The sequence below is a fragment of the Schistocerca gregaria genome, chromosome 7 (genome assembly GCF_023897955.1).
Source record: "Schistocerca gregaria isolate iqSchGreg1 chromosome 7, iqSchGreg1.2, whole genome shotgun sequence".
Lineage (NCBI taxonomy): Eukaryota > Metazoa > Arthropoda > Insecta > Orthoptera > Acrididae > Schistocerca > Schistocerca gregaria.
In genome coordinates this window covers 514,113,146-514,185,234 of record NC_064926.1, presented here as the reverse complement: position 1 = coordinate 514,185,234, position 72,089 = coordinate 514,113,146, and the positions used below count along the sequence as shown (strand labels likewise).

The 72,089-nt window shown below is 40.5% G+C and overlaps 1 protein-coding gene across 1 annotated transcript; it reads left to right on the top strand.

The window, feature by feature from the left end:
- Window positions 1-32,870: 32,870 nt before the first annotated feature.
- LOC126282454 (uncharacterized) lies at window positions 32,871-68,504 on the top strand. Its single transcript, XM_049982111.1, has 3 exons — window positions 32,871-32,948; window positions 56,934-57,114; window positions 68,247-68,504. Exons 1-3 carry the CDS (start codon window positions 32,908-32,910, stop codon window positions 68,502-68,504), a joined length of 480 nt encoding a protein of 159 aa, XP_049838068.1. The 5' UTR covers window positions 32,871-32,907.
- The last annotated feature ends 3,585 nt before the right edge of the window (window positions 68,505-72,089 follow it).

Below are 72,089 nucleotides of genomic sequence, written 5' to 3'. Positions count from 1 at the left end.
GTAAATCAATTGATGAAAATATCTTAGCACCACGGAAATGTTGTATCAATTGCTCTAATTTTTCTGGGCGATCTGTCTCAGTAATTATGATTGTGTTTATCTGTCTGGAATCAAGCACTAACCTGATGCTCCCATCTCGTTTTTGTACAATATGGAGCGGGCTGTTATATGTGGAGGTAGCTGGTTCAATAATATCATCATCTAACATTTTAGATATCCCCTGGAATACTTCTTTCCTGTAGCTTAATGGGATTGTATAGGGTGGCGCTTTAAATGGTTTGTGCTGTTTTACTTCAAACTTGTACTGAAAGTGTTTAATACTTCCAGTCTTAGGTAAAAATACCTCTGCTTTATCTCGTAAAATACCCTCTAATTCCCTTTTACTGTCTTCCAAAATACCTTGAACTTCTCACAGTTTCTCATCGATTTCTTTATGGACTTCTAACATGAGTTGAGGCGATTCCCCCTTTTGTGCATTGTATTCTAATTCTTCATCCTCTTTATCTCACGTCATTCTTAATTGTTTGTTTATAACTGGTATTTCTTCTAATTTTAGCTTTTGCTAAAAGAGAAGTGTGACATTCCCGAATGTTATGCTACCTTTCCCCATATCTATTATCGCTCGTCTCTCATTTAAAAAATCTGCACCTATAATCAAATCTACAGTTAGTTTAGGTATAATCACGAAGTTGGCTTCGATCTTTTGACCTTGGCACGAAAGAGTTAACCTTGTTTGTCTCGTAACTACCGCAGCATTGTTTCTAATAGGACCTCTTACTTTAATCTTACGTGTTTTCAGAACTGGCAATTCCTAATTGGCATTACACTGCATGAATAATTTTTCTGAGATCGCAGTCAGTTCACTTCCGCTATCAATTACAATATTGACTGGAATATGCTTTACCATGGCCTTCACAATTGGTTGAATTTGAAAGAGTTGGTTCTGTTCTTCTTCTTCTTCTTGCATCAACGAATCCTCCACTGAATCATACACGAGTCTTTTCAGGTATTTCCCTTGTGAATTCGAACTTACTGTAGGATAAGCTTCGACTGCTACTTCTCTCTCTTTTATTTCCTCTTCTCCATTTCTTCCTTCACTCATGCTTTCTTCAACATCCTCTACTTTTTCCTCATCCTCGTCTATCTTCTCCTTCTTCATCGCTACTTCCACATAATCGCATCTAAATGCTCTAATTATCGCTTTATAACTTCCTTCATTATATACGTTGGGTTGTGTGCCCACTAGTAAGTTATTGTCAACTTCTGTCGACTGCGCATTATCCTCATTGAATTCGCTTTCCCTGGTTTCCATTTCAAATAGTTCTGCAATACTCATTACTTCGTCCTTTCCTCCTACATTCGTTGTGCATGCCTCTGGTAATTCATCTTCCTCGTCAGTATTCTCCCAATTAATTTCGTCCCAACACGATATTGTTATTTCCCTGTCTTCGTTTTCACCTGGTCGCTGCAGATTTGTTTGTTCCTTCTTCTCTTCGTGTGATAAGTTATTTACTTCTCTATTCAAGGTGCTGCAATTGTCCTGGGTCGGCGCATCATTCCCTTTGTCATGAGCGCTTAGATGTCAATTCGGACGTTTTTCGGGGTTTGGTGGTCTTACCTCTACCTCTTCTATCTGTATTCTCTTTTCTTGCTCTGCTTGTTGATATTGGTTTTTTTGTTGATAATTTGTCGGTCTATTGGCGCTCCAATACCCGTTCCGGTTGTCGTTTTCCCTCTGTAACAGTTGTTGAAGTTCCTGGGTGAATTATAGTTATTGCCATATTCTCTTCTCAATCCATAGCCGGTTTTGTTGAAATCTATTGTTGTTTCTTGGTGCGAAGTTATCATTTGGTTCGTAATTATTGTTTCTTCGTACTGTGTCTTGTGGATTCCACTGCTTTTTGCTTTCGTTTTCACGTGCGCTTCGTCTTTTTCTTGCATCATCTTCCGAGAATATGAACTGTAGTTCCCTTAGAATACCTTTAAATGCTTCGACGTCATCGCCTCCGCGACCTACTAATGATTGCTGATATTTCAATGGTAGCTTCATCGCGCATAATTTAATCAACTCTCCGTCACTGTATGGTACATCTAAGCATTGATTTTTGTTTGATATTACTTCGAAGAATTTTACGGAACTCTTCTCTCCTGAATTTTCAAAATATGGGTTCTGTAATTATTCGTACTTCAGTCTGTTCTGTGCTTAGCTGAACCAATATCGTGAGAGAAACTTCTCTCTGAAATCTTCGTACGATTGGCATGTCGCTGCAACATTCTGCATGGTTTCTGCGACTGTTCCTGACATGTGTGCGCATATAGTCTAATTTTTGTGCTGGCGGCCAGTCTTCTGGTAATCCTACTTGGAATTGATCAATAAAAGTTCGTGGATGTAATGAGTTTCCTTCTCGAAAGTGTTGAAAAAACTTGCAGCTAGTGTGGCCCTTTTAGTGTTATCGTAAGATCTATACTGTTCTTCTGGAGGTCTCTATCTTTTAACATAGGCTCGGGGTGGTCCTGGTGGTTGGCTGGTGACGTGGGTGTCCGTCCCTTATCATAGGGCCTTCTAGCTTAACACTGTTCTGCTCTCGGCTTCTGTTCTCGTTTCTTCCCTCGGAACTGCGTCTGTTTCACGGTGGGAAGGTATGACATGCATTTAGGCGTTCTTGTGTTAGTCTGTGATATTCCATTTGCTCACTCGTTGATCGTATTACTTTGGTTAATTTAATGTCAGGATTTAGGAGCTATGTGACATACTGCCGGATTTGATTATCATGTCAGGGTTTTCATGGAAGGTGTTGGTTTTGCCTGACACCTTACAACTGTCTCGAGCTGTAGCGGTGGCAGAGGTTCTGGCAAGTTACATGGGACTACTCAGATGACGCTACGGTTGACCACTGGCTCTGCTACCGAGACACCTTGCTATGTACATGAGATGGTGGGCCTGCCTGTACCTCAGGATGAGTGGTGAGTGAGAACACGTTTGAGTTGAAACGTCCCCTTAGAAAAATTATACACGACTGTGCTTAAACTGCCGCACAGTATTTTTTTAGAGCAACGCAGTCTGACTTTCAGTAATCCCTACAAGAGAATGGCCCTGACTAACATTAACCTATATGTTTCACAAATCACTTACCTCACCAAAATCTTGGTTACTCGAACTACTGCAATACAGCATACACCACTACTGCCAGCTAAATAAAAGATTCAAACTACTGAAGGCACTAACTACTGATAGGCATAGTTAGCAAATGAAAGATTTTAATACGGAACAAACAATGTATTTACCTTAACAGTCATACTATATATAGCAGTTCATGACATCCAGTCTTACAAATTTCAAAACTCCGCCATCTCTCTCCCCACGTCCACCACTGCTGGCGGCTCACCACCAACTGCCCAACGCTACACGCTGTTAGCATCCAGCTGCCGCTGCCCAACACTACGATGGCGAGTATTACAACAATGCCAACCAGCCACAGACTGCACACGGCACAGCCAGTGATTTTCATACAGAGCACTACGGGCGGCGGCGTTACCAATAAAAAAACCTAAACAGCCTGCTTACATAGCCCCCATGCTCCCCACAAAAAAATTTACAAATTGTTTTGGGAAGTGGCCAATACAGATTTGAAAAAATTTTTCATCATTACAATAACAAAGAAATGAAATGCACACACTTATCGATACAATGTTGGTCAAAAGCTAAAATTTTCTCACAGTCCATAAAGACAGTCCTGATCATTCATCAAAGTAAAATTGCAGTGTTTTTCTCAAAGTCTGAGTAGTAAAAGAAAATGCACACAGAAGTAGTGGATTTCCATGCAATCTTGAAGAAGTAGTGTTGTCCTTCCCACGGAAAGACAGTGCTGACTCTTGACATGCAGACAGGTAATGGGCCACAACAGAGCAAACCCACAGCAGAGTTAGTCGAAGTTTTAAAGAATATTGGGTGGTAGGTCGTCACAGAGTAGACCCATTGTAGTCCTGGTAGAGATTACAGTATTGGTGGGCCACCAGAGGTGCAGACCCACTGCAGTCCTTGTAGAAATAATGGTATTGGTGGGTCATCAAAGGTGTAGACCCACTGTAGTCCTTGTAGAGATAGCCAGCAGCCATCTGTTTGACTGTGCAGGCGCACAATCACCATTGAAGAGTCTTGCGGATAATATAGCAAGTCCATAACCACCACTTGTGCACTCACAAAAATTGGTTTTGAAATGTCCTTAGAACCAGCAATGCTGTTATCCAGTCCCTTACTGAATTATTAACACATGTGCAAACACTATCAGTCCCTACTTCTCACATATTGTTCATATACTATGACCAACAGAAATGTGTGCAGTGAAATGTAACTTACAAGTTACTTAATTTGATGAACAGGTGTCAATTACAATTTTATAACATGAGAATACAATAACAAAGGTACAAAATATATCATTAAAGAACATAATAGTACAGATAACATTTGCAGTAATACAGGCTTTACAAAAGAATCGAAATAACATATACATCAGTGTTATAGGAATTATGACAGGAGCACATACATAAAAAATCAGAATAAATTTCGAATCATCAACTTCACACATGAGCATTAAAACAAAATAGAATAAATAATGTCTAAACATCTTTACAAAGTAAATAACATATTATTGATGCAAATTATATTTGAGGATAACAGTATTCCTCATCATAGTGAATGTAGCTTAGTATTAGAACAGAAAAAATTCTATGAAACAGTACACAGAGACAGGAAGAAAATAAATACACAAGGGTACACAAACACATAGTGGGATAACACAAAAGGAAAGGACAGGGTTTGTTTTCAGGGTAACATTTGGTACTGGAGTCCAACCCAAAACTTCATTCCATAAATCGCCCCTCTTATTTCAACATTTGCTCCAGGCAAAAAAAAATCCTATCCAAGCATGCTTTCTGTATTCTGTTCTCATCCTCTTTCAAAAATAGTTTTCCTCCACTGTACGCTACTTTTTTGGCCAAACCATTTTCTTATAGCTTCTCAATGCTTTTCTTCCAATTCATCGTAGTTAGTTTCTTATATAGTCTACCCCCTCTTAAGCCAACTTAGATGCTAAACTAAGGGACGAGGCAATGCAGCTGCACAAAACAATTACTACAAACAGCAATAACAAAAAAAATAGAAATTGGCAAAGCAAGCAGCAGTAAATGTAATAACTTATATCTAAACATGACAAACCTACAAGCATAAAAAAATATTACAGTAAAAATGTTTAATACCTATGTCACATCTTAACACTAGAGTGATGCATCACGAGAACATAAGCTAGCAGATAAGTTACCAAATCGTAAAAAAATTGTTTTTGCAATTCCTGTCAAGGGAAATGTCTTTTTGAGCTCCTTCGTTTTTTTAGTGTATCATAAAGTTATTATTTACTGGATCTGTAGGCATAAAATATTTATATTAGTACATCCATTAAATTTTATAATAACCAATGCTGCAGTGCAGCTATAAACCAGATATTAAACAAAATAGGCAAAGCAAGGCGTGAAACGTCATTCGCTAGCCATATGGCGTTTCAGAGTGCAGTAAACTAGCAAGACAATAGACATGAAACGTTTCTCATCATTTCATTTCAGTAAATATCATAAATTAAGAACTCTACACTGTAATCATGTTTTCAAGTTTGAGGGTGTCGTATTTACTATGCTTTCTACAAAGGAATGTCAATAGCGAGGATAATAGCTTTTTTTTTACCTGTGCCTCTGAAAGTCACACACTAATGGCTTTTTTCCCAGGCGACTATCGCACAGCTGCGTGCCCACGACGCATTACGTCACGGTCACTTACCTTTCATACCGAAATACACTCCTGGAAATGGGAAAAAGAACACATTGACACCGGTGTGTCAGACCCACCATACTTGCTCCGGACACTGCGAGAGGGCTGTACAAGAAATGATCACACGCATGGCACAGCGGACACACCAGGAACCGCGGTGTTGGCCGTCGAATGGCGCTAGCTGCGCAGCATTTGTGCACCGCCGCCGTCAGTGTCAGCCAGTTTGCCGTGGCATACGGAGCTCCATCGCAGTCTTTAACACTGGTAGCATGCTGCGACAGCGTGGACGTGAACCGTATGTGCAGTTGACGGACTTTGAGCGAGGGCATATAGTGGGCATGCGGGAGGCCGGGTGGACGTACCGCCGAATTGCTCAACACGTGGGGCGTGAGGTCTCCACAGTACATCGATGTTGTCGCCAGTGCTCGGCGGGAGGTGCACGTGCCCGTCGACCTGGGACCGGACCACAGCGACGCACAGATGCACGCCAAGACCGTAGGATCCTACGCAGTGCCGTAGGGGACCGCACCGCCACTTCCCAGCAAACTAGGGACACTGTTGCTCCTGGGGTATCGGCGAGGACCATTCGCAACCGTCTCCATGAAGCTGGGCTACGGTCCCGCACACCGTTAGGCCGTCTTCCGCTCACGCCCCAACATCGTGCAGCCCGCCTCCAGTGGTGTCGCGACAGGCGTGAATGGAGGGACGAATGGAGACGTGTCGTCTTCAGCAATTAGAGTCGCTTCTGCCTTGGTGCCAATGATGGTCGTATGCGTGTTTGGCGCCGTGCAGGTGAGCGCCACAATCAGGACTGCATACGACCGAGGCACACAGGGCCAACACCCGGCATCATGGTGTGGGGAGCGATCTCCTACACTGGCCATACACCTCTGATGATCATCGAGGGGACACTGAGTAGTGCACGGTACATCCAAACCGTCATCGAACCCATCGTTCTACCATTCCTAGACCGCCAGGTGGAAATGGCATGGCAAGCCGTTCCACAGGACTACATCCAGCATCTCTATAATCGTCTCCATGGGAGAATAGCAGCCTGCATTGCTGCGAAAGGTGGATATACACTGTACTAGTGCCGACATTGTGCATGCTCTGTTGCCTGTGTCTATGCACCTGTGGTTCTGTCAGTGTGATCATGTGATGTATCTGACCCCAGGAATGTGTCAATAAACTTTCCCCTTCCTGGGACAACGAATTCACGGTGTTCTTATTTCAATTTCCAGGAGTGTATTTACGACAGCAGTTTCCGCTACAGTGACAGTCTCATATAAAAATATTTTGACAGGTTGAGAATTTGCGTTACAAATCTGTAGAAACAAAATCCTTTAAATATAATAATGTCCAAAAAATTTTCACCGGCATTGTAATATATTCATACATTTACATACATTTCATAACTCTTAAAATACGATTCTTGGTTTCCAACCACCTTTTTCACAAACCAGAGTCCCTAACCACTACTCATTATTCCTTACCTTATTCGTCGACACTTCTTCAATATTTCATCATAACAGATATGTAGCATTATCAAATAACTCATATAGCATCACCTTATTGACCATAAACATACCACAACAGCATATACACATAGTCATCGTAATAATAACATCATAACACCTCAGTCAACTCTCAAAATCGTCGTAGCTTCCTCCAATAATTTCAAAATCTAAAAAAAAATTCTCTGCTCATGTCAAGTGTCATCTGCCTCAAACGTACTTTAAAAATCATGATCCCATACCAAATACATCATTCAAAGCTCTCATAGTATAACAATGGTTCCGAAAAAATATGAACAGTTCACAAAGTACAGACAAATACAATTAATTTCATAAGTGTGACGTTATCCAACCATTTAATTACGTAAACATCTGTCATTGATGTAGTAAAATAAATATTTGTCTCTCTCAGTTAAATGATCAGATAGCTGTGTAATTCTGTGTTAGAGAAATATGGTACCGATGTGTAAAGTTGTATAAGCAAATACCATATTAGCTAGGGCTCCTTGTGCTTGCCACACACATGGTACAGAAAGTAAGCGTGTACCCCCTGAGGATTAATGTAATTATATCCTCAGATGTTACAGATTACAGCAATGGAATGAAATGTATCATGGAAAACCTTTGTATCATTGTATTTCAAATATCTTTAAAAATAAATGTTTTAAGTACAAAATTAGTCACTCAAATACGCGTACTGTAGCGCTAAACTGTGTGTCGTGTTGTAAGATAATCTCTGTGGAAGTGTCGTAGTTATCGTCCTCTGAAAGCTAAGTTCTACAGAAGTCAACGTACTTACCTCAGAATAAACAAAAGTGAAATGCTTTGCGTATAGATATGGTAGTTACTACGCTTATTGCTGTGATGAAGTAAGTACTGTACTGTAACATATTGTTGTGCTACAGAAAAGGCTGTCTCATTGTAGCTATACCACAAAAGTTACTACTAGAACATGTTTCCCTTACCAGAAGAATCCAGAAAAACTGTGCAGATATAAAACAGAAACACCGCCAAAGCAACATTGTACATTGTCACTCATTAGTAGCGTCGTGATAAAATCGTGTAGCTGTCACATAAACTAACCACTGAGTCATCTGGTATCTCACAGAAAGTACTTTAAATCCAGAATTTATTTTCAAGTAAACCAAAATGTTGCATTAAAATCTCATTAGCAGTACTGGTAACTGTTCTAAGTATGTCAGCCTTATAGTCGTTACGTAATCGTGCAAACTAACAAGCAAGAATGTACACGCACATTAACACTGTGACGTCTGTTCACTATAACAATGCATTAGTATTTTCTGTTTAAATAAGTTCTCTTGGTTCTTGACTGGATATTTAACTTCAAACATGGTTGCATGTTAACAGATTCTAAGTCTGACAAATTGTACTAGTAGCGTGAAGTGAAAAATTTTATGGCAAAGACAAAGTTAAAAAGCAGATTATCTTTCAATAAACGGATTTATATGTGAAATATGGTGTAAACCTTTACTCTTCCTAGTGCTCAGAGTTAACTTCAACGCAATTATCATGTGGTATACGTCGGAAAAGAATACTGGAATTTTTCTCAAGGTTAGAGTCTATGTTATTTTTCTCTGAGCCAGCCGGCGCACGTGGCTGCGTGCGGTGCGAGTTATTGTGTGTCTCTTTGTTGGCGCGCGCCGTTATTGTGTTTAGGAGACCTAACTTCTACAAATTCACCTTGTAGAGAAGGCCCTGCTCTTTTTGAAGCTCGCCAATTCTGATGCAGTTCATGTCTGTCGTTACGATCATATCGTCTGTCGTCATGTCGGTAATTTCTGTAATTAATTTCTTGTCGGTCACGTGGTAGAGAATTTCTCCCTGAATTATCACTGCACGGTGGACCGTTGCCTCTGAAATTATTCTGTCTCCCGTGATAATAATTGTTTTGGTTCCCACATTGTCTGTTTCTATGGCAGTCTCTGAGATAGTCATTACTGCGGAGGTGCGACCTTTCCCTGTAATTATTACAACTCTGCCAATGGTTGTCATACAGGTGGTGTCTGTTTTGGTCACGATTTGTGTTGTGAGAATATCCTTGTCGTCTCCAGTTATTATTTCGTTCAACACGGAATTGCAACGGATGTGACCTGTAATTGTTGTGTTTCTGTTTTCGCGTTCCGCGATTGTCAATGTCAATTTCTAGTTCTTGTAACAGTCCCTGAAAAGCGTCAACGTCGTCATTGCAACGCCCTGCCAAAATATTATTCCTTAAATGTTTCGGCAATTTCATTAAGCAAATGCGGATGAGTTCTGAAGGGCTGTATGGGTTTGAAAGATATTGATTCTTATGCAACATGTCTTCAAAATATTTGACAAGACTGGAAAATTCGGATTGTTCCAAGAGTTTCATCATCATGATGCTATGTTTTACTCGGTCTTGTGTAGCTTGAGACCAATATGCTGAGAGGAAGGCATGGTAAAATTCTCCTTCACTGTGGCAATCGTGAATGACCGATCGCATTCTTACAGCTGGTTCATTCTCCAAGTAGCCAAAAATAAATTCTAATCTGTGCTCTAATGACCAGTTGGGAGGAAAACAATGAGAGAATTGATGGAGCCACGCTTGTGGATGAATGTCGTTGCCAGAATTCTTAAATGTTTTGAATTTACGTGCAGTAATGAACAGCTTATAGTCAAAATCATCGTGTCGGCGAGTAGCATATCGGTCATTGTTACGTCGTATCGGCGGTTCCATCTCAAAATTCCGTGCACCTTGCCCATTTCTTTCATGATTTCCGAAATGCCCTGTGTTATTATTTTGTGGCTTTTCCGTATTTCTAAGTTCCTCTTCCCGTGTTGGAGCGAGAGTGTCCTCTGAAATATGCAATTTTTGTATTACCTGCGTCAACTGATCTTGTACTTCCCGGATTTCTCTTTTGTATTGCGTATTGATTTGATTCTGATTTTGTTTGAATTTCTTAATTTGTTCATACTCTTCTGTGTCGGTGATGGCTTCAGGTCTTGTGTCATTCAGATCATCATCTACCTTTGCAGATAAATTAGTGAACTGATCCGAAAGTTCGGCTACTTTCTCCGATAGTGAATACATTTCCTCAGTGTGTTTTTCTGAACCAAGTTTCAGAGTGTCCATTTGTGTTGAAATCGAATCTACTGTGTCCTTTAAGTTTTCCTGAGTTCTTGCAAGTTGTGTAACCGAATCAGTGGATGCAACTGCGTCCATTTTAGCTTGCAAGGTGTCGTGATTTTCACGAACAATAGTCTGCAATTCTTTTATGGCTGCTTCGTGATTCTGTAATGCGTTTTCATGCCGCGAACAAATAGGTTGATAATGCTCACAAATTTGTGTTTTTACGTCATTACAGATTTTTTGACATTTCGATTCAATGTTATGTAACTCAGTAGTTAAATCTTCACGTGTTTGTTCAAGTGTGGTGTCTAACTTCTGAAGATTTTGCTCCATTGTGTCTAACTTTTGAAGATTATGTTCCATTGTGTCCAACTGTTGCTGTGTTTGTCTCTGGTGTTGTTCCATTGTGTCTAACTTTCGAAGATTTTGTTCCATTGTGTCTAACTTTTGAAGCTTTTGCTGTGTTTGTCTCTGATTTTGTTCCATTGTGTCTAACTTTTGAAGCTTTTGCTGTGTTTGTCTCTGATTTTGTTCCATTGTGTCTAACTTTTGAAGCTTTTGCTGTGTTTGTCTCTGATTTTGTTCCATTGTGTCTAACTTTTGAAGCTTTTGTCCCATTTGTTGCATTAATTGTAATAACAGTGCACTGGTGTCTTGACTTATTTGAGAAAACGGTGAGGACGCAAAACCTGAATCTACAGTATTTGCAAGAATGTGTCCTGTCATTTCGGAATCCTGAGGCGAGCTGTTGCCGACCGATCGATCGATAATGCTTCCCTGTTCACTAATTGTTTCACTGTCTACACCATTGTTTGCAGCCCGCTGCATTTCCCTATGTACAATTACCAAACTACTACTTTGAACATTAGTTGATTCATTACATGGTGGCGCTAACACACTGCTTTCGTCTTCATTGTCATTTCTCAGTTTACTTTGTAGCCTAGTATTACGTTTTTCACACGCCATTATTATCACAATATTTCACACGACAGCACAGAAAAACACAATTTGAAGAGCAAAAATAAGAGAACACATTGACATAGCAAATAATATCTAGTTAATTGCAAGCGCACCTGCGAAATACTTGGTGCAAATCTGCATGCATGCCACAACTGTTTTAGTGTACAACAATGAAAGACTAGAACTCCAAAGGAGATTCTCTCTACAATTACGCGCTAGCAATAAACAAAATCTACACTAATTACATCAACTACAAGAAAAAAATCAGAAGATTCCAGTGAGGTATCCTCGGCTAAGGGTCGACATATGAAATGTCCCCTTAGAACAATTATATACGATTGTGCTTAAACTGACACACAATATTTTTTTAGCGCAACGCAGTCTGACTTTCAGTAATCCCTACAAGAGAATGGCCCTGACTAACATTAACCTATATGTTTCACAAATCACTTACCTCACCAAAATCTTGGTTACTCGAACTACTGCAATACAGCAAACACCACTACTGCCAGCTAAATAAAAGATTCAAACTACTGAAGGCACTAACTACTGATAGGCATAATTAGCAAATGAAAAATTTTAATACAGAACAAACAATGTGTTTACCTTAATAGTCATACTATATATAGCAGTTCATGACATCCAGTCTTACAAATTTCAAAACTCCGCCATCTCTCTCCCCACGTCCACCACTGCTGGCGGCTCACCACCAACTGCCCAACGCTACACGCTGTTAGCATCCAGCTGCCGCTGCCCAACACTACGATGGCGAGTATTACAACAATGCCAACCAGCCACAGACTGCACACGGCACAGCCAGTGATTTTCATACAGAGCGCTACGTGGCGGCGGCGTTACCAATTAAAAAAAACCTAAACAGCCTACTTACAGAGTCACTTGCGCTGGAGAGTCAGTGGCCTTGGTTATTCACCTGCGAGTGGACAGATGGTACTTCGTCAGCATTGTCTAGGCAGGTACATGGAGGGAGAAAGATTTGCAACTTGCCATAGGCTCCCATGTTAGGCACGTTACGGAGCCCCTTAGGGAAATAACGTCGAAGGCTGGTAAGAAATCCAGTATGCACTCGCTTAGTTTGCCGGGAGCCTCATCCAAGACGTGGAAGGGGCCCTGCCTGCAGCTATCTACCGTACGGGGTGCAATCATGTGCAAGTTGTGGCTCACATCGTTACCAATGACGTCTGTCGCTTGGGTTTTGAGGATAATCTTAGTTCGGGATTACAAAAGTGTCCGATTCTACCCATGTGCTTAGATGCATGACGTCATCAATATGGCGGAAATGGCTATTCTAAGCGTCTCCAATATGGCGCCTATGACGTCACTATATACACATGGCAACAAACACGAAAATACATGTAAATAAAACAATAACATCTCCCTCCAAAAGTACAGTCAAACTAATGGTACAACCACGGGAAATTTGGGGTTTTAGAGTGGGTGCGAGCTAACATCCCAAAGCTGTTCAGGCTCACATGGGCTTCCTCTTCGTCGAAATGCCTTGGCTCAAACTAGTCTATGGGTTGACCCACACATGTCGCACTACACGCCCTAAATTAGACACTTGTTTGGCTCATAGCACATTTGTGAAATTATATGAAACATATAACAAAAGTAGTAGTAATATCGGGAACTAATTTAACGACCCATAGATGATGTAGGCCACACAGTCGCGATTTGGTTAGAATAATGTTTATTCAGAAAGCAAACTAATAGCGAAAGTGGTCGTACTTAGAATTACTATTACACTCGAGCGCATATCCATTTGACACAGTTCGATCATTCACAATCTCATCGCGAATTACAAGTCCAGTACTCCACCTCGTTAACTATGCGAGTTAGAGTTCACACCAGGCGCGCGGCTGCTCACCAGTCAGACACTAAGTCCCGCGATACCACACAACGCGAAATTTTCAAGTCATTTCATGTCCTAGCCACCTAAAGACCGGTCGTTCGCTTTTTCGTCTCCACTAACACTGTACCACTGCCTGTCCACGGCCGCGTTTCCCGAGCACCAAACATCCTTGGTCTACTGGCTAGGACACTTCCCTTACCTGAAGCCATCCATCTGATGGGATACAGTTTATTCTACATTCTTTTACATTTTAACATATTTAAATAATCAAAGCTTGACCACTTCACGTTCTAAATAAAGAAACAATAATACCCACTATACAGGGTGACTCACTAACTATTGCCACCTAGAATAACTCGAAAACTATGATAGGAGCTGAAAAGTTTGTGGGACAAATGTTGCATGGGACAACGGAGGCCATAATATGGCGTCTGCTTTTGGCTGCTATGTGGGGGTCGCATCAGTGATATGAAGGTCCACTTCGTTTTCCTAAATGGGACGCTATAGTTTGGTACTTATTTTCTAACTGCAGCTATCGAGACGAATCCAATGCTGTACAACATTAAGGTTATTGAACGTCAATGAAGGCCAAAAAGGTGGCATGAGCGTTCATTTACAGAAGGTGTTCGAAGTGATCACCATTTGTATCAATGCAGTGCTGCCATCTTCTTATCATGGATTGAGTGGTATACCTTATTACTTTGGCACTTATCGAAGCACATGCTCTGACAATTCTCTCTCGTATATCGTGCAAACAGTAAATATTCGCCAATTATGGCGTATGTGTCTAACATGCCATTGACATGTAAACACCATTCAACGGTTTCGCAATACAACACTAATAGGGATGGTAAGATCAGTATCGTCGAATCAAGCAAATGGGAATGATGTAGTACTTCGAAGAACATGCTTCCCATTTATGGAGAATGACAACGAAATTCAGTGAGAGCTAGAGACTTATACACTGGAAGATATCCTCAATGTACTCACCCTCACACCATACGTTTAAACATGTGTATGATAAACTAAGACCAACAGGATCTTTAATGCATCAGCCGGCCTCTGGTGGCCGAGCAGTTCTAGGCGCTTCAGTCTGGAGCTGCGTGACTGCTACGGTCGCAGATTCGAATCCTGCCTCGGGCATGGATGTGTGTGATGTCCTGAGGTTAGTTAGGTTTAAGTAGTTCTAAGTTCTAGGGGACTGATGACCTGAGATGTTAAGTCCCATAGTGCTCAGAGCCATTTGAACCATTTGAATTTAATGCATCAGAAACATATCTGGCAATGGAAAGTTACTAATGAGGAAACAGAAGTTGGTAATCCTGCCACTGTGGTCCGAGATCCTTCGTTCGCCTCAAATAGCATGATCCAGAGTAGTTTTGTTGGTGTTCTGCATCGCCATAAATATCATCTTCACATTATCAGTCTCCACCGAGAATTAATTGGTCTGGATTGTATGCATCACAATGAATTCTGCCTATGGGTTGAACTTCAGATTCAGAGAGATGACACATTTATTAATTTGACTTTATTTACTGACGAGACTACATTTACGAACCATGCATTACTAGACAACTGAAAATTCATGTTGGCTGCGGCAAGTTGCACACCAAAATCCGTGTCAGTGAGTGTATGGTGTGGGATTCTGGAGGACAGAATTATAGGCCCCTATTTCATCGAAGGAAATCTTAATCGTAGGAAGTACACCACATTCCTGCAAGAAACATTAGGTCTGTTATTGGAAGAAATTCCTTTAGTAACAAGGAGCAGAATGTGGTATCAGCACGATGGGTGTCAGCACATTTTTGCTGATGACTAGAAATGAGTTGCAGCACAATTCCCAAGTTTTTGGATTGTACATGGAGGAGATGTTTCATGGCCAGCTCGTTCGAAAAAACTTGACACACCTGGATTTTTTCTTGTGGGAATTCGTACAAGACATTGTAAAGACGTTCCAACTACACCTGAAGATATTCAAGAGAAAATTGTCAGAGCACATGCTTTGATAAGTACTGATGTGGTAAGGAATACCACACAACCCATGATAAGGAGATTGTAGCACTGCATTGATAACAATGGTTATCACTTCGAACATCTTCTGTAAATGAATGTTCATGCCATCTTTTTGACCTTCATTGACCTTCAAAGACCTTACTGTGACACATCACTAGATTTATCTCAATAGCCGATATCAGAAATTAAGTACCAAACTATAGCACCTCATATAAAAAAAAACAAAGTTGACCTTCATATCTATGGTGCAACACCACCTAGCAACAAGAAACCAACATCATATTATGGCCCCTGTTGTCCCATGCAACTTTTGTACCACAAACTTTTCAGCTCCTATCATACTTTCGGGACTATTCTTGGTGGCAACAGTTAGTGCATCACCCTTTATAATAAACGTTGAATTCTTTTACATTAAATCCTTACAATTTCCTTCTTAACTTTGAATGTCACAGCTAGTAGCCTTGCACAGATGTGCTTTCCGATAAGTAACTAAAGAACAAAAATAACTATTTTGCACTAAACTTCACCTAATGATTCAATACAGTGTCACACTGCCATGGTTCAATATGTTTTTAATGGAGGAAGTGATGATCTGATGCTTAACTGAAAATGCTGAAAATTTAAATTTACCATATCTTTTAAACAAATAAAGTTACACAGTTGATATTTACAACATTTGCCATTTTAATGATACGCTCCTATATGAAATGTCGATTGTTAGATCGACTAATGCGTTCAGATTTTAGCATTCAGGTTTTTGTTATAAAACTTGTTAATTTCACTTCAACAGTAAATCCTAAACTTTTATAAATATGATGAACATTCAAGTTTTATTGGGATCACCATGAAAATTTATGAAGGATGGTAGATTAAAATTACTGTGGCTTCATTCCCTGAATTACTACAGAATTGAACAGTTTTCATAAATGTTTCCCTTTAAACCAATCTTAGGTCCACCATATATAACACTGCTATGTCTCCCTGGCCACAAATACCTTCTATGGGGTTTCCCTATGATGTAGGTTTTTGTCTGTCTCACTCGCACACTACAGCATCTAGGCCTCATTCAGCACAATAGATGCCTGTGAATTTCCCCATCTCATGGCGAAGCTGTGCCACACGGTCCTGGACGACAGGGTTTGTTTCACAATTCCTGAAGGCTGACTCTTTCTGCCATATACTTAAATGAGAGCAAAATGCTCCTTAACTCACCTCCACACCTCCACTTCATAGCATGTTGGCGTGCTATATATATTATGAAGTAGCACCCAAATTTTCAAGACACAAATTAATGATACAATAACATAAATATCCTAAGTGTCAGATCAATAGTGTAATTAATTGTAATGGTGTTGATGCTGCATTCTTTAAATTTAAAGAAACTTATATGTAACATAAATTATGAATTGCAGCATATAAAAATGCCAAATAAAACCATGAATTTATCAAAATCGACTGTCTATAAAATACCAAAAAAATATCAGCGCCACTGCGCTCACTTTCACAGAAAATTTTCATCACAACGAAGTCTCCAGCAGCCCTCCACAGACTTGGAGCCGAGTACTGAAATTCTGTATGACTCTGCCTTCCATCGCCATCGTTTTGTGGGAACAAATCTGTTGAAATTCGAATTGGGTGTCGTTAACAGACAACAAACACTTACCGAAACCACCTAGGATCTGCACTGAACACTTCAATACAAACAAACTACAAAGTAAACAACTGATTTACAATGTTTGCAAGATGCTCGTAAAGTCTTCAATGATTGTGACACAGTACTCAAGTCCCACTAAACACATGCATCTCGCGACAGATTTCCAATTGACTTCATTGACAAACTAATACTTTCATTTAATTTAAATGACTTCCTTGGACTCAAGACTAATAACAGATATGAACAAATCTCACCCCACATTTAAGTGAAGCTGCATACACAAATCTTTACTCCATACAGCAATAAACTATTCACCCAAAATAGTTTCATATAAATAGATTAACATACATCTGTCTTCCTAGGTAAACATTATTAATTTTCATTTTCCAAATTTCTCTGACCTCCATGCACCCAAATTGGTGTGGCCATAACTTATAATTTGGAAACTACAACTAATGTAAGACCATCCAAAAAATTATGTCTAAAACATATATACACATGAACAAATCCAATATATGCCTCCAAAACCCTAAATTATATGCATACTGTGCATTGATTTTTGACTTGGTACCAATCACCAAAAAATCGAGTTCTCTGTCCTTCTTGCACCCAAAAGTACATCTAAACTATCTCTTTATAGCTGCACAGACCTTGTGCCAATAAAATCCTTGTCTGAAGAAACAACAAATAATCTACAGTAAATCCTGATATAAAACTTTGCAAATTATCCCTCCAAGAAATATTATAATCTAAACACACATACACTTATTTCTTAACCTATTTTCCCCTTCTCTTCCATCTTTAGAGTACACATATCCTGTTCGATCCACCCCTCAATTTTGTACTCATACTAAAATAATTCATTATATGCTTCTTTCGTCCCAATTTATTTTTTTCTCCCTTCTAGATCTCTCGCTATCTTAAACTTCTCTCGGTTCCACATGAGGCAATAACAATGGTAATGTTCTGCAGTACCATGTCCAATCAGTTACAATAAAATCACATCCCTCCTTACAATACCATTCTGTTAAATGCAAACATTTTAGGTTAGGCTTTGCTGTAACTGTTAATGACATTAAATGAAACAACAAGTTTACTGTTACCAGTCACTGTTTATTTATCTCCACTACTCGCTTCAAAGGTTTAAACCTCCAACATCAGGTGGATTAACATTTGTTAATATGACATTTGTGTGTGCGTTTTGTTACAATGTTTTGGAAGACCCTGTGGCACTGTCTAGTGGAGAAACAAAACACTATTTCAGAACATGGTTTTGGTTTTTTTTTGACAAGAAACATAAAAATAAGTGAAATGAAATACCTCCGGTGGTCACAGGTTCCTTTCCGTGATATAACATCACATGTATACTGTCCTATTTTGTAAACAAATATGCCGTCGGAAACTATTGGGTGCATGGATCATATATCAGAAGAGAACACATTATCACAAAGTACAAACAATACACATCCTAACAACATAATTACACAATACATTTTTAAGGGATTTCGAGATGTTGTTTGAGGTGCTGAATACATTCCTTGGAATAAATGCTTCAGGTGACATATAAATCAGGTTGTTGACAAGTTAAAATAGCTTAAACTTCATACTCATTTATATAATCAGGTGAAGTGTTACAAACTTTAAGTACAGTAATGATATTGGATACAGTGGGAAAATTATACGCAAATACAATTTTGGTTGGGATTCGTAGATAGATATGAAAGGCTGGATTACCACAACCTTTAGGCAGTTATTACATGTAACAGATATACCCCTTGCCTCGTAAAGTTGCTCTTATGCAATCACACTTTCCACCATCTCTCTCCCTCTCACTTTCTCTTTCTCTTCCTGCCCCTCTGCCTCCAGCCTTTCATATCTATCTATGAATCCCAACCAAAATTGTTATTTGTGTATAACAATATCATTATTGTACTTAAAGTTTGTAGTACTTCACCTGATTGCATAAATGAGTATGAAGTTTAAGCTATTTTAACTTGTCAAAATCCTGATTTATATACAACCTGAAGTATTTAATCCAATGAATCTATTCAACACCTGAAACAACACCTCCAAATCCCTTAAAAAAATTATTCTGTAATAATGTTATTAAGGCGTATATTGTTTGTACTTTTGTGATAATGTTTTCTCTTCTGCTATCTGATTCATACACCCAATAATTTCTGACAGTGTATTTGTTTATGGAATATGACAATATACATGTGATGTGTTATGACACAGAAGGAACCGGTGACCACTGGAGGTACTTTATGTTACTTATTTTTATGTTTACCGTTAGATACACCTTTAATTTTTTGTCAAAAGAAACCCAGATTCATGTTCTGAAAAAGTGTTTTGTTTCTCCACTAGACAGGGCCACATATTCCTCCAATACATCATAACACAACACACACACAAATGTCATATTAACAAATGCAAATCCACCTGATGCTGGAGGTATAAACCTTTGAAGCACGTAGTGGAGATAAATGCACAGTGTCTGGTAACAGTAAATTTGTTGTTTCATTTAATACCCTTCTGTCCAAATATCACTTTCTGTATTAGACTCAAACTCACTGTATTCTGCCTTAAAATTATCAACATTAGAAGCTACAACATAATTATCCTGAAAAAAGCATTAATTTTTACTTTTGCATCATTACAAACATGTTCACAAACATTACTCTTTCAACAGTCGCTGATACTACATACAATTTGCTACATAAAACCTCATTTACCTCTGTCGACAAACACCACTATAAGAACAGTCCATTGATTCACCATCCTCTGCCGTTTCATCACCTAAATTGTAGCTACAGCACCATGCAATTTCAGAATCAACAGCACCATTAAATTTTACAGGGTTTTGATTTAAACCTGAGCATAATACCTTTTAATCTCCTACAAGCTCCTATACCACATTAATTTCAGATCGCACATCAAATTCAGATCCACATTCATCCTCAAACAAACATTCGAGATCCACAGATCCACCAGAGTTTCTGGTTCACCTCCATTAGTTGAAAGATACACACATATTTCTTCCTCTGAAGTATCAATACAAACAGCTTCAACTTTCATAACTTCAGCACATAAAACATCATTACTACCTTCCTTCAAAAATAATTCACTATACTACCTTCCTTCAAAAATAATTCACTAATATCCGCCGATACACACTCAAATTCATCAACAGCTGACGCAACTAATGCTATGCCGCCCTTATTAACCTCCTTAACAACTTTCGCCATCACAATATCACCTGGGACATCATCATCATTATAATCGTTACTACTTGTTAGTACCTCTTTAGAATTTTCTATATCATCTAACTCCACCAAATTCAGCTCCACCTCAGCCTCCTTTTGGAACATAGAACCTTTCATTGTATTAACAGTCACGTACCCTTTCATCTCACATTCATAAAATAAATAATTTAGTCCTAAATAGTTGTCATCGCCTTTATCACTATCTTTCATTATCTTAGGATTATGCCTTTTATGTATGATCTGATTTGGAAATTTATCTATTTGATTCTAATCTCTTACTAATTTCATTTCAACTTTCTGACTCCTTTCTGCCGATTTATTAACGCCTATCACATTTCTGTTTACTCGTATCCTATTCACCACCAGTTTATTTTGCTGTCTCCAGACCCGAGATGCAGTGCAACTTCGTTTCTCGATCTCCCATCTCACTGATTCATTCCGCCGATGCTGGTCCTTCAAGTCTATGTTCTTGGTCTTGGCCCCTGTCATGAAAGTATTCATTCCCATTAACCCTTTCAAATTTATCATTGGATGTGTTCCTGTTACCATTTCTCTTACCAAAACTGCTGTTTACATTCCATTGATAACTTCCTGGATGTCTTTCATAGTAGTTACTCAGACTGTAGTTATGATTTCCACTCCGAAAACTATTTAACTGCTTACTTTGAGGTTTAAATTGCAACATACAAAAATTCATCTATTAAGTTGCTAGGACTGTGCACTAGATCCCACTGCAAATTTTCTTATAACCGCCTTTTCAACATCGTAATTTCAGTAATCACTCCCAATGGACGTTTCATGTGCATTAATCTTGCAAGTTCACGTTTACAAAATTCTCACATCGACCCGTTCCTGTATTTAAATGTTGGCCCTTTCAGAAAGTCATTTTGGAGTCATGTTTGCTTCGCTTCACTCCAGAACTTGTTCACGAAACTGCTTTCAGATATTTCATAGGCAGTGAATGTATCACTGTATATTTGCCCTCAATTGCAGCTCAACTTCTAAATGTCTTTTCGCGAATTTTATTTTCGCCTCTTCAGACATTCCCCTTATGAAACCATCCCTGCATGCTGCTAGAAAATTTACTAGGTGATATATCCTGTCGTCTGCAAAACATTTAACCATTCCCGAGTTCATACATGAAACACTGATCACTCTAGGGGTTTGACGTGCAGCTAAAGAATTCAACTTGCTTTTTATTTAATTGATTTGCTTTTTAACTTCATCATTTTCAATTTTAATGCCAGATTCTACTTGTTCCTTTCTTTCATCTACTTCTTTCTCCCCTTTACCTGTTCGAACAGATAAGTTGCTAATAGCCTCTGCCGTCACAGCTATTAGAGTACCTTGCCTACTCATACAGTTTCTTACTTTTCCTCCCAGATCTGCCTGCAACTTCTCCACCTTATTACTGAAATTTTTCCCCACTTGATCTACCTTTGCATCAAGTATCCCAACTTCATCAGAAATTTTGCCCATTTCACCCCAAATGGTTTTTAATTTTCCATCTATCAATTGCTCGCTTCCACCAGCAATTTTACCTACTTCATCTTTCACAACCGAAGCTATTTCGGATTGAACCGAATCAATGTTTAAATTTACTTCACCCATATCAGTTTTAACAGAATCAGTTTTCGATCCCAATCCTCTTACCATTTGCATTAATTGTGACATCACTTCTCCCTCAAATTGCCTCATTTAGCACTATTTACCCTATTGAATTCACCACAGATGTTGCTCTCCTGCCCCGACTTTGGGCTCAGCAGCTCGCTAGTACACTCCTGGAAATTGAAATAAGAACACCGTGAATTCATTGTCCCAGGAAGGGGAAACTTTATTGACACATTCCTGGGGTCAGATACATCACATGATCACACTGACAGAACCACAGGCACATAGACACAGGCAACAGAGCATGCACAATGTCGACACTAGTACAGTGTATATCACCTTTCGCAGCAATGCAGGCTGCTATTCTCCCATGGAGACGATCGTAGAGATGCTGGATGTAGTCCTGTGGAATGGCTTGCCACGCCATTTCCACCTGGCGCCTCAGTTGGACCAGCGTTCGTGCTGGACGTGCAGACCGCGTGAGACGACGCTTCATCCAGTCCCAAACATGCTCAATGGGGGACAGATCCGGAGATCTTGCTGGCCAGGGTAGTTGACTTACACCTTCTAGAGCACGTTGGGTGGCACAGGATACAAGGAGACGTGCATTGTCCTGTTGGAACAGCAAGTTCCCTTGCAGGTCTAGGAATGATAGAACGATGGGTTCGATGACGGTTTGGATGTACCGTGCACTATTCAGTTTCCCCTCGACGATCACCAGACGTGTACGGCCAGTGTAGGAGATCGCTCCCCACACCATGATGCCGGGTGTTGGCCCTGTGTGCCTCGGTCGTATGCAGTCCTGATTGTGGCGCTCACCTGCACAGCTCCAAACACGCATACGACCATCATTGGCACCAAGGCAGAAGCGACTCTCATCGCTGAAGACGACACGTCTCCATTCGTCCCTCCATTCACGCCTGTCGCGACACCACTGGAGGCGGGCTGCACGATGTTGGGGCGTGAGCGGAAGACGGCCTAACGGTGTGCGGGACCGTAGCCCAGCTTCATGGAGACGGTTGCGAATGGTCCTCGCCGATACCCCAGAAGCAAAGGTGTCCCTAATTTGCTGGAAAGTGGCGGTGCGGTCCCCTACGGCACTGCGTAGGATCCTACGGTCTTGGCGTGCATCCGTGCGTCGCTGCGGTCCGGTCCCAGGTCGACGGGCACGTGCACCTTCCGCCGATCACTGGCGACAACATCGATGTACTGTGGAGACCTCACGCCCCACGTGTTGAGCAATTCGGCGGTACGTCCACCCGGCCTCCCGCATGCCCACTATATGCCCTCGCTCAAAGTCCGTCATCTGCACATACGGTTCACGTCCACGCTGTCGCGGCATGCTACCAGTGTTAAAGACTGCGATGGAGCTCCGTATGCCACGGCAAACTGGCTGATACTGACGGCGGCGGTGCACAAATGCTGCGCAGCTAGCGCCATTCGACGGCCAACACCGCGGTTCCTGGTGTGTCCGCTGTGCCGTGCGTGTGATCATTGCTTGTACAGCCCTCTCACAGTGTCCGGAGCAAGTATGATGGGTCTGACACACCGGTGACAATGTGTTCTTTTTTCCATTTCTAGGAGTGTATTTTCGGACCCATCACAAACTGGCCAACTGGTTCATATTAGCGTCGTCTGTTACTGGCGATTGAACTACAAAATCATACATAATCTCGCTATCAGAGCAGTTACTTAGCCTTGTCGTGCTGTATACTTTTACCATGGTATTGCTGCTGATGTTCCAGTTGAAGCCAACACTGGAGATCTGGTAGGCTCTGCCATGGTACGCAAGCGCCATTGCATGATGAATCGCCATTGAAGATGCCACTGCTGATTGGAACCACGTGCTTTCGAAGACGACTCTTCTTCTTCATTGCTTTTTTATCACTCCTAAACATTGCTAAAACTCGGTGCACACAATTGTTGAAAAATCCATAGCTCAGAGCCCCCACACAAACTGCCTAAACTGCCACAGACTTGGGACCTAGGTCACAGAATGTCGTTCACTGTGACAATTACAATTGTAATTTCACAACTATTAAAGAAACCTAATATTCAACCTTGAAGCGATCTCACATTTAATTTTTGCAAGAGGTTCAGCCTATCGTAGTTCAGACAATACTTTTGGAATGACTTTGCAGAATTCAAATGCAAATCTAAACTTCCCAGAGTTCATATTCCACAACTAACACTTGCCAAAATCCAGCCCTGTTCCAACACTTTGCAAGAGTTTTATCCCTCAACTAACAGACGAGCCCTCAATTGTGAGCAAACATCCCAAAGATGTTCAGGCTCACATGGGCTTCCTCTTTGTCGAAATGTCTTGGTTCACTCATCTAGGGGTTGAACAGTACATGTCATATTACACGTCCTAAATTAGACACTTGTGACCCTTTGGTTAAATTAACTGGCTGACGGCAAGTTTGCGAAATTATATGAAACATAGAACGTTAATATAACATATAAAAACAGCAATAATAATATCAGGAACTAAATTAACGACTCATAAATGATGTGGGCACACAGTTGCCATTTGGTTAGAATAATGTTTATTTAAAAAGCAAAACAACACCAAAAGTGGTCGTATTTTAAATTACTATGACACTCGAGCACATATCCATTTGACACAGTTCAATCATTCACAATCTCATCGAGATTTACTGCCCCAATACACCACCTCATTAACTGCACGAAAACTTAGAGTTCATACCAGGCACGTGGCTGCTTACCGTTCAGAGACTAAGTCCCGTGATACCACACAACGCGAAATTTTCTAAGTCGTTTCACTTCCTAGCTACCTAAAGTCTGGCCATCCACTTTCATGTCTCCACCAGCACTGTCCCTCTGCCTATCCCCAGCCGCATTTCCTGCACCCTGAACATCCTCGCTGAACTGGCTAAGGCAGTTCTCTTTTCTAGAGCTGTCCATCTGACTGGCTACAACTTATTCTACATTATTTTACATTTTAACATGTTTAAATAATCAAATCTTGACCACTTTCATGTTCTAAATAAAGTGACAATAATATCCATTATATAATAAATGGTAAATTCTTTTGCATAAAACCAATACAATTCCCTTCTTACCTTTGGATGTCATGGCGACTAGCCTTGCACCAATGTACTTTCTGATAAATAAATAAAGAACAAAAATAACTTTTATGCACAAATTTTACAACAAATATTCTATAACCTAATGATTCAATAAGGTGTCATGCCATCATCGTTCACTGTGTTTTGCGTGGAGGAAACGATGATCTGATGCTTAACTGAAAATACTGATAATTTAAATTTACTGTAACTTTAAAAAAATAAAGTTACAGAGTTGATATTTACAACATTTGCCATTTTAATGGTACACTTCTATGTAAAATGTTGATTGTTAAAATCGACCAAAGCATTCAGATTTTAACATTGAGGTCTTTGTTACAAAAGTTGTCAATTTTGCTTTAACAGCAAATCCTAAACTATTATAGTTATGATCAATACTCAAGTTTTATTGGGATCACCATGAAAATTTATGAAGGCTGGTAGATTAAAGTTACTGTGGCTACAGAATTAAATAGTTCCCATAAAGGTTTCCATTTAATGCCGATCTTAGGTCCGCCATATTTAACACTGCTACATCTCACTGGCCACAAACAGCTTCCACAGGGTTTCCCTATGATATAGGTTCTTGTCCATTTCTTTCGCACACTACAATGCTTAGGTTTCATTCAGCACAATAGGCGCCTGTGAATTTCCCCATCTTGTGGCAAAGTTGCGCTCTTTGTGGCACACGGTCCTGGAAGACAGGGTTCGTTTCACAGTTCCTGAAGGCTTACTCTTTCGGGCACATACTTAAGTGAGAGTGAAATGCTCGTTAGCTCATGTGGGGACAAGCTAAATATAATAGTAAAAGAAACACATGACAATTCCAAAAAAACACGAAATGACGAACAAAAAAGTACACCATTCTGCTACAACAACAAAACATCCAGGAATCGGATTTTCCCTTTACCTATATAGGTCAACCACAGCTGGCAATATCAAAACACTAACTCCTACAACTAAAACTACTAAAATTGGAATCTGACATTTCCCTTGCCCTATATAGCTCAATCACAGCTAATGACACCCGAAACACCAACACCCACAATTAAAAGTATGAAATTGGCATTGGTCATTTCCCTTGACAAATATTGGTCAACGACAACTACTGATACCAATATACCAACACCCACTACTACAAAAAATTGAGTCAAAACCACAACACCTCAATAATTCAAAAATCAAACATCCCTATATAAATCAAAGCACATTCAGTACAGCATAAATACACAAAACATCCCAACTCAAGAAAAAGAAAGCAGTTCCTTACTATCAAAAAATTCTGCCACTTGAAAGTAGCTCAGCTATCCCAAAACACACACACACACACACACACACACACACACACACACACACACACACACATATATATATATATATATATATATATATATATATATATATCACCAGTCCCTGGTCTGAGACATCAGAACTAATACTACACTTCACAGTTGCAGCACTCAGTAAAAATAACTGGAGGAATTTAATAACAGACAACAAGTCTCCCCCATCTGCGACAACAACATAGCACTGTTACATTTCATCGTCATATCCATACCTAACAACAGAAGCCCACAATAAATTAAACATCTTACCACACCAGAAACAACTAACCAATAACACCTAACGAAAACTCCAAACTCATAAACAAACAAAAAATTAATTGATAACTCACTAAAAAAATTACCAAACCTTAAGTTTGGAACTACAAACACCACCAGCAACGTCAGATTTCCAACATCCATGCTCAAATGAGCTCACCCGGGTAGCTGCATGGTCTAACATACTGCTTCCCGCATGTGAAGGTATGCTGGTCCTTGGCACGAATTCGTGCTGTGGATTAGTCGATGTCTGGTGTGCCAGCCAGCCTGTGTGTGGTTTTAAAGGGGATTTTCCATCTACCTCGGCGAATGCAGGCTGGTTCCCCTTATTCCACCTCAGTTATACTGTGTCGGCAATTGCTGCGCAAACACCATTTCCCCATAAGCGTACACCATAACTATTCTACCACACAAAACTCACCTGGTATGAGATGTTCCTGGGGAGGGGGTCCACTGGGGGCTGCCGAACCACACAGTAATCCTGGGTTCCATGTGGGGCATCAGTAGGGTGGATGGACTGATGTGGCCGGTTGTGGAGTTGTGAACCACTGAGTGCTATGGCGGGATGAAGCCTCTCTGTCGCTTCTATGTTTCCAGTTTAACACATACATACAAGAGTCAAATGGAGCCAGTACAACACATCAAATTCAGCACATACATACACACTACTAGAGGGCACCATCAAACACAACCAGACGACATCTACGAACACAACCAACTCATAAACGCCCTTACATCACAGCTCAAAGTAGATGAGTGGAATCAGATGCTTCCATTGATCCAAAATATTACATATTGTGGTTAGTGTAGTCATGTATTGATCGTGTCCTTTTGGAACAGAGTTTTGTATGGTAAAATTTGCGTATCTGATTACACACTTTACTCGCACATTGTGTTTGTTTCATGATACGACACGTTGTTGCAAATAAGGTGGTGGAAACCATGGACTGCCAGTCTGGTGATCACATGCCTCATTTAGAAGTTTTCCTATGCCTGTGCCCAGTCACTCATGGAGCCTGTGCTGTAAAATGCTGGAGGTATGTCTTCCCTTTTTTCCTTCAATGTTTTAAGTAGACTTTTCAAAGCCCTGCTGTTGTGTACATGAAACACTCGTAAGAAATGGGAATAAACTAATGTAACTATTCTACCTTTAGAATTGTGACATAATGGTCAATACATCTGTCATGTTTAGCTGTAATTTTTTGTATAGAAGACAGAAGATACAAGAAAAGGAACATGCCTCAATGTAAGCACAACTAGAAACATCTTACCTATTTCTGATTTTGTACTGTATGTAAGCCTGAATAATTACATTACAGTTTCCTTTATCTGAAATACCGGTAGTACTTAAATAGTTCATGCATATTTCAGGGGGTTTAATAATCTGGTATTAATAGATGTAGCTTGCTGATATGCCTTTAAATAGTTTTGATCAATTTCGGCTTTTCTTCGAATAATATGCTCGTCATGAAAGTGCTGCTGTAAGTAGAATATTATATTTGTCATTGATAACAAGTGTTTTTATTCATTTAAGTGTTCTTACAAAAGCTATAATATGCTTTAAATATAAATATAACCTGATGCTCTTCTCATAACACGAGTCTACATTTTATGTGTTAAACTCAGCTAGTACACAAATATTTGCTCAATTGCAGAAATTCTTTAAACCATCTTATAAAGCTCACAACGCCATTTCGTTTCAGAAAATCGTGTTAGGACCACACCTGACGTTTTAATTTCACAGACTGGGCATATGATTAGCGAAACTGAACAGTTCAAATTTCTAGGTGTACAGATAAACAGTAAACTTTTGTCGAAAGCCCACATTCAGAATCTTGTTCAAAGACTTTTAATGCTGTCATTTTTACAATCGTATTCGAACGGTATCTGAAGTGAGTGATCGTTTGACGCGAAAATTAGTCTGCTTTGCTTATTTTCATTCGCTTATGTTGTATGCTATTATATTTTTGGGTAACTCTTCCCATTCTAAAAGGATATTTTTGGCTCAGAAATGGGCAGTTTGGGCAGTAAGTGATGTAAGTTCATGAACCTCTTGTCGACCCCTGTTCACGAGTCTAGGTATTTTGACATTGGCCTCTCAATATATATATTCCTTATTGTCATTTCTTGTTAACAATATTAGCTTATTCCCAAGAATAAGCAGCTTTCACTCAGTTAATACTCGGCAGAAATGAAACATGCCTTTGGAATAGACTTCCTTAACTCTTGGGCACAAAGGTGTGCAGTATACTGCTGCATCCACTTTAAATAAGCTACCACTAGAATTCATAAATCTTAGCAGTAGTCAAGAGTTTTCTCATAGGTCACTCCTTCTATTTTGTTGAGGAGTTCCTTGAAAAATTAGGCTGATTCTCCTTGTATTGTTGATTGCGTTTACTTAAACTTATGGCTTGACTATTTTTCGAGTTCATAAACATTTTATTTTTATCTGTTATTACCTCTATGTTGTAATTTCATGTACTGACACTTGCATGACCTTGGAGATTTGCTCCTCAATTTGGTCCGATGGAACTTGTCATGTAAATGAAAATAAATGAACACAAACTTCCTGACACCGTCATCTTACTTCATCGAATGTCAGGGTTCAGAAAATGTCACCAGTCTAGTAATGCATGTCTGTGTGAAATTGAGTAACTACATTAGATGTAGTTTTAGTTTCATAGATCCAAAAATAAGATGTTCTTCCAACAACAATAAAGAATATTAATGGCAAAAGCGAGCTCCACAATGTATTTTCATCAGTTTTGTTTGGTAAAGTGCTGTGAACTGAAACAACATTTTAAAACATCGACATTTATTTGCTAGCAAAATGAAGACATAAAAAACCTCAAACAACATTTATAAGGGAATGAATAGATTTGCTTATCTTAGTCATTGTTTTTCCCTTGCATAACTGTCGTAAACAACTGTATTTTTCTCCTTTATTAGAACTGACTCTTTCACTCAAAACGTTATGAAAATTGCTTAGTCAACTCATTTTCTTTTTTATGTACAGAGTGGGTGTCAGGCCTGTTCTGCTATTACAAAACCTTAATAATTTTTCGTTTTCAGATATCTGACCTTGCTAGTGGAAGAATACTCAGTGGAAAAATATCCAAGTCGTCGTACAACATTTGGAATTTGCCACGAAAACAAACCACAATTATAGTGAAAAATAAAGTTAAAGAAGACGCAAAAGTACAAAATGCACTGTTAATTCATTAGCGAGCGAGGCGAGAATAGGTTAACCTTCTATGTTACCAGACGACAACGCTGTCAAAACTTTCTTCCCCATACAATTTCATGGGACATGGCGTGAGGTGACGGTCCATTGACGGCCTGTGTGAATGCCGCCATTTGAAATGCATTGACGTGACGTGATGAGCAGAGTGAATTGACTTTAAGATATCTCGTTGTAGTAGAGGTTTCTTTGTTCTTATTTGTGGCTTCTGTTAATTGTACAACCTGAGAAGTCGTAATATGCCTATCAAAACAAGATCCAGTCTAACTGTAACACGTCACACCTGTTGTGTCACCTGAGTGTACAAAACATTTGAGCGGATCATCTGGGTGGCACGTTCAATAGCGTTGGAAACGGTGCTGTGTGTCGGAAACAGTGACCTCAATAAGCTCATTGATCAGAAACTTAGAGTAAATATCTCTGGAGTGAGTATTCACATGCGCAAAACAGATTTTGTGTTCTCAACATACATAGCCGGCCTGGTCACGTGTTCTTGGGACGTCGTGTGTTTGTCTGTACAGCGCCCTGTATATTTAGAATGTCACTACATCCCTAATACAGACAATACAGACGGATTGTGTTCGTACGTGTCGTGGATTGTTTATATATGTTGTGCAGACATTTTAACAGCATCCATTTGATACCGGGAATAAACCAGCTACGTAGCTTTTAAGGGCAAGTGATATTGCATTCTGCTTCTTTGCGGTAGGTGTCACAGTTCAGATGCACTCGAATTTTGGTAGTTTTCGGGATGATACGGCACTTTATAGTATTACAGAGCCTGGCGTACATTTTTGCAGTGATAGTCTTGCAAAACGACTTGACAGTACGCTAGTACTTTTGCAAGTGTCCGAAAAACACCGAAGTTGCCACAAATTACTGGTAGCACTTTGAAGTAATTACTTATCGCATTTTACGTACTTGCTCCCAGTTTATTAAATAAATAATAGACTGAGTAAGAAGGGGGGGAAAAAGGCGATCAGAGAATAAATGTACTGTAAAGCAAACACTGTTGGTCATGTAACAGTCAACCCATATAACACCATTTAGGGAAGTGAAAAGTGACACAAATTAAAGGGTTTCGGGACATTTTTACTAATATTTTACGCTCATTTTGACTTTTTGCACTATTGTCATCATAGTTTGTCAAGGTTTCTGAGTGTGAAGATGAAACAGATACCTCAGTGTACCAACCTATGCCAAATAATGCGGAATGAAACACACTTCTCAGTGAAAGAAAGTAGGAAATATGATAACCACAAGTTATATATACGAACCTGACAAATTTCGTATTCAGGTGGTTTTCGTGTGGGTACCTTTGGTAGCAGGTGCAGTGTAAAATTAAAAATAGCATCTACCTTTAGCCACACACATCAAAATTTTTCTTTGTCTAAACATTCCTCTTCAAAGTATTTTGAACTTACTTTGGAGTATTCTGTGGGGACAAAATTACTACTCCTTATTTTCTGGAGCCACATCTTTACTCGTTGTTCATCCTTCAGGAAACTTAAATATAAATCACACATAAACATTCTCCATGTCCTAGACACACTTAACATGGTCTCCTACTGTAACTTTATATTAAACAAAAAGGTTTGGACACACATATTATACAAAGCAGTGGTTGAGAAGGGAGTGAGACAGAGTTATAGCCTCTCCCCAATGTTATTCAATATGTATATTGAGCAAGCAGTAAAGGAAACAAAAGAAAAATTCGGAGTAGGTATTCAAATCCATGGAGAAGAAATAAAATCTTTGTGGTTCGCCGATGATATTGTAATTCTGTCAGAGACAGCAAAGGAGTTGGAAGAGCAGTTGAACGGAATGGGCAGTGTCTTGAAAGGAGGACATAAGATGAGCATCAACAAAGTGAAACGAGGATAATGGAATGTAGTCGAATTAAGCCAGGTGATGCTGACGATATTAGATTAGGAAATGAGGCACTTAAAGTAGTAAGGGAGTTTTGCTATTTGGGGAGCAAAATAACTGATGATGGTCGAAGTAGAGAGGATATAAAGTGTAGACTGGCAATGGCAAGGAAAGCGTTTCTGAAGAAGAAAAATTTGTTAACATCGAGTATAGATGTAAGTGTCAAGAAGTCGTTTCTGAAAGTATTTGTATGGAGTGTAGCCATATATGGAAGTGAAACATGGACGATAAATAGTTTGGACAAGAAGAGAATAGAAGCTTTCGAAATGTGGTGCTACAGAAGAATGCTGAGGATTAGATGGGTAGATCACATAACTAATGACGAGGTATTGAATAGAATTGGGGAGGAGTTTGTGGCACAACTAGACAAGAAGAAGGGACCAGTTGGTAGGACATGTTCTGAGGCATGAAGGGATCACAAATTTAGAACTGGAGGGCAGCGTGGAGGGTAAAAATCGTAGAGGGAGACCAAGAGATGAATACACTAATCAGATTCAGAAGGATGTAGGTTGCAGTAAGTACTGGGAGATCAAGAAGCTTACACAGGATAGAGTAGCAATGAGAGCTGCATCAAACCAGTCTCAGGACTGAAGACCACCACCACAACAACAACAACAACAACAACAACATTATAGGAAGACAATTACAGACTCCCACTCTATTATATTTATCTGTCTCCCGTCTTTCAAATCTATACAAATAATCGACAAGTCACTGATAAATGCATGGAGGATAGTATTTGCTGAAATACCTAACCATTCCCTTTCCTGTTCCACTAGCAAATTTACGAGAGGAAGCGATTGTTTGTAAGCTTCTTTACGAGCCGTAATATCTATTATACAGTCCAAAAATCGCAGAAAAATATGTCTACAGAATCAAGCGTCTCGAAATTTTTAAACATATACAGTGTCTCTTTCTAATATGATTACTCTAATTAGAGCTACACGGTATGTACCCATGAAAAGTTACTGTCCCTCCTTTCACATATTTTTCTTTGCATCCGTAGCAACAACAGTAATTCACCATCGGTATTACACTATCAACAAAACTCTTGATATTTTAAAGTTCAAACTCTGCGGAAAGCACACACGCACAGCAAAGCCCCTAAAACACGTCACAATCCTGTTTTAATGTTGACAACTTGCGCAGACCGCAATGCTCACTCCAGAGATATTTACTCTATGGTCAGAAACAAAGATGTAGATTTCGAATGACTGATCGGAAGTCATATGTTTGCAGTCGGCGCGAATTTGGATATTACAGCTGCTTCGTAAGTTTGACATATAATTGCAGAGCGTCGCCTTGTGATTGTGTATTTTGTTGGGTTGTATGTGTTTTGTAAGAGAGGCTCGTGATACATAATTTCGGTTAAGAGAGAATGAGCTAACGCCTTTTAATTGTATTGTGGGGTAAATATCTCCGGTTTTCAGTTTGGGAACAAGTGAATGATTTGAGGTTTTTGGACATGTATGCCTATTAACGAGTTCTAACCAAAAACTTCGTATTGGACCGCAGTATGAATATACTGATATTTGCTAGAATGTAAATATAACTGCGGAAAGCGCCCTATATTAAAGACTGTGTCACGACACATTCTTTGCAGTCTCATGTGTAAATTAAACCAGTTTATTGGGATTCCCTGAAAACTTGAGAATTTGTGCATACGGTGTATATTTGAATGCAAATAAAAGATACTAAACGAGAACCCGCGGTGTTCACGTATTGAATGACAGATAATCAAATGAAACATGGTGACAAAAATAAAATTGCAGTTTTAAACCCCCACAGAAAGTAAAACGAATTTAGTAACTCCACTGCATTATTTGAGTATTATAATCATGCACAACACTGGTAGGTTATTCTAAATTCGTTCTATACTGGTAATGTTTTGATGATCTTTTTTGATCTAACACTTTACATATTCAAGGACGGGGGACAATGATATTAATCACGTTACAGTTTCAGCCCTTCGTTTGATTTCGGTGATTATTAGCTTGAAAACGTTCTATCCGAATCGTTTCAACTGTCCATAAAATTCACTTATTTTATCAAAAATTTTAATATTGCGTGGAAAAATTGTTTTGTGTGTGTAGACTGTAGCGACTTGTTAAGTGTTACTTAATACCTTGGATTCTATTTGCTCTAGTCAGTGCTCTCAGCATAATATGCCAACTGTCTGTTTTAGAAATGCACCACAGCTGAACGTCAGTTCACTTGCCATTTTTGAACAGTGCTATGTACGCAATTAACGTGCAATTGTAGCCAGTTTAATTGTGCATTTCTGCCAAACTTAGAACCAAAACACGATGTAGAGCGAAAACGAGTTGCTAAGTCGAAATGAGTTTATAAAATGCCGAAAGTCAGATATCCTTGATATGCAAAATGCCCAATAACATCTCTTGGTGGCATATACACACAAATAACAACCCAAAATCCCACAGAAGACGCTTCATAAATAATACGTAAACCATTCATAGTACAATAAAGTTTTTTATTTAGTTGCATTAGACGAATCACATCCCAAGAACATTAAAATTACTTGCTGGTGCCAGAAACATACCTTAGGATCATTCACTAAGTTAAACCCTGTGTGTGAAATTCCTTGGCATTTAGCTAAGTAGCAAAATTAGTCAAAACAGATTAAATAACAAAGCTCAGAGCACTATTTTTGTACCTACGTGATTTCTTACTGTCACTTGAAGACAGAGTGCTGGCCTATTTTCATAGTTTCAGCCACTTTTACCCTAAACAGTTATCCTATGGGGCAATGCACCTACGAAAACAAATTAAGTATTCATTGAGTTATTTACTACATTGTGTAGATCCCATCAAAAACCAATTTCGTGGATGCTGGAGTGAGACATTTTTTACATTAACAGAAGATAAGCAAATAATAGAAAAAATCTGTATGACATAGTAACAATAAATTAGTTCAAACAGTGGAAAAATCCAGTTTGAAATGTAACAATATTGCGAAAGGGATAGTTCTTAATCACTATACAGCAGAGGTTCCAAGTCGCAGATAGGCACAACAAAAAGAAAATGGGCTTTTGGCCAACAAAGCATTTGTCAAAAAAGACACATGATTACAACCACAGTCTCTTGCAGCTGAAGCCAGTAGTCTGGCTTCAGCTGTTGGAGATAAAGTCCTTGTTGGTCGGAAGCTCATTTTGGGACAGTCTTTTTGTTGTGTCTATCTGCAACTTAACATCTCCGCTATATGGTGAGTTGTAGCTAACCTATTCACAATATTGTTACAATAAATTAGTGCCATTCACACTTAACCACTGAATGGAAAACTGTGCCCAATAGCTGAAAAAAGCATTGATCACAACAGTTTACAACCAGGGTAGCAGAATGATCCACCAAACTACTGTTCAGTATCCTTGACATCCTGTTGTTGTAGAATCTAAGAACATGTTGTGAGCTCAAATGTAATGAGATATCTCGAACAGAATAACACACTCCATACCAACCAGCATGAACTCCAAAACATCAAACATGTGAAACCCAGCTCACACTTTCCTTACATGACACCATGAAAGCCGTAGATTGAGGCAGTCAGGTAGATGCAGAATTTTTTGATTTACAGAAAGTATTTCACTAAATGCAACACCTGTGTTTATTATCAAAACTATGATTGTGTGAAATATTGAGAGAAATTTGTGAATGGGTAGTGGATTTCTTTACCTTGGATGGAGAGTCCTTGGTGCAGAAGTAATTTCAGATGAGCCCCAGGGAAGTGTTTGGGGATCTTTGCTGTTGATCTTGTATATTAATGATCTTGCAGACAATATTAATAGCAAACTCAGAATCTTTGCAGATGATGCTGTTACCTACAATGAAGTACTGTCTGAAAATAATTAAATACAAATATTCAGTCATATCTTGATAAGGTTTCAAAGTGATGCAAAGATTAGTGCTTGAAGTCTTCAGAAAAGTAAAACTGTCCACTTTCACAAAATGAAAGAACCGTGGTATCAAACGGTCTCAGTTGGAATCTGTCAACTTGACATTTACTTGGCTGCAGGCCAACTCTTTGTAGGAATGTGTAATGGATCACATTGGTTCAGCTGTAGGCAAAGCTGGTGGCAGACTGTGGTTTGCTGATAGAATATTAGGGAGATGTGGTCAGTCTACAAGAATGATTACTTACAAATCACTCATCTGACCTATGCTAGAATATTGCTCAAGTGAGTGTGATGCATGCAAAATAGGACTAACGGGGGGGACATTGAACATATTCAGAGGAGGACAGCATGAATGGTCAGAGGTTTGTTCAACTTCTCAGTGTCTCACAGAGATACGGAAAAAACTGAACTGGCAGACACTTGAAGATATATGTAGACTATCCGTAGAAAACTCATTACAAAATTTCAAGAACCACCTCTAGGGTGGGGTCTAGGAATATACAGCATCTCCTGTAGGGATTGTGAGGGTAAGATTAAAGTAATTACAGTCTGCACAGACGCATTTAAACAGAATTTTTTTCTGCATCTCTATATGTAAGTGGAATGGGAAGAAGCCCTAATAAAATGATGGGTGTAGTGGGACATTCTCTACCATGGTGTTCAGTGGTTTGCAGAGTATGGTTGTAAGTAGTAACTAAATCGAACCAAGTAAGGAAGAAAGCTGGTACTTTGAAAAACTTTTTATTAAACAACTTTTATACACAACATAATATTTCAACAATGGAAAATCTAGAATGGAAAAATGACAGTATCATGCTACTCACCATATAAAGCTGGTGTTGAGTTGTAGACAGACACAACAAAAAGACTGGTTTGTTTTTTAAGAGAAAATGGTTTCCTACATTTGTAAATATTCAGTCATGCTTGCAGTTGTCATGAAGCCTCGCAACACGCTGCTACTTGCCATATAGCTAACATACCTTTTAAATCTTTGAATCTAGATATTCAGTTAATTTGTAGAAAGAATGACTAATGAGATAGTTTTTAAGTTTTCTTTTGAACTGGCTGTGATTACCCATTTTTTGCTTTGTCTGATGGGAAGTAGAATACCTTTGCACCAGGCAGAATACATTTGCATGGGGACGGGGGAGGGGGTGGAGAAAAACTGTTCAGCTTCAATTTATTTTTGTCAGCAACATTGTAAATATGTTGGGAAGTGAATGCAAGAATTGAAAAGGCATTTGCAAGATGAGCAGTTTTCTACTTAACATGCTGTTCTTACTGGTCACTTTTGTTTAATAAATAGTTCATTTTCTTTAGGTACACACTCCAGAAGATAATTCCAGAAGGCAATGAGAAGTAAAAACGTGAAACAAACCACCACAATGAGAGATGCTCCTAGCAAAAAATGCGGAACTGACCATTTAGATTTGTTTATCAATATGTTGTCTCCAGTTTAACTTGTTTTCCAACAGGACTCCAAGGCATTTCACACAGGGAATTGAATGAAGAAAAATTTTTTAATTCCCTCTTGATTGTCAAGTCTTAAGGAGTCCAGTTAGAAGCCCAAAGCCACTGAACTAGAAGTTCCTTAGCAAATGATGTTTTGAAACTGACGGATCTAGGCTAGTTAATCTGTTTGGCCCCAACAATACAGGAATATTAAGATGATAGTTGTTCTTATGTGTAAGGGGTATAGATAGGCACCAGGGCTTTTTTTAAAAATCATGCTGACATGGAGGCTCTTTGCTGATAGTTTCCTCTTTCATTGAAGAGGCATTCATCCATGGAAAGGTATACTGTGTAGATGTAGTCATTACCAAATCAGTTGGCATAAAATAATACGTTTTCCATCTTACGGCTGGCTGTTCCAGAATGAGCATCATAAAAGGAAACCATTTTGGAGGTTGACGACCACATGATCATCTTCCCTTCACACTTCTCAAAGGATATCCACTATTCTATGTTGATTACATTATAGCTATGTCTAGTTGGCTCATTGTCATATTCTCAGGAAAGGGGACCCATCCCATTACCATTGTGAAGCCCCTTGTTGGTGCCCCACATTATGCTAGTGCCCCCAACTTCACTGCCCTGTGATGAACACTGGTGCTTCACAACTCTGGTCTCTTGTGGTAGGTGATGTCCAAGCTGTTGACATGGTTTTTAAACGTTAGAGAGAATGTTTGTATTCATTTAAAGCGTGTCTCCATGGTCTCGTCTTATTTTTCTCCATTCTGTGATGCGGGAATTCTGCCACTATTCTACAATGAATAAAGGGCTGTTATCAGATGAGGAAGTTGACATTCATCTAGAAACTGGGAGTATGAGAGGAGGAGGGGAGTGGAGCAGTTGCGACTCTGGCTGCTTCAGTTAGCTTACCTCTCCTATCTCATTGCACTTCCTTACTTTTTGATGTTTATTTTCCTCCCTCTGCTTTTCACCTGGATCCCTGTCTCAGGTGATGCCACAAAGATAAAGAGTAAATTAGCAGTCTCTGCTTTCCTTATTCCATAAAGTTTTTGACTTAGATTATTAAAGAAAGAATGGGAGGTGTTGACCTTAGTGTTTAGTCCCTTTCAACCTCCCCAAAAATTCGACAATACTATGGGCAGGATAGATTGCTACTCACCGTATAAAAGAGATGTCGAATGGCAGACATGTGCGACAAAAAGACTGCTGCACATGTGAGCTTGCACCCAAAAGGCCACCGTCTAATGTAGCGAACACACGTGCATTCATGCAAGTGCAACTAACACACAAGTGACCACTGTCTCTGGCCACTGAGTTCAGTCTCAGTCATAGCTTTGCTCTCGTGCCAAGAGTTGTCATGTGCTCAGTCATTGGCTGTCAAATGTGTGCTTGAATATGTTGTCAGGTGCGTATCTACTTAGGTTCAAAAGCTGTGCTTCCCATAGTTTAATTCGCATGAGGAATTTGTTCCACTCATGGGATTCTGTTACCCAGTTGTTATGAAGTCGTCATTGGAGTTTGTAGTACCTGTAACGACCGTGTCGAGTAGCGATGTTGTCACACCTGCTGCAAATTCTAAAACCTTCAAGTGGAATTCTGATTCAACAACATGGCAACCAGAGATGGGTAATAGGTGTGTGGATACAATGTAAAAACAGCATGGACAATGTGTTGGAAGCATTCTTCCCAATTACTGAAAACAAGTGTGCCATGTGAAATAGAAAATTAAAATGATGTTTTGTGTCAGGTCAGTTCTGTAGTGCTAAAAATAAATGGTGACCAGAGAAACACAATGTGCATAAAATGGAAATGTGTCTACCCAGATTATAATGGAACAGAAAGGACTACAAGATGGTGACCAAAATTTCTATGTCTCAACAATCTTGTCTGTAATAATGGGGACATAGACGTGGACAATGGCAGCAGAATTGGGAGAGCTTCTACAATCTTCCAACATAGATTCAAAGGATTTGTCCACAAAGCTTTGATCGTACTATTATCATCCTTCTGATGGCCATATATGCATGTTAGATGTGGAAAATATCAGTAAAATTGATACACAAGCTCAATGTTTTATACCAACAATTCTTCAGGAAAGTTCTGAAGGTCAGTTATCACAACCACATTTCAAATGAAGAAGTGCTGAGAAGTGGTCTATCTAGTCTGCACAAAGTCATTGCTGATAGAAGGCTGAAGCTTGCGGGGCATGTTCTCTTCATGAAAGATGGAACAACCCCAAATCAACATTCTGTCGAAATAAACAGATGGATACAGCAAGATCTTGAAATGCAAAGAAATAAACTTCTGCAAAGGATCATCAGTGCATGGACATGACCTGGGAGGAAGCTGAAAACCTGGCAGCTGATAGTTCACTGGAGGATTCTTGGTGCCTTATTTGGTACTGAGCATTGGAGGAACTAACTGTAAGTCAGTGGGTGTTGCCTATAACAGCTACTAAATGAAAAGGCACTAAAAGGTTAGGAAGTAACAAGCTAATAGCCAAGTAATTCTCTACAGTCTTTGTGAGGTATTTCAGTGCTAGAGCCCAGGTCAGTGGAAGACAAGTTGCATCGCTATGATGCCCATCTTATCACAACTGAACCGTTTGTCTGAAAATTAAATTTCAGTCTTCCTCTCCAGACATCACTCATTGTGACTTATTGCTGTTTTTTAAATGAAGACGCCTATGAAAAAACACATTTTGAAAGGAGAGTAGACAAAGTGAAACGTGGTGACGGATAGCAGTAGATCATAATAGAAGAAATTTTTTTGAGGTATTTTAAGCATTTGAAGGTTTGATGGGTCAATGCTTTGATGTGATAGGGTTCTACTCCTAGGATTCCAACCCCATCAGATACACTATATATTTTTCCTAGCCAAAATATTAGGTTGGAAGCATGGATTTTGAAAACATGATAATGTGAAACCCAACTAGCACTTTTCTCACATGACATACGGGAAGCTATATATCAAGGCAGTGAGGGGGATGCATTATTTCTTGATTTCCAAAAAGCATTTGACTCAGTACTACACCTTCGCTTATCATCAAAAGTTTGATCATATGTGGTATTGAATGAAATTTGTGACTGGACTGAAGACTTGTTGATAGTAAGGACACAGTAGTTTGTCTTGGATGGAGTCATTGTCAGATGTGGAAGTAACTTAAGGTGTGCCCCAGGCAAGTGTGTCAGGACCCTTTCTGTTCATGTTGTATGTTAACGACCTTCCAATATTACATGTTAAGCACTGTTTTCCTTTGTAATTTTGTGCAATAATGCAATGTTTGATTATAAACTTATTAATGAAAAAAATTATTTTTCAAATTACTCGACACATTATTTCTTTACTTTGTTTCTGGGGGAATACAATATATAGAAGCAGTATAAGTATTGCGTGTGAGTGTGAGTGTTTTGTGCCTCAGGAGAAGACCATTCGGCGAAAAGCTTGTGTGTCTAGCAGTCTTATTGTTGTGCCTGTCTGAGACTCAGTGTCTCTTCCAAGTGGCGAGTAGCAATCTATTCTTTTCATAATTTATATAAAATCTTTGAAATGTTAATGAAACAAACATATAGTGGAAGCATTGACATATCAACTGTTTGTATTTTTCTGAATTATTCTCCTTGAATCTGTAGATATTTTCCAAAACCCACAGTCCTGTAAAATGTACATTATGAAAGTGCACATACTTCACCCTGTCTTTCTGTGTGTGTCAGCCTCATAATGGTTGAAAAATAAAAGTGTAATCTTCATTTTATCCAGCATTCGTAACACCAAATTCAGTTGCACCCCGTGTTCAATAAATTGCATCCTGCAAATGAGTATTTAGGGATATGGAGTGAGTCAAGTTGTGTATTAGCGAGCAAAAGAGTCATTGCAGGCAACTTCTGTGAAATATACTAACCACAGATTACAACTGACACATTGTTAATTATGGGAATTGCTTCTAGATTATTTTGTAATGTGTTATAAATAATGGTATTATGTATGTAAAGTTGCCCTCAAACTAAAGGTTGGTTTGGACACCACAGTAGTTTAGTAGCAGGGTCCTTTGTTTGAACTTAGAACTGATTTACCAACCAATTATAGGAGGGACATACAGTTTAATGTTGACTCCGAATCATTACATAGCTTGTAATTTTTCACATGAACTGATCATCACTTGGTAATTTACGGAAAAGTATTAGGGCCACTGGGCTGAACTCCAGAGCTTTGGATTTGCAGCCAAAGAGAAATCAAGTCAACAAATGGCTGTCTCTTTGAAGACTCTTTACCCTTCATTATTTCTCACATCAGGGTGTTTCTATTGACTTCAAATAGCAATACTGGCTGTCTGTATACTGAAAAGTTGAAATCTTGTTAGGCATGTACTGAAACTTAGACTGTTGAATCTTAATACTCAGTAAGTGATAAGATACTCTTGTATTTAATTTTTGAAAAGCTAGTGATTTCAAATCTCCTCTCTGATTTTTCTGGCAGCCTGTTACTTTTGCACAAGAATATAAAACTGCATTCTGAGCCTGTAACATTTTCAATTTTAGTACTGTGGTTTTAAATTTCACTGTTCATCCTAAGTTTGATGTTCATTTCTCATCAGACTAATGTTTTTGTAACAATTGTAAATGATTATCATCTTCATCTCAGACTTGGTTTTCTTGTTAGAGCAATGAGAATGCATATATAGAACCCACAGTCTGAAAATTCAGGTGTGTTGTGTTTTACTTATAGATTATGACTGGCTGTATTGCAAGGTGGGGTAGTGCAATATGTCTATTATCCTGCCAAAACAATGAGATTGGAAGTAACCTGCCCAAATTCAGTCTCTCAGTAATATGAAGGAGACATTGAGTCTCTCTTTCTCTTTCTCAATGGGAAAACTGCTCAACTTTCAGTAAAATTACAATGAAATTTTTGCTAAAAGATATACAGTCTTTTCATTGTGTCTGTCTGTAACTCAATGCCTCCTCCTATTTGATGAGTACCAATCTATCATTTTTCATATTGTTATTCTGTACTGAACTCGCCTTATTCCTTCCTGTGTCACCAAAAGACTATTTCAATATGCTTTCCTAATGTCCCATTACTTCCAACCCCCTTATTATCCTGTATGTCTTTTCCCCTCCCAGCAGGGCCAGTCCTTCACTATTCTCCATGCACACACACACACACACACACACACACACACACACACACACACACACACACACACACACACACACCCCTTCCAAGGCATCCACTTGGTACACACACACAAAAAAAAAAAAAAAAAAAAAAAAAAAAAACCAAGATTTCTCAAATTAAAAGCAAAAAAATATTTCTTTTTATTCCACACATTTTCAGTATCGGTACTCACCTTATGGAAAGTCTGTTTGATTAAGGCACTGCTTGACATCAAAATTGTAACACACAGGGGGAAAAAAAAACAAAAACAATGAAATCTTACTTATTTTGCATGTACAATGAGGTGAAAAGTCATGGGATAACAATGTGCACATAAATAGATGGTGGTAGTGTCGTGTACACAAGGTATGAGAGGGCAGTGCATTGGTGGGGCTGTCATTTTTACTCAGGTGAGTCATGTGAAAAAGTTTCCAGCATGATTGTGGCTGCACAATGGGAATTAACAGACTCTGAATGTGGAGTGGTAGTTGAAGCTAGACTAATGTGACGTTCCATTTCAGAAATCATTAGGGAATTCAATATTCTGTTATCTTCAGTGTCAGAAGTGTGCTGAAAATAGCAAATTTCAGGCATTACCTGAAGTGATGGCCAGTGACCTTTACTTGATGACTTAGAGAAGTGGCGTTTGTGTAGAGTTGTCAGTGTTAACATACAAGCAACACTGCATGCAATGACCATAGAATTCAATATGGAACATATGACTAACATATCCATTAGGACAGTCCAACGAAATTTGTGTTAATGAGCTATGGCAGCAGACAACTGCTGCAAGTGCCTCTGCTAACAGCATAACATCATATGCAGCAATTCTCCTGGCTTGTTACCATATTGGATAGACACTAGATGACTAGGAAACTATGGCCTATTCAGATGAGTTTAGATTTCGGATAATGTGGGCTGTGTTTACATGAAATGGACCAGGTTCTGTGGTCCAACCGTACCAGTCATTGAGAGGAAATGGTTATGTTCAGCAGCTTGGTGACTATTTGCAGCCATTCATGGATTTCAACTTCCCAAACAATTGTGGAAGGTCACAGTTTTTTGCTGTTGATTTGAAGAACATTCTGGACAATTTGCATGAATTATTGGGCCACCAGACTCCCTGACATGAATTCCATCAAACATTTATAGGACATAAATGAGAGGTTAGTTTGTGCACAAAATTCTGCACCAATAACACTATTTGCAGTTATGGATGGCTGTAAAGACAGCATGGCTCAATATTTCTGCATGGGACATCCAACGACTTGTTGAGTCCATGCCACATCGAGTTTCTGCTCTACGCCAAGCAGAAGAAAGTCCAACATGATAGTAGGAGGTATCCCAAGACTTCCGTCACCTCACTATGCTGTGTAGTAAGAAGAATACACAATTTTGTTTGTATGTGGTTTTGGAATATACAGGATGTGAAATGTACACAAAGCTGCCAACTGTAGCAGCAACAATGGCTCCAACCAGGCTGAGCATTGGGTTGAACTGAGATTTGACTATAGGTATGGGTAATTCGTTCTATTCTAAAACTTCCTGGCAGATTAAAACTGTGTACTGGATCAAGACATGAACTGAGGACCTTTGATTTTTCATTGGAAAGTGCTCTACTGACTGAGAATGCCTCTGTGAAGTTTGGAAGGTAGGAGACCAGATAATTATGGAAGTAAGACTTTGAGGGCTGTTCATGAGTCATGCTTGGAGACGTCAGTCGGTAGAGAAGGCAAAGTTCCACACTTCAACTTTTGGTCCAGCACACCCATTTAGTCTATCAGGAAGTTTCATATCAGTGTACACTCCACCACAAAGAGAAAATTACATTCTGGCATTCTATTCTGCTTCAGCCTTATGGCAGAGTTCATCAGTCATAGCAGCTGTTGGCGTGCCAGTCTCTCAGCAAATGGCCAGGTGTTTTCAGTTGTTCGAAGTACTGGAAAACATTGGCTAGAGCAGTAGCAGAACAATCTCTGTATCTAGGTGGGTAGTTCAGGACAGCAATGGTGACATGTGATATTAAGTTGCCTTGTTCACAGATTGTCACAGTGACTTCGGAGACTCATCTCGGCTAAGCCACTTGCCAGAAATGCAAATTATGCTGTCCTTATTAATATCTATTTGAATCAGAAGTGATTGTATTGAGGTGTTATATCATGTTTTATGTAATGTAATATACCCGTGTATAAATTTCTGTTTGCCATTATAGAATTATTTGTACCTATTATGTGTGACCTGCAAGATCGGACTAACTGTGCAGTCTTCGTTACTGTAGACTTTGTTTCCTTCTGCAACTTCTGTGCTGGAAACTGAACAGATCTCTTACAAATCTCAAATTTCCAATAAATAATGAAGAAATGTTCTTTGTTAATATGAATACATTGATCTATTAATTACAACAGTCAAATATGTCATACATTCCTTTACGACCAAGGAGCAGTATCATTAGATTTGCTCAATATAATTACGTATGATAGTAATTGACCTTTATTCTCTCTTGGATGACAGCTAATTGAATGATCTCAAAGACTCTCCATATATTGGGGACATCATCACGATTGTCACAGACGTCCTCCTCCTGTGGACTGCACCATATTTCCAAGGTAGGAGCAGACGACGCAAAACCAACAGGTACTATGAAGCTTAGTAAGATTCCTGTTGTCATCCTGACTAGCAGATATGCTGTGTCCATTCAACTTACACACACAGAAAGAAAACAAATTTCCAAACTGCATGCTATACTAACTCATTACTTAAATTTTTGTTGTTGCAGTCATCATTCATTGGTTTGGTAAATATTGTGCAACACCTCTGCTCATTAAAGTGATGTGTTACCTTAGAACTTGTAAACTTGGTAGTACCACCATATCATCACACTATGTGCTGGGCTCATATGACGATGATGAATGTAATCTGACAATGTTTATACTCAGAGCTACCCCACATGATTACATCCATCACAATAGTGTATGCAGAGCTGGTACTCATCCAAACAGAAGTTGTGTTGTCATTATTAAATCCAATGCTTTTGTTGCGCACACCACTGTTGTTGTGACTCTTTCCACCGGCGTTCTTCTCACTGCCACTGTATTAGTGGATGTCACAACAGTGATAAACATACTGACAGTAGATGGTGCTCCAGACTTCATCCCACTGACCATGTGGATACTCGTGTTACTGCAAAGTAGCCAGTTTCTTGCCATCGCTCAGGTTTTATTGGTGTGACAGATTGTGTCCATGTGTAGCGGTTCCGCCTGCTGTGTTTCTTCATTTGTTGTCCTCGGTGTTGACGTACTGCATTGCTACACTGGCTGAAAAATGGGTTGTGGATTCCGACACTGGCTACTGTAAATAATGTAGCCGACAGGTGCATAGTTGCGCTTCACATTACTTTAATTTCACTGTTCATAACCCCCTAACAATACACAAGTTATTTGCACAGTGCACAGTCTCTCTAATTTAAAACACTTATGAATAACGTTCTGTAGGAATGGGTACTCATTATCATATGAAGTCAAAATCAAGACTACGTGAAATAGAGGTTAAGACTGAGAAGGAAGAACAGGAACTAAGAGTTGCTTGACTGGCTTACGCTGACCAAATATTTGGGAAGATTGGTAGAGTCCAGCGAGAACATGATATCTGCTGTACTTCACTCCTTTCAACTAAGATAGAAAGCGGTTTTGTAATATTAAAGATGATTTAGGCCTCTGTAAGTCTGTTGTGTACCACAAGACAGACTATTATAACAATCAAAGAGAGATGTAAGTAATATCAGTGATATACTAGACTAACAAAACCAAGCGAATTGATGTTGCCAAGTATAGCAGAACTTGACTATCCATATCCTACAGGACCAGAAGCATGGTCAGACCACAAAAAGGCTGGATTATCGGAGGAACACTTTTATTGACCCACATCATCATAATACAGTACAGCACAACTTCAGTGTTCAATTGTAAATACTATCTGAAATATTGTTCCATATTAAAACAGCAGCAAAATAAAAACATTCACACAATGAAAAATCTTTCAAAAAAGTGTAATGTATAGTGGTGCGTATATTGTAAAATATGTCTGTATCGTACAGTAATGTATTGTCTCTGTGAGTGGCAGTTGAACATCTGTTCATACCTTATTACAGTACTGCATTAACATGCAATTGATTTACACTTAACTCTTTAAAACATGAGAAATCTAAAACTACATCTACAGCTATACCTATGCTCCGCAAACTGTCATGAAGTGCTTGGTGGAGGGTACATTCAATTGCACCGCTTATTAGGATTTCTTCCCATTCCAATCACGTATGGTGCGTGGAAGGAATGATTGTTTGAATGCCTCTTTGCACACTGTAATTATTTTAATCTCACCCTCACAATCTATATGTGTGTGATACATAGGGGTTGAAGTGTATTCCTAGAGTAATCATTAAAGCTGGTTCTTGAAACTTTGTTAGTAGATTTGCTCAGATTAGTTTACATTTATCTTCAGCAGTCTTCTAGTTCAATTTCTTCAGCAGCACTGTAGCACTCTCCCACACTGGTGCTCATTCTTACTGCCTTACTCTGTATGTGTTCAATATCCCCTGTTAGTCCTCTTTAGTGCAGGTCCTACACACTTGCGCAATCCTCCAGAACTGGTCACACAAGTCATTTGTAAACAATCTCCTTTGTAGACTGATTGCACTTCCCCAGTATTCTACCAACAAACCGAAGTCTGCTTTACCCTCAACTGAGACCTTGTGAGCATTCCATCTCATATCATCACAAAGTGTTACATTCAGGTATTTGTATGAGTTGTCTTATTCCAACAGTGACTCATTGATACTACAGTCGTAGGATACTATGTTTGTTTTTTTCTTCTTGTAAAGAGCAAGTTGCCAATCTTTGTACCACTTTGAAATCTTATGAAGATTCGACTGAATATCTATGCAGTTTTTTTTTTTTTTTTTTTCAGACATTACTTCAGCACAGATAAGTCCATCATCTATAAAAAGTCTTAATATTGTGTGAGAGGTCATTGATAGACATCATGAACAACAAGAGTCCCAGCAGCTTCCCTGGGGCATGCCTGATGTTATTTCTACATCTTGTAATGACTCTCTGTCTAAGATAACATGCTGTGTCTTCCTGCCAAAAAGTTCCAGCTCAGCCACAAATTTCACTTGATACCTCATATGATCGTACTTTTGACAGTAAGTGTAGGTAGGGTGCTGAGTTAAACACTTATCGGAAATCAAGAAATATTACATCTACTTGACAGCCTGATCCAAATCTTTCAGTACGTTATGTGAGAAAAGTGCAAGTCGGGTTTCACATGATTGACTCTTTGGACTTCATACTGGTTGGCATTGAGGAGGTTATTCTGTTCAAGATACTTCGTTATGTTGGAGCTCAGAATAAGTTCTAAGATTCTACAACAAATTGATGTCAAGGATATTGGACGGTAGTTTTGTGGATCACTTCTTCTAGCCTCCTTGTAGATGGGTGCGACCTGTGCTTTTCTCCCAGAACTGGGCAAGGTTTTTTGTTTGAAGGGTCTACAAAAGAGTATAATTAAAAGGGGCTATCTTGGCCACAAATTCACTATAGAACCTGACAGATATCCCATCGGCTCCTACAGTTTAGTTCAATTTTAACGATTTCTTCTCTTTCTCAACACCACTGACACTAACACTGAATGCTGACTTCTTTTATCTTTCCAGTGGTAAGAGGATGAAAAACAGGGCAATTCTCCTGGGTTTTCCTTCATAAAGGAACATTTGAAAATAGAGTTAAGCGTTTCAGTTTTTGCTTTGCTACTCTCCTGTTTCATTCACTAGGGTTTGGACACTAACTTTGGGGCCACTAACAGCCTTTAAATATGACCATAATTTCTTTGGGTTTTATGAAAGTTAATTTGACACAGTTCAGCTATGGTAGTCATTGAAGACTTAAACCATTGTTCTCTTGACATCCAAACCTGCTTCATTTAGCAGCTCTGTATCTATAAACCCAATGCTGTTTTTCTGGGGGAACGCTGGGCGATGTGTACCCCTAAGCTTTTTCATCGACAAAGTAATTTTTTTACGATGTTGAGAACTTGGAAGAGTGCCAAAGATTTATTTCACGGACATAAATTTTTTATTTCATTTTTTCATGTTGGCACCAGTTAGAGTTGACGGTAAATTGAGTTCATGGTTCAGAGTAGTTCCAGGGGTAAGACAAGGCTGCAACCTGTCTCTGCTGTTGTTCATATTATTTATGGATCATATGTTGAAAACAATAGACTGGCTGGGTGAGATTATGATATGTGAACACAAAATTAGCAGTCTCGCATATGCAGATGACTTAGTTGTGATGGCAGATTTGATTGAAAGTTTGCAAAGTAATATTTCAGAGCTATATCAGAGATGTGAGGACTATGGTATGAAGATTAGCATCGCCAAAACGAAAGTAATGTCAGTGGGAAAGAGATATAAACGGACTGAGTGCCAAATAGGAGGAACAAAGTTAGAACAGGTGGACGGTTTCAAGTACTTAGGATGCATATTCTCACAGGATGGCAACATAGTGAAAGAACTGGAAGTGAAGTGTAGCAAAGCTAATGAAGTGAGCGCTCAGCTACGATCTACTCACTTCTGCAAGAAGGAAGTCAGTACCAAGACTAAGTTATCTGTGCACCGTTCAATCTTTTGACCAACTGTGTTGTATGGGAGTGACAGTAGCTAGGATGGTTGCAGGTACTAGTAGATGGGAACAATGGCAGGAGGGTGTCCACAATGAGGAAATTAAAGAAGAACTGGGAATGAACTCTATAGATGAAGCAGTCAGGGCGAACAGGCTTAGATGGTGGGGTCATGTTACACGCATGGGAGAAGCAAGGTTACCCAAGAGATTCATGGGTTAAGCAGTAGAGGGTAGGAGGAGTCAGGGTAGACCAAGGAGAAGGTACCTGGATTTGGTTAAGAATGATTTTGAAGTAATAGGCTTAACATCAGAAGAGGCAACAATGTTAGCACTGAATAGGGGACCATCAAGGAATTTTATAAGGGGGACTATGCTCCAGATTGAACGCTGAAAGGCATAATCAGTCTTAAATGATGATGGTGGTGGTGGTAATTGCGATAGGAACAGTACCAGTGCAGTTTTTGGAGGGAAAAGCAATGTCATTGACTGTTTCAAGCAGAAAACTAACAAACTATTTTACTTGTTCTCCTGCATCTAAAAAACCAAAAACTGTCAATAATTCGTGTGCAAGTGAAAATGCAGGAAGTTCAACATCAGTGGATGACAAAAGTGAAACTGTAAACCTGAGCGCTGAACCTATGTGTGAAAATGCAGTGAACAAACGTGTGCATGATAGAAAATTAAATGATCGTTCAGAGTGTTGAACTTTGGAACATGTCCAATACCATTTTTTTGTAGTTCAACATGTTGATGACGTCATGGCTAAAAGCAGATGGGTGGTATCCCATGCTTCAGTTATAAGTAATTTTCGCTGCATTATATCCAATGTCAGAGTACCCTCAAACTTTTTTTTTATTTTTTTTAGAAAAAAAGCACTGTATAAACCAATCCTTTATTTTTACAGCTATTATCCAGTCATCTCTGTTTCTTTAGAATGACTGAGTACCAAGGAGAGTCCCTCTCATTATGAAATGTTCTACTAGGTACATATCTAACCAGCCCATGGTCAGTTATTCTTTTAAATTTGAGCCATAGTTCCCCTACATGCTCACGCCCTTTGCTGAAAGTTTCAAGTTCCTCACTGAGATACGACACTACTGATTTCTTATCTATTTTATTGAACACACATATCTTTCCTTTTTTTAGTAGTCCTTTGTACTTAAGTATTCATTGTTGCCACAACAGTGTCATGGTCACTGACACTGGTTTTTATGTGGGTATCCTCAAAGAGGTCAGGTCTATTTGTTACCAATATTTCAGTATATTTCCAACATGAGTAGAGTTCTGAATTATCTGTTCTAGGCAGGTTTCAGTAATGTTTCACAGGATGTGTTGGCAAAAATACTCGTTCAAAACCAGTGGTAGGCAGAAAACATCTTCCAAGATTGTCCTAAATGCTTTCTCCGAAAATTATTTCGAGCAGTTAGTCCATGAACCCATGCGAATTGTAAATGGTTGTGAAAATACACTTGACCTATTAGCTACAAACAATCCAGAGCTAATAGACAGCATCATGACTGATACAGGGATTAGTGATCACCAGGTCGTTGTAGCTAGGCTCAATTCCGTTTCTTCCGAATCCACAAGAAACAAGCGCAAAATAATTTTATTTAAAAAAGCGGATAAAGTGTCACTAGAAGCCTTCCTAAGAGACAGTCTCCATTCCTTCCTAACTGACTATGCAAATGCAGACGAAATGTGGCTCAAATTCAAATATATAGTAGCAACAGCAATTGAGAGATTCATACCTCATAAACTGGTAAGAGATAGAACTGATCCCCCATGGTACACAAAACAGGTCCAAACGCTGTTGCAGAGGCAACGGAAAAAGCATGCAAAGTTCAGAAGAACGCGAAATCCTGAAGGTTGGCTAAAATTTACAAACGCACGAAATTTGGCACGGACTTCAATGCGAGATGCCTGTAATAGGTTCCACAACGAAACATTGTCTCGAAATTTGGTAGCAAATCAGAAGAAATTCTGGTCGTATGTAAAGTACACAAGTGGCAAGATGCAGTCAATACCTTCGCTGCGCAGTGCCGACGGTACTGTTATACTGTTACCGACGACTGTGCTGCTAAAGTGGAATTATTGAACACAGTTTTCTGAGATTCCTTCACCAGGGAAGACGAGTGGAATATTCCAGAATTTGAAACATGAACAGCTGCCAGCATGAGTTTCTTAGAAGTAGGTACCTTAGGGGTTGCAGGCCAACTCAAATCGCTTGATACGGGCAAGTCTTCAGGTCCAGATTGTATACCGATTAGGTTCCTTTCAGATTATGCTGATACAGTAGCTCCATACTTAGCAATCATATACAACCGCTCGCTCACCAATGGATCTGTACCTACAGATTGGTAAATTGCGCAGGTCGCACCAGTGTTTAAAAAGGGTAGTAGGAGTAATCCATCGAACTACAGACCTATATCATTAACGTCGGTTTGCGGTTGGGTTTTGGAGCATATACTGTATTCAAACATTATGAATCACCTCGAAGGGAATGATCTATTGATACATAATCAGCATGGCTTCAGAAAACATCGTTCTTGTGCAACGCAGCTAGCTCTTTATTCGCTTGAAGTAATGGCCGCTATCTAGAGGGGATCTCAAGTTGATTCCGTATTTCTAGATTTCTGGAAAGCTTTTGACACCGTTCCTCACAAGCGACTTCTAATCAAGTTGCGGGCCTATGGGGTATTGTCTCAGTTGTGCGACTGGATTCGTGATTTCCTGTCAGGAAGATCGCAGTTCATAATAATAGACAGCAAATCATCGAGTAAAACTGAAGTGATATCAGGTGTTCCCCAGGGAAGCGTCCTGGGACCTCCGCTGTTCCTGATCTATATAAATGACCTGGGTGACAATCTGAGCAGTTCTCTTAGGTTGTTCGCAGATGATGCTGTAATTTACCATCTAGTAAGGTCATCCGAATACCAGTATCAGTTCCAAAGTGATTTCGAAAAGATTGCTGTATGGTGTGGCAGGTGGCAGTTGACACTAAATAAAGAAAATTGTGAGGTGATCCACTTGAGTTCCAAAAGAAATCTGTTGGAATTCAATTACTCGATAAATAGCACAATTCTCAAGGCTGTCAATTCAACTAAGTACCTGGGTGTTAAAATTACAAACAACTTCAGTTGGAAAGACCACATAGATAATATCGTGGGAAAGGTGAGCCAAAGGTTGCGTTTCATTGGCAGGACCCTTAGAAGATGCAAAAAGTCCAATAAAGAGACAACTTACACTACACTCGTTCGTCCTCTGTTAGAATATTGGTGTGCGGTGTGGGATCCTTACCACGTGGGATTGACAGAGGACATCGAAAGGGTCCAAAAAAGGGCAGCTCGTTTTGTATTATCACGTAGTAGGAGAGAGAGTGTGGCAGATATGATACCCGAGTTGGGATGGAAGTCATTAAAGATAAGACGTTTTTTGTCGTGGCGAGATCTATTTACGAAATTTCAGTCACCAACTTTCTCTTCCGAATGCGAAAATATTTTGTTGAGCCCAACCTACATAGGTAGGAATGATCATCAAAATAAAATAAGAGAAATCAGAACTTGAAAAGAAAGGTTTAGGTGTTTGTTTTTCCCGCACGCTGTTCAGGAGTGGAATGGTAGAGAGATAGTATGATTATGGTTCGATGAACCCTCTGCCAAGTACTTAAATGTGAATTGCAGAATAATCATGTAGATGAAGATGTTTTATCACGCTCATCACTAACAAAACTGTAATTTTCCCAATTGATTATGGATTATTAAGGTCTCCACCAATGATTAAATTATGGCCGAGGAACTTACATCCAAATGAACTGAGGTTCTCTCCAAAGTTTTCAGCTACATCAGGAGATGAGTATGGTGGATGATAGAAGGCTCAAATTATCATTTTATGCCCATACCTGATACTGAGTCTTGCCCAAACAGTGTCATATGCCGCTTTAATTTCTATCTTGCTGGATTTGAGTTTCTTGTCTGATGCAACAAATTGCATTTGCCTTTTCTTTTTAATATACATTTAAATTTTCCACAAAAATCTCACTGCTATCAATTTCAGGTTTCAACCAGATTTCTGTACGTGGTGTTATGTTAGCTCCACTGCTTTTCATAAGCAATTTGAACTCTGCCATTTTTTTGTGAGTGCGTTGGCAGTTAACCATGAGGATTTTAATGCTCTCATCTGTGGGATGCCTTCCTTTCAACCTTACTTTGACACTTCTGAGTTTCGTACTGCTATTGTTATCTGGATTGGATAGAGAGTCACTTAATCTAAACAAACCTTTGTGTACACCCCACACAGTCAGCTACCTGAGTAGCAGCATCTGATGTGTAGGCCTAGTGCACGCCTTAGACCTGCTGACCTGTTTACAGGGCCCCTGCTGTTCACTGTGGCACAAGTCCAGGGAGTTGCAGCCTAGCTTGCCACAGAATCTTTGAAGTTGCTGGTTCAGTCCTTCCATTCAGCTCGGAACCAAAGTGCCATGATCAGTTTTGGGGACAATGCTGCAAATTCCAAGCTTTATTGAAATTCCTTGTGCAAAGCTGGTCTTCTCAACCTTCTCTGCCAGTCATTTGATTGGCCCAAGTATGACCTCGGACACCAGATCACAGCTATCATTTGTTTGAACATGTACCACACTCTGCAATTGTTTGCACTCAGTTTCCTCAATGGCTGCCAGAATAGCCCTCTTCAATATGTTGAATGATGCCCTTAGGCATACCAGAATGAGTGCATGTGGTGTTCTTTCCTGCCTACTGTTGCCATTTCTCTAAGGGTTACCACAATTCACCGTACATATGAACTGCTGATGGTAATATATCTCTACCTTTTTGCATTTGCTTCCTTTTGGCACTGGAAAAAGCTGGTGAAATGAGTTCCAGTGGCTCATGCTCAGTTTCACTTTCAGTGAAAGGCGGCACCTCAGACTTGTTGGCTAGGGGGATCGATACAACACCCTGAGTCCTCCCTCACCATCCACCCTGTACAGGATGCCTAGCTCCACCATTGAAATGCCACTCACAGTCAAGTGGATGAGTCCTACTTCTTGCAGAGGACACAGGATCCACAGAAGTGGATATTACTTCAGATACCTTTGGTACTGGTACCACAGATACACAACTCCCAAGAGATCTTCCAGCACAATGACTTGTGGCAGCTGTTAATTGTTTGACTGTAATCATGGATATTACCAGCTGCTAATGAATGGCAACCATTTCATTCTTTGAGGGCAGCACTCAAAGTGGGGCTGCATTTTACCTGGTGAGATGTGTTACAGGACAGTGAACAAATAAACACGGTAAAAACAATTGCTCTGGTCTTAAGCAGGACAAAAAAGTCTGTAATGTCCATTTACTTAGGAGATGACAGCTTTGATTTTGTTGCTATATTCTACCATTTCCTAATCCACTAAATGTCTATTGTGGTAGACCTAGAACTTTGTTCGGTGTATTTAAGGGCCATATCAAATGCATTTGTAGCAATGATACCCAAGCCACAGGTTCGTTGTCTTCCTCATTCCCATTGGTTGTTCAAGCTACAGTGTCAGAGGGTTGGTAGTCAGTTAATTCTGCTTCTGTTGTGCAGTCAGCATCAGCTATACTGTTAGTCACTTACTACACTGGGCTCAGTGTCTGCTTGTTAAGATAGCAACACATGTTTACATTTAGTTGGTGCCATAATTTAGTTTTACACACTTTAATATGAAAGAATTATATTACCACTGATTTATTTTTAAAAAAATGTGTGGGCAGTAACACTTACTGATGGAGCTAGAAAAAAGTTAATTCATACTAAAAGTGTTGGAACTATTGCACGTAGCAGCTGTCAACTGTCTATAGATCCATATTGCAGGCAATGAGCCATCACCAAGTCCAGTACTGACTGTAGCAGTGGCCTTTGTAGGTAAACAAACACTGGAAATGGGATAGTTAGACTAAGTGGGTAGTTGGACCATCCATGGTAAGATTAGCGAGGTTCTACTGTATCACCAAGAATATAACCATCAAATGAAATGCTATAAGACTAGTCTTGTGGTGGGTCACAGAATGACTACATAATTAAGGAGTCTATTGAAATGGCATCAGGAAACCTAATATATAGGGATGGAGGTTTCAGCCTGCCACGCAGTCACTGTGTTAAATAAGGCTTGGGGTCTGAAACTCGGTTAAAGATCTTGCTGGCCATCACACCCATGAGAGCTGGGAAACACAGATAATCTATTTTACGGAATGTAAATGTTGTCTCTGAAAACCAAGGGCATCACACGTCATAGTTGATACTGGGAATCATACTTGGCTATAAAGAGCAGCATGAGACCAACAATAGTTCAGTTTAGTGGGGATCCAGGCAATAAGTAAATGTGACAGCAAAATTGCTGGCTTGTTGAGGCATCAGAAAATTGTGCAGAAAATGTTAACAACTTACAAAATAACTGGTAGCACGCCATTAAGTCTATTTCTCAATGCAATGAATGTGATGTGGTTATATAATCCTGTCTGATGAACAGTATGTGTCCTCTTGGATGTTAGTCATGTGGTACTGTTGGTTTGGTGCTCCTTGGTGAATATGGTCCTTAAGAACCCACTGATTGCATTTGTGGGAGTCATGGGATTCCAGGCAGTATGAGTAGCAAAATCTTTGGATGATAAACAATAGTCACAGTAGGCCACAGTCATGTTGCTTTGGTAAATTTTGTTTTATGGGTGTTAGTTGTGATCTATGGCATACTTGCCTAGTATTTCATCTCCATTGCTGTGAACATCAAGAGAGGCTATAAAGAATCAGGTGGCAGCTTAAAACTAGAACAAGCTCAGCAAGCTCAACTGTTTATACATATCTGTGCAGTGGTTGGATTGAGATGTCAACAGGCTGCTGCCTCAGATTGTGAATCCATGTATGTTTTGGAGCTTTTAGTTGGGAAGAGTTGGCACAAGGAGCCCTAGTGATTGTTATCTGGGAAATAAGGCTACATCAGCAGTTCCAGATAACCCTCTGGACTGAGGCAACCACCAAATTCATTTCTCTAATATTGTGGGTTTGTCAAGACCCAATCATTACTATGTGGGAATTTACAGAGGCCATCAAAATTCTAAATCACAAAAATAACTTGAACCGACACGGAAGATTGGATTTAGACCAGTTGTACTCCTTACTGCTAAACTCTTCCTCATTACAACTTCCACAACCCAGCTCGGCATGAATTCGCAATCTTAGGTAATACTTTTCACAAACTGACAGTTACATGGATAAATATAAACATTTTGGTTTGCAGCACTTATTTAAGTTTGAAACTGCTGTCCAAGTCTTTATTGCTTCCGATATGCCTCCAACTTCAGGAGGTGGAACATTACTCAGATGTATGCTTTAAATCACAGCCTAATGTGCATAAAATAAAATTCACCAAAGAGATAAACACCAGCCTTGAAATCCTTCCTTGCATCATCCTGTTGCTCTTAAATTCAGGCACATGCTGGTAAACATTTCTCTTTCCCATAGAGATATAACACTATCTTTCAGCAGACAGTCAACATCTAAATGAATGAGAACTCCTCAGCATAAAAGATCAGCAATATAGTTATTGTACCCATCTAGAAATAAACAATAAAATCCACAATTAATGAGCATAGTTTTCATGCAGGACTGTATGTGCACGCACAAAGGTAAGCACAAACACCTGACATAGGTTTGGAGACCGCATTGACTATCCTTATCAAGAGCACACTTAAAACAGCAACGAAGGATTCTCGTGTTGTTTCCAGTACTGATTTATGATAGGCTTTGCAGTTTGGTAAACCATAATTCACATACTTTTATGTAAGATTCTACTGCTTACACTTGCAACCTCTGGAACTACTGTTAAAACTGTCTTATAATTTGAGACAATTAGTGTGCTTTTCTGCTTGGTTACTTTCTCTGTGAGGCTGCTATCATCGTTATTGCTAACAATTATAACTTTTATTATTTCATGGCATTACAATAAAACTGTATTTTTTCTTTGTGTATCTGTGTATTAAAACAGTTACCTTGGTTTATATTCTGTTACAGTATGAGTGCTAAGGAGTCTGGTTCGTTCAAGGTTCTGAAGGAGTGTGCACGGAATATAGACAAAAAAATAGTACACTTAGAGAGAGAGCTGCTTAGCCCTAGCCTCTTTGGAGATCCCCTGAAGGCTACAGCATCAGAGGAATTTGTAGACCAGCGCATTGAGGAGGTTATCGATATCAAGGTATCATTGTAACAGTTACAAAGTTACAAATATAGTGTTGCTTGTGCCATTCTTTCACAACTGTGTATGCAGTTAAAAATAATGAACAGTAAGCTGATAGAAATCATGGATATTTGTTTTAGGAGGCTGGGATAAAAATAATGCATGACAGATACATACTTCCCAGGTTTCAGTGCTAGTAATGTGTCAGGTAATGAGTCATTTTAGAAGTTGTTTTATTCCTCACATTGTGAATGTGGTCGTTATTCTTGAGTGACCATAGGCAAAGGATGCACTTAAGAAGTACTGAAGATTGAAGAGAAACAGTCAGCTATAGCTGACAATTTTCCAAGACTATGTTGGCATATCGCCACAGTTTTCTATCAGTGCTGGTGGTATACTTACCATGTTGGCTGCCACAAGGCCACTGGTGGCCTCAACAGAGTCTTACGCCTTTGGGTGCCTGTAGCAAAGCCTCTTGCCTGAGGCCATGGCCCTGGCCTGGTGATGAAACATCCAACAATATGAATGTGACAGTCAGTATTAACACTTGCCTTGGTATGGCTCATATAAGTGAAATGAACTGGTATGCTTGTGATGAGATTTGCAACAATTATATGTCAAGGAAAGGGTTGAAAAAACAATAAATTATTTCCTCTATTGTCTGCAGCACTGCAGTCTCCGTGATTCGTGAACATGGGAACCCAAATACATGTGGTAAATCTTTTTCATGTACTTTGGCATCTGGCACTGGCTGTCCTCTTCCTTGGAGCTTACAACTCTTGGAGGTATGTGTGTGGGGAGCATGGTTCATGAGCTGTTGCCATTTTCCTTCTTTTCCTGTTACACTTCATTATGACTTGATACGTAGGATGGCTCCCAAACTGACAACCTGTGTTATTTCATGGATACTGACTAATGCTACTTATTGAAGCTTTCCAACACTATATCAGCTAATGTGCTAGTAGCACAAAAATTAGCATGGTAACCATTTCACTGTAGGGGAACTGTAAGGAACCTGTACAGTTTTGGCCCCGTAATGATGAAGGGAAAGCATTTATGGTGTCCAAGCTACAAACGCCTCATGTAAGCCAAGAGTATGTGTCTGCTTGTCTACTTTGGGGTGCAGGGACACTGAGCCATGGTTTCCATGCAGGGCAGTAGCTGCAGCGGTGAAAAACTGTGATGAAATCCCCATTACAGTCACCCTCCATAAGAACAACATGATCCAGGATGTCATAAAGACCTCACGTAATGTGCAGTAACCAAGTAGCTCACAAAACTGATCCAAGAAATAAGAATATGGCTTTTATTCATAAACCTCTGAACAATAATGGATATAAGCCCCTATGACTTAACATGTAACAAGACAAAAGAATTATACAGAGGTGCAACATGAGTGATATACAGAACAGCTGATGCAAATGGTACCAACTAAAAGAGTAGTGAGTAGTGAGAGTGAGTCAGCACTGTTCCGCATGTATATAAATGTGAGTTCCCAGTAGATGGTGTGGCAGAGACCGTGCCGTGTGCACGCTTCCTACAGGCAGCCTCTAGTGACCAGCTTGCACCGATACAATTGGCAACTGATTTAAGTACACACGTGCAGCGACACTACAGTTGGCGACTCATGTGATCACATGCAGTAGTAGCAGGATACAGCACACCTCCCCCTCGTGTAAAGTGGTCACCTAGGTGACAGAGGAGATGTCATTGACCTGATGATAGACACATGCGTCGAATGCAGAGCGGCAGAATCTGACGGCAGAAGTTGGATGATGTGCCAGGTGGGCCCCAGTGCATAGGGCTGGAATATGCGGAGTCGAGAGCATGTCCAAGGACGGTAGGCCTGTGCGGCACCCAACAACAGCACCAGGCTGGAGAGTGCCATCACCATATTTGCACTGTCATCAGGAGGCAGGTCCCAGTGCAGAGAAGATGGGGCTGGACTCACCAGTGGTTATGGCTGAGGTGGTGATGACGAGGGGGCTGGTGGAGGCAGCCCGACTGGACCAGCAGGCCATGACAATGGACCCAAGACCACGATTAGCTGTGGTGATGAGTGCCCCGCACGCAAATCAGTAGCATCTGGTGGCGAGCTGAGGCACAACTGGTCAAAGCAGTGCATCACCAGCACATTGGCCATGCGGATGTCACGAAGGTAGCATCCCTGGTGGCAGTCAACTGTGGCTGGCATCAACTTGTGCTGGCGATCACAGCACGAAGTGGTCAGATGAACCTGACCTTGGCAACAGAGAAGGGCATTGTCTGGAGAAGAACTGACAACAACCATTTTCATTTTGAATGTATGCACTAGTCATTGTGCCTCCTGATTTGATTGGGGGTGGAATGGTGGAGCCATAACATGATGAGTACCATGAAGTAAACAAAACAGTTGAAAGGTGTGAGAAATGAATTGGGGCCCATTATGGGAAACTAAGGTACAAGGCAACCAGTCAAGGCCTCAAAAGCATATGGATTGTGATCTCAGTCAACACACCAGTGAATGTAAAGAAACCAGGAAAATGCATCCATGGCCAAGAGCCTATAGGAATTGAAGAAGGGATGTGCAAAGTGTACATGAATACACTACTGTAGCTGGCCCAATGTGGGCCAGAGGGACAGAGATGCCCTGGGGTTGTCTTGTCAGGCACACTGCTCACAAGCCTCAACAAAACACACAATTTTGCTTTCAGTCCCTGACCAAGAAACATGTCTCCTAGCTAACAGATTAGTGCACAAAACTCCACACTGTCCCTGGTAGAGAAGGGGTAGAACCTCTCACCATAATGTGGCAGAATGACTGCTCTGGGAGAGATGTTTCCCATGAACAGCAGCAAAACACTGCCAAAAACAGAGGGGCAGTACTGTAAGGAAAAATAGTTGCAAGGGGGTCCAAAGACTGGTAGTTCAGCCCTGTTGAACAAACAGAACCACCTGGACCGAGCGAGGTGGCGCAGTGGTTAGCACACTGGACTCGCATTCGGGAGGACGACGGTTCAATCCCGTCTCCAGCCATCCTGATTTAGGTTTTCCGTGATTTCCCTAAATCATTTCAGGCAAATGCCGGGATGGTTCCTTTGACAGGGCACAGCCGCTTTCCTTCCCAATCCTTCCATAACCTGAGCTTGCGCTCCGTCTCTAATGACCTTGTCGACGGGACGTTAAACACTAACCACCACCACCACCACCACCACCACCAGAACCACCTGGCGGAGAACGGGGTTGATGGTAACAGTTTGTAATTGGGAAACTCTTTTGGATCTAGTAATTGACACAAGAATATTGCCCAGAATTATAGGTGGCATTCTGCCTTGTCAGGCAAGGAAGAGTGATGGTTAAACAAGAAAACCAAGGGGTTATGGTATGCAATAAGGTGAAACTTGAAGCCATACAAAAAACATAAAATGTCTGGAGAGCATAGGCCATGGCAAGAGCCTCTTTTTCCACCTGACATGAAAAGAGCCTCTGTTTCCATCTGAGAGTAATGCCGAAGGCTAGAGTGAGAGATTTGGAGGTGAAAGGAACAGGTTGTTCAGAGCTCATTGGCATATGGGTGCACTCGAACTGTGCCGAGGCCTTACTGTGAAGCATCAGTCACCAAGACTGTGTGTTGGTCTGACGAGTACCTGCAGTAAAACGAAAATTATTAGAAAGAAAAATGGACTTGGCATAATTCCAGGTGGAATGACATCGATTCTGCAACAACTTGATGTCCATTTGAGAAAACCATTTAAGGACAAACTTAAATGCATGCGCATGGACTGGCTTTCGAAAAATGACAGACAAGTGACACCAGCAGGATGTATAAAACATGCAGGTTTTGTTGTAAGTGTGCCGTTGGAGTGATGATGCATGAAGTATGTTCCAAATCAGACTGTGCAAAGGACACTTAAAAATGTTGAGTATCAAATGCACTAGGTGGTATGGAGTATTATGCTCTTTACAAAGAACTGAGTAGCAAGCACTCAAGTGAAAGTGATTCAGAATTATCTAAGTGATATCTTAAACATTTCATAAAATCTTTAGTATACATCTAATAAAATTTTATTTTATAGTTCCACTTTTAATTTCTAAGTAATTTTTATTCTTATTTTGTAACTTTTGCTTTTCATACATTTGAAGTCCTCATGAAAATTGTGCTATGAAAAGCTTATTGGTAAGCCCGTGTTAACAATTTTTGTCAATCTGGCCAACGCTATGTCTTGGATGTTTTCCTACCAGCGACAAGACATGGTTCCTGTGAATCCTGAATTGGTATGCTTTTTGCTGTAAGAATAATATGAATGTAAACAGTGCACCATGCATTCTTTCAAGTTAGCTCTTACCTCATTTAAATCCTGTTCGCCTAACAAACTCAAGTGAGGCAAAAGCAGAGAATGTGCATCTCATGTACTGTGTACATTCATATTATTATGCTGAATAGTAAGACAGGCAGAAATGAAGCACAGCTTGTTGCATTGTATCTACAGTTTTCACCCAGCAACCACAGGGCACTGTTCATTCTGATCATGCTGTTATCACACCATACTTTGGGGCATGGCATAATTTGCTCAAGTGTCTGCATCTGACAACTACCTCTCAGTCTTGAATGTACTTAAGACAGGTAGGGGATAAGAAACTGGCCTTCACTGCTAAAGCCCCCAGGGGCTCAGCATTCATTTGCTGGGTACGGGATTGGCGACCCCGGGGTTCCTGAGCTGGGGACTAGTAAGCACCGCCAGTCCCCTGTCACCGTAAGCTCTGGGCATATTCAACAACCACCGTGCGGCACAGCGGTGGAATGTTGTGTGTCTCAGGGAGTGTGGATCTTGGCTTGGCCGCCTGGATCCTGAGTGTGGAATAAACCTCTATAAACAACCCCTTAATCTCAAGGTGTACTGCGCGCTGATGAGATGCATGACTGTTGAGGTGGAACAGTCGTTACCGGGCACCCTCTGGGGAACTTGCCGCACCTCAGTTGTATAAGGCTTACCTAGGCACGCGGAGCTCTGTCTAGGTGGACTTCTAGTTCCCTAGCTGCTCGTGGGACCGAGATGGATCCTTCGAAATCCTCTTTTCTTACTCCCAGCGGTAAGGGTGGGCCGCTGGAAGGTTCTAACACCCAATTTCTTAAGAGGGCTCGTGCAGTCAGTCCCCCTGACTCCGGCACTTCTTTGACAAGTCCAGTCTTACGTAACAGAATGCATTCTGGTAATCCAAATGTGTTTCTCATTGTTTTGAGAAAGTTTCGCCCTTCTATATACAAAAGGGATTGGAGGTCATCTGTGGCTCCTTAAAATCGGAGAAGTGCTTACATAATGGGACCTTGCTAGTGGAAACTTCCACTTCCCAGCCAGCAACTAACCTGCAAGCTGCTAAATGCCTTGGGGAGTATTCCGTAAACACTGAACTGCACAGGACCTTGAACTACAGCAAAGGTGTTGTGACATGCCAGGATCTAGTTGACATTCCCAAGGATGTCCAACACATCATGAAGAGGGTTGATGGCAATCTTGTCAAATCTGACTCCTTTATTATGACCTTCAGTAGCACAAAACTTCCTGAACATGTTACAGCTGGCTTCCTTCACCTTAGTGTGAGGCCTTATTTCCCGACCCCAATGCGCTGTTTTAAATGCCAGCATTTTGGGCATACCACCTTAGGATGTAAAAGCGAAGCGACTTGTGGAAACTGTGGTAAGGTTGCTCATGAAAGAGTTGGTTCCTCGTCCCGGCTAAATGTATTAATTGCTCTGGGAACCACCCCGTTTGGAGTAGGGACTGCCGAATAGTTTTAGAGGAGCGCAAAGTCCAGGAAATCAAAACAACCAAGCGTATCCCATATGGTGAGGCCAAGAAGATCTATAAGTCGATGCAACCTCCCACATTTGCTACATCTTTCGTATCCCTGGTTCAGAAGCCTACTCCAAAAGTTGATGCCTCAACGCAGACCGAGGTGCTGAGTGTTGGCACTAACACCTGCAGCTGTCAGTGCACTTGCAACACAGCCAGTGTTTCAGAGCCAATAGCCCCTACTCGAACGGCAGACAAGGGTACAGTGGTGAACTTGGGCCAGCCCCTTTTCCAACAGCTGAGGCTGTTCCCAAGCCCAGTGCGCCAGTTACCACTCCCACATCAGCTCCCCCAAAGCCCACCAAACCACAGAAAGCTCCTGTACAGTAGCAACACCGGGTCAAATCCCGTGGGAAACCATCTGACCATGCAGATGTTGTTTTACGTGAGGCTTTATCTGACTCTTCCCCAGAGTTGATGGAATACGACGTATGTGTGGGGCAATCATCTCGCCCCACACCTGCCCCTCCACCTGCTGCGGTCTTCCCGCCCCGTCGGAGAGACAGGATGAAGGTGCTACCCCCAACATAGATGGCTCCCATACTTCAGAGGAACTTGCAAGGGTTCAGGACGCATGTGGAGGAACTTCGTCTACTTTCTCAGGGTAGACCACTGTGTCTCTGTCTCCAGGAGACTTATTTCCATCCCTCATACTCCCCTGAGCTGCGAGGCTATACACTCCACAAAAAGGACGACCTGCGTGGAGAGAGGAGGTGTAGGTATTTTCGTCAGGACGGACTACCACTCCTTGCCTCTCTCACTTATGACGACTTTACAGGCTGTCGCTGTGTCCGTGCACGTACGTCATCCATTGACTGTCTGTTCACTTTACTTGCCCCCACATGACGCACTTGATGAAGTGGCCCTCACCGACCTCCTTACACAGCTCCCCCAATCATTCATTATTTGTGGTGAATTTAATGCCCACAATGTGCTTTGGGGCTCTGCAATTACCTGCCCCAGGGGTAGAGCAATTGAGAGGCTTCTCCTGTCATCCTGTGCCTACTTGCTCAATGGAGGACAGAGTACTCATTTCTGCACAGCGACTGGGTCGTTCTCTGCCATTGATCTCTCGCTTTGCTCTCCAGCTCTTGCCGCCAGTGCTCACTGGGAAGTGGTCGCTGACTTGCATGGCAGTGATCATTTCCCAATCTGGATTCATCTGCCAGATGGCGTGGGCCCCGAAAGGAGACCACCACGATGGGTGCTCAGTGGAGCTGACTGGACACTTTATAGCCAGTTGGCCCAATTCGACCACTGTGCGACTTTTGAGGTGTGGGTGGATCATATTACCGAAACGGTCCACCACGCCGCTGCAGCATCCATTCCACAGTCCACGGACCCCTGGAAGAGTCCACCTGTGCCTTGGTGGAATGCCGAATGCCGCTCTGCAATCAGGACCAGGCGTGCGGCTCTGCGTCGGTTCCAGTCTCGGCCGACTGCTGAGAATCTTGCAGTTTTTCGGGTGGCGAGGGCAAGGTGTCGCCGCATTATTCGTGAGAGCAAGAGGAGGTATGGCAACAGTTCCTGAACACCATTAATCATTCCACCAAAAGTTCGATTGTGTGGGAGACCATCAGGAGAATTTCTGGCAGAGGAGGGAGGTGCCCCATAGCTGCTGTAATGAATAACGGCATTCTCCACACGGATCCGCGAGACATTGCCCAGACTATGGCAGCGTATTTTGCCACAGTTACTGCAAAAACCGGTCAGGATCCAGGTTTCCAGCGCCATAGGACCGTTACTGAGAGATGTAGTCTGGACTTCCATTCCACCTCTCATGAAGTTTACAATTGCCACTTTTCTATGTGGGAGCTGGATTCTGCATTGTCTGGAGCTCGTGACACATCCCCTGGTCATGACAGGATCCATTACAGTATGCTATGGCACCTCACATTGCGCAATAAAGAAATCCTCCTCGTACTTTTTAATGCTATTTGGGCGTTGGGTCACTTTCCTGACGCGTGGCGTGAGGCAGTTTTAATTCCTATTTTAAAACCTGGGAAAGACCGCACGACCGCGAGTAGCTACCGTAGTGTTGCCCTCACTAGTTGCATAGGGAAGACCTTGGAACGGATGGTCAACACCCGCCTTGTCTGCATGTTAGAATTCCGGTAACTCCTTAGTCACTTTCAGTGTGGTTTCAGGAGGTTTCGTTCCACCTTCGATAACCTTGCCCTCCTGGAGGCGGCTATACAACAAGCCTTCCTATGCCGTCATCACCTTCTAGCTATGTTTTTCGACGTTGAGAAGGCCTACGATACCACTTGGAGGCATCTAATCCTGGAGCAAATTCACGAATGGGGTTTTCGTGGTTGTCTTCCTCTTTTTATTCAGTCTTTCCTCTCGCCACGATATTTTAGGTACCGAATTGGTGAGGTCCTGTCTGATTGTTTTGAGCAGGAGAACGGTGTCCCCCAGGGTAGCGTTTTAAGTGTGACTCTCTTTGCCGCCGCTATTAATAGCATTACGTCCATAGTGAAAAGTCCTGTCCAGTGTTCTTTGTTTGTGGATGATTTCTCTTTGTTTTGCTCTTCTTCCAGCCTTGCAACGACAACTCGTCAGTTGCAACTTATGATTAGACGTTTGGATGACTGGGTGCGGAAGAGTGGTTTTAAGTTTTCCACCGAGAAGTCTGTATGTGTTGTTTTTCACCGTTCTTGTTCGATTTTAACCTTTCCTGAGTTGTGGATGAGGGACACTATTCTTACTTTTAAAGACATGGTGAGGATTCTGGGGCTAATTTTTGACTCGAAGCTCACGTGGTTACCTCATCTTAAAGACCTGAAACGGCGGTCACTTAAGGCTTTAAGTATTTTAAAGTGTCTTAGCCACAGTACATGGGGAGCTGACAGGACTTGTCTGCTCCAGTTTTACAGGGCGTTTGTGTGATCTCGGCTCGATTATGGATGCACGGTGTATGGGTCTGCGAGGCCTTCTTACTGAAAGATGTTGGACGTTATGCACCATGAAGGGCTTCGGTTGGCCACTGGGGCATTCCGAACTAGCCCCATACCACGCCTCTGTGCAGAGGCTGGTGAACCGCCTCTTCATATGCGGCGACGGCTACTTACAGTGTGCCAGGCGTATAAAACTTTGTTCACACCATACACCCCTTCATACCATGCCGTTGCTCAGCCTTCTCTGGCACAGTTATTTCATAACCGGCAACGTGCGACAGAGCCCTATGGGATTCGCGCACAGGCTTGCCTCACTGCGATGTCTATGGCTGGTCTTCGTGTTTTGCATCGCGGTTAGAGCAGATCTCCACCTTGGCTCCTCCGGAGACCAAAACTTACTTTAGATCTGACTAATTTTAAGAAAGATCGCACACCAGATTTTACATTCCAATCTCTGTTTTTTAACATTTTAGATGTGCATCACAGTTTCACTGTCGTGTACACTGATGGCTCCAAACAGGAGAATTTCCTTGGCTGTTCTGTAGTGTTCCCTGATCAAGTTACCCGGATTCGCTTCTCTGCTTCGATTCTCTTAGTGCCTTACAATCACTGCAGAACCTGTACCCGACTGAGGAGATGGTCCAGCTGATACATGACCAACTGTACTTTCTCCAACGGCGGGGTACAGACGTATCCTTCTGCTGGGTGCCTGGTCATGTCGGCATATGGGGCAATGAACAGGCCGATCGGGCTGCCAAGGAGGCCTGCAGAGAGCAGGATGTGGTCCAGTGTCCTATTCCCTTGCAGTCAGTCATCGCTGCACTCCACAGGAAGTGCATGGAGTTGTGGGAGAACGAATGTCTGGCAGTGACGGCCAATAAACTGCGGTTGATAAAGTCAACCACTCGGCCGTGGCGTTCCTCCTGCCGGTTGCTCAGGCGGGAGGAGGTAGCCCTCACACGCCTTCGGATCGGGCACTGTCCTCTCACACATAGCTTTTTATTACGGTGGGAGGATCCTCCGTTTTGTGATGCTTGTGATGTGCACATCTCTGTCCGACACATTTTAACAGACTGCATTTTATACCGCGATGCACGGGCAGAAGCACAAGTTGATGGGGATCTGCCTTCTGTTTTAGCTAATGATGAGACGTGTGTGTCTAGGGTTTTTAAGTTTTGTGATGTGTCTGGACTCTGGCCTAAACTTTTAGGCTGGAGGTTTTAGTGTATTGCAGAGTGGCTGACTCCTCCCCTTTTTTCCTTGCAGTCAGCCAGCCACTTCCATCTGCTACATTGTTTTAACTTCCTCTATCATTTTCTTCCTGTGTTGTCCATGTTTTACTGCTGACGCTCTGCTTCATCTCATGCTTTGGTGTGTGTGAGCACATGTTTTTCAACGCTTGTTACTCCTGTTTTCTGTTCCATTTTATATTCTTGTTCTGGGATTTTTGTTGACACCCGTCTCACTAAGTTCCTGAACAGGCGCTGAAGACCTTGCTGTTGTGCGCCCAAAACCCCTCTACTACTACTACTACTACTACTACTACTACTTCACTGCTAAAGGTAAAGCAGGAGATAGGCCTCAGCTCCTGGGTAAGGTAATGAAGAAACTTCAGTGAGTCCACAAAAGAGACTGCTTAACAAAACACTTCCATGTCCTACAGAATATAGCTGGAGTGTGTGGGGCCTGTAACAGATAGAACTACCAGGGGATACTGAACATGCATCAAGAAAGGCAGGTTTGTTTTACTCATAGGAGAGTATCCCAGAAATAATGAATAATCTGAACTAGCAGATGCTTAAAAACCGTTCTTACAAAGTTTCAAGAACCAGTATTACCATAAGTGAACAATCTAGAAATATTCTTCGGCCCCATACACAGCAGTTCCTCAAAGGCAAGCTTACACCAATTACAGTGCACACACGGGCATTTAAGCAGTCATTTTTCCTGTGTGCCATACACAACTGGAGCAATAAGGAACTCTAACATGTCCCACAATGTTAAGTATCCTCTGCCATACATTTCACAATGGTGTACAAGAAAACTTGAAACTACTTCTAATGTAGTGATTTTCTTTTGTGTCTATGTGGTAATCTATTGTAACCATAATCTTTGAACAGTATACCTCTCAGTGCTAGTCAATTTCATTCTGTTGTCTGTGTTAGTGTTTGTGCATTACAACCTGGAAGTTCAAGAATGTCCAATTAAGGAAGTTGTCATTCCTTGTTGATGTACCATAATATAACTCAGTCTTTATTTCGAACTCTGTACTTCTGTTTAAAGCTGTGAGGGTAAGTACTGAATAGTTAGTGAAAATTGCAATGGATTTGCTTAATTTCTAATTTTTGGATGTACTTAAAAATTTTCCCCGTTTCCAGTAGCTGATTGTATAACTAATTTACAAGTCCTTTCTTTTAAGGAAAACCTCAAAAAACTAATTGAAGAAACAAAACATAGCCTAGAAGTTCAGAAAAAATTCAATGAACAGTTGTCTGCAACAAAGAATTCACTGATCCAGCAAGTAGAGGAGACAGAAAGCCACTTACAGAAATATGGCTATAAACCTTCACAAAGGAACTATGGAGATTTGTATCCTTTTGACATTCCAAAGATATGTGACTTGAGTATTTATATGTGTGGTTCTGAAACATGTACATACAAGTACAACACCAAGTGAATATAGGTACCTAGTATAAAACTTGTTATTGATTAGCATGCTTACCTTAATGTTTAGATTATCCTGTAGTTTATTCTCGTTTTATTCATTCTCTTACAGTTATTTTATACATTAACCATTTTCATACTGGTCATCTTCTAAAAAAACTTAATGTGAAAATATTGTGACAGCATTTTACTGGCAATGCTAGGAATTGTCCTCAAATGCTACTCAAAAGTGACGTAGTATTTCATCTGGATACCATATCAAAGCCAAAGTAGTGTAACATCTTACTGATTTAAGTTTTGGTTGTTATTAAGAATAACTTGGTTTTATTAAAATTCATTGTAAATTTATCATGATAATTTGTGATTAATTTATATGCTAACAGTGCATATTTTAAACCATTTTTCATTACTTAATTGAACAGAATATGGAAATTACCCACCAACAGAATATTTTGTCATGCAGAATAGTCCAAAATGCCTGTAGTTTTTACATTCAATGCCTGCAAATATCTACTGGTTTGGAGTTAGGGATGTTGTAAAGCAAAGTATGAAATGCTTTTTGTGTAAAAAGGAATTTCGTTGACATCCATTTGAGAAGATTGGAAAAGGTAAATATTCGCAAGAATAAGATGAGAAGTTGTGCAGCAAGCCCTTAATCTAACATGGCCTGTGCTACATCATTTGAAGAAGAGGAGGGAAAATATTAAATTTCTACTCATTTATATCACAAAAGGTGGTTTTTTTTCGTCAGTCTACTGACTGGTTTGATGCGGCCCGCCACGAATTCCTTTCCTGTGCTAACCTCTTCATCTCAGAGTAGCACTTGCAATCTACGTCCTCAATTATTTGCTTGACGTATTCCAATCTCTGTCTTCCTCTACAGTTTTGCCCTCTACAGCTCCCTCTAGTACCATGGAAGTAATTCTCGCATGCCTTAGCAGATGTCCTATCATCCTGTCCCTTCTCCATATCAGTGTTTTCTACATATTCCTTTCCTCTCCGATTCTGCGTAGAACCTCCTCATTCCTTACCTTATCAGTCCACCTAATTTTCAACATTCGTCTATAGCACCACATCTCAAATGCTTCGATTCTCTTCTGTTCCGGTTTCCCCACAGTCCATGTTTCATTACCATACAATGCTGTACTCCAGACGTACATCCTCAGAAATTTCTTCCTCAAATTAAGGCCGGTATTTGATATTAGTAGACTTCTCTTGGCCAGAAATGCCTTTTTTGCCATAGCGAGTCTGCTTTTGATGTCCTCCTTGCTCCGTCCGTCATTGGTTATTTAACTGCCTAGGTAGCAGAATTCCTTAACTTCATTGACTTCGTGACAATCAATCCTTACGTTAAGTTTCTCGCTGTTCTCTTTTCTACTACTTCTCATTACCTTCGTCTTTCTCCGATTTACTCTCAAACCATACTGTGTACTCATTAGACTGTTCATTCCGTTCAGCAGATCATTTAATTCTTCTTCACTTTCACTCAGGATAGCAATGTCATCAGCGAATCGTGTCATTGATATCCTTTCACCTTGTATTTTAATTCCACTCCTGAACCTTTCTTTTATTTCCATCATTGCTTCCTCGATGTACAGATTGAAGAGTAGGGGTGAAAGGCTACAGCCTTGTCTTACTACCTTCTTAATACGAGCACTTCGTTCTTGATCGTCCACTCTTATTATTCCCTCTTGGTTGTTGTACATATTGTATATGACCCGTCTCTCACTATAGCTTACCCCTACTTTTTTCAGAATCTTGAACAGCTTTACACCATTTTATATTGTCGAACACTTTTTCCAGGTCGACAAATCCTATGAACGTGTCTTGATTTTTCTTTAGCCTTGCTTCCATTATTAGCCGTAACGTCAGAATTGCCTCTCTCGTGCCTTTACTTTTCCTAAAGCCAAACTGATCGTCACCTAGCGCATTCTCAATTTTCTTTTCCATTCTTCTGTATATTATTCTTGTAAACAGCTTCGATGCAGGAGCTGTTAAGCTGATGTGCGATAATTCTCGCACTTGTCAGCTCTTGCTGTCTTCGGAATTGTGTGGATGATGCTTTTCCGAAAGTCAGATGGTATGTCGCCAGACTCATATATTCTACACACCAACGTGAATAGTCGTTTTGTTGCCACTTCCCCTAATGATTTGTTGGAAGAATAAATTAAATACTGTATCTTTTATGATTCTAAAATCACAAAAGATACAGTATTTAATTTATTTTTCCAACTTGATGATGATAAACAGCACCGATGCCGTAATTCTTTTGCTTAAGCCAGTACCCATGCATTAATTCTTTCACTTAAGACAGCACTCATGCCTTAATTCTTTTGCTTAAGCCAGCACCCATGCATTAATTCTTTCGATTAAGACAGCTCTCATGCCTTAATTCTTTCACTAAATATATTCATTTTCTTTGCATTTCCATGGTCTTATACTGTGCCTTCAGTATTCTCTACACACGTCTAAAGATGCAGTAATGTCTTGTACACAAAGGGTGTTGCATTGGCAGAGCTGTCATTTGTACTCAGGAGATTCTTATGAAGAAATATTTCTGATGGGATTATGGCCACATAATGGGAATTAACAGACTAAACGCTGATTGGTTAGAGACATTGGTCGTGTGTGTGTGTGTGTGTGTGTGTGTGTGTGTGTGTGTGTGTGTGTGTGTGTGTTTTGTCTAATTCCGATGAAAGGATTTTGGCTCAAAGCTTACTTGTTTAGCAGTCTTTGTTGTGCATGTCTCCAACTCAGCAGCACCGCCACTATATGGTGAGTAGCAGTCTATTCTTTTCATAATATGATCATTATTCTGTCCTGGATTTTCCCTTGTTTGAATGGTGGTTGGAGCTAGATGCGAGGATGGTTCCATTTTGGAAATCATTAGAGAATTCAATATTCCGAGATCCCCAGTGTTGAGAGTGTGCCAAAAATTTCAAATTTCAGGCATTCCCTCTCACCATGGACCATGCTGTGACTGAAAGCCTTCACTTAATGACTGAAAGCAGCGGTGTTTGCTTAGAATTCTCAGTGTTAAAAGACAAGCAACACTGAGTGAAATAACTGCAGGAAACAATATGGGTGTACGATGAATTTATCCATTAGTATAGTGAAGCAAAATGTAGCATTAATGTGGCAGTAAATGACAAGTGTGAGTTCCTTTGCTGTTAGCATGACACCACCTGCAGTGCCTCTCCTGGGCTTGTGACCACATCAGGTGGACCCTAGATGATTACAAAAATGTGGCCTGGTCAGATGGGTTCTGATTTCAAATGGTAAGAGCTGGTGGTGTGGTTTGAGTGTGGCGTAAACCCCATGAAGCCATGGACCCAGGTTGTCAACAAGGCACTGTGCGGGTTGATGGTGGCTCCTTACTGGTGGGGGCTGTATTTATATAGAATGAACTAGGTCCTCTGGTCCAATTGAACCAATCATTGCAGCCATTCATGGACATCATATTCCCAAACAACAAGGGAAATTTTATGGACAAGAGTGCACCTTGTTTCTGGGTACCATTGTTCACGACTGTTTTGAAGAACATTCTTGATAGTTCAAGCAAATGATTTGGCCACACACCAAACATTTATGGGGCATT

What these genes read in the sequence shown, in the direction of transcription:
- LOC126282454 (XM_049982111.1), top strand. Translation starts at nt 32,908, where the DNA reads ATGTTTGCAGTCGGCGCGAATTTGGATATTACAGCTGCTTC. An exon ending in TTGGATATTACAGCTGCTTC is followed by an intron (nt 32,949 to 56,933) that starts GTAAGTTTGACA and finishes ATTCTGTTACAG; the next exon opens with TATGAGTGCTAAGGAGTCTG. An exon ending in AGGAGGTTATCGATATCAAG is followed by an intron (nt 57,115 to 68,246) that starts GTATCATTGTAA and finishes CTTTCTTTTAAG; the next exon opens with GAAAACCTCAAAAAACTAAT.